Source organism: Quercus robur, chromosome 10 (genome assembly GCF_932294415.1).
Source record: "Quercus robur chromosome 10, dhQueRobu3.1, whole genome shotgun sequence".
Lineage (NCBI taxonomy): Eukaryota > Viridiplantae > Streptophyta > Magnoliopsida > Fagales > Fagaceae > Quercus > Quercus robur.
Window position 1 is genome coordinate 1,916,773 of NC_065543.1, and position 71,553 is coordinate 1,988,325.

The 71,553-nt window shown below is 33.0% G+C and overlaps 5 protein-coding genes, 1 long non-coding RNA gene and 2 pseudogenes across 6 annotated transcripts; all 8 read left to right on the forward strand.

Moving 5' to 3' along the window:
• The first annotated feature begins 14,746 nt into the window (after positions 1-14,746).
• On the forward strand, positions 14,747-18,031 carry LOC126703351 (uncharacterized). Its single transcript, XR_007648022.1, has 3 exons — positions 14,747-14,869; positions 16,463-16,522; positions 17,805-18,031. It is a non-coding gene; the product is annotated as an uncharacterized LOC126703351 (long non-coding RNA).
• Positions 18,032-19,548: 1,517 nt separating this feature from the next.
• On the forward strand, positions 19,549-22,245 carry LOC126701448 (inactive LRR receptor-like serine/threonine-protein kinase BIR2). The gene is made up of 2 exons (XM_050399556.1): positions 19,549-20,525; positions 21,893-22,245. Exons 1-2 carry the CDS (start codon positions 19,626-19,628, stop codon positions 21,974-21,976), a joined length of 984 nt encoding a protein of 327 aa, XP_050255513.1. The 5' UTR covers positions 19,549-19,625; the 3' UTR covers positions 21,977-22,245.
• Positions 22,001-22,885, forward strand: LOC126702822 (probably inactive leucine-rich repeat receptor-like protein kinase At5g48380). The gene has a single exon (XM_050401682.1). It carries the CDS (start codon positions 22,001-22,003, stop codon positions 22,883-22,885), a length of 885 nt encoding a protein of 294 aa, XP_050257639.1.
• A 10,864-nt stretch (positions 22,886-33,749) lies between these two features.
• On the forward strand, positions 33,750-36,985 carry LOC126702824 (probably inactive leucine-rich repeat receptor-like protein kinase At5g48380; annotated as a pseudogene).
• Positions 36,986-48,660: 11,675 nt separating this feature from the next.
• LOC126702828 (probably inactive leucine-rich repeat receptor-like protein kinase At5g48380) lies at positions 48,661-50,693 on the forward strand. Its single transcript, XM_050401686.1, has 2 exons — positions 48,661-49,026; positions 50,505-50,693. Exons 1-2 carry the CDS (start codon positions 48,661-48,663, stop codon positions 50,691-50,693), a joined length of 555 nt encoding a protein of 184 aa, XP_050257643.1.
• A 1,587-nt stretch (positions 50,694-52,280) lies between these two features.
• Positions 52,281-53,393, forward strand: LOC126702829 (polygalacturonase-like; annotated as a pseudogene).
• A 2,624-nt stretch (positions 53,394-56,017) lies between these two features.
• On the forward strand, positions 56,018-60,007 carry LOC126702832 (probably inactive leucine-rich repeat receptor-like protein kinase At5g48380). Its single transcript, XM_050401690.1, has 3 exons — positions 56,018-56,483; positions 56,855-57,015; positions 59,579-60,007. Exons 1-3 carry the CDS (start codon positions 56,018-56,020, stop codon positions 60,005-60,007), a joined length of 1,056 nt encoding a protein of 351 aa, XP_050257647.1.
• A 4,994-nt stretch (positions 60,008-65,001) lies between these two features.
• LOC126701447 (probably inactive leucine-rich repeat receptor-like protein kinase At5g48380) lies at positions 65,002-67,294 on the forward strand. Its single transcript, XM_050399555.1, has 2 exons — positions 65,002-65,701; positions 66,206-67,294. The coding sequence occupies exons 1-2, from the start codon at positions 65,390-65,392 to the stop codon at positions 67,193-67,195; spliced, it is 1,302 nt and encodes a 433-aa protein (XP_050255512.1). The 5' UTR covers positions 65,002-65,389; the 3' UTR covers positions 67,196-67,294.
• The last annotated feature ends 4,259 nt before the right edge of the window (positions 67,295-71,553 follow it).

Here is a 71,553-nt window from a genome sequence, read left to right on the forward strand (position 1 = left end):
GTTGTTTCATTGTTATAAACTTCAGTATGTGTGTAACTAACTTGATTCTATTTTTTGGTTCCTAAGTTATTTCGTCTCATTTTTATTTTCTTTTTAAAAATTTAAATATGAAGTGTAGCCCCTGTCCAACTTCTTTACATTTATTTTCCTCAACTTTCTATTTCAAAATTCTATAATCAAATATTTTCTTTTATCCCCTTCTAAGTCTAAATGACCTTTTGTACTAAAAAGAAGGCAGATTCCAGTGTTTGTTTGCTTTTTTGAATCTATAGTTTTTTGATGTCTCTGTTTCTCCATTACTTTCTTTGGGGCTTGATTTAATTTTTATTTGATTTAAAGTTTGGTTGAGTGGGTTGTTAGGATATGAGTTGCATTACAACATTACGCTTACCAATTTAAACTCTGCTCTTGCAATATATGTACTTTGATTCCTTATACTCATCTAATCTTATCTTCTTTTGTTTCTATTTAGCTTAGAGGTTACATACCACATTTGGATGCTAAGACACATTAAGAAAATAACCCAATGTTTCTTTATGTTTCTCTCTCACATTAATTTTCAACTAATCGAATAATTGATCAACATTCTAGGGAAAATAGGATTTGGGTGTATGCTTTTTGGAAAGTAGACTAACAATGAAGTATTCTTGCAACTCAATGTGACTTTGGGTGTCTGTTGTAAATGAGGTCATCCATAATTTCTACTTTTGTTAAAGCTGTAGAAGCTATTGGTGCATCCATTGCTGTGTTAAGTGGTAGTTCAAACTTTAAAACTCTCTACAAAACTGCTTGGTTTTTCATAGATAGTCTTAGAAGCTTTATTTAGCTATGCAGTTACTATTCGTTTTCCTGGACCATAATTCATAAGCAAAATTGGTTAATCAGTTACTAGACATTGTTGGTTAAAATGTTTAAATTCATTAGTTTTATGCTTCCTATGTAAAGATGCATATATATGTGCAAGCGTGACTATGCCTACACAACATATAGTTGCTTTAAAATTGGCAGAACTAAATCTTTACTAAGAATGGCTGCATCCAACATATTAATGTAAATAATATGTTATTCCTAGGAACCACAATGAATTCCATAACTTGGGTGTGGTCTAATATATCTGTTTTGTTTATCACTACGAGGGTTGTTGTTAAGAATATGCCCTTACTAATACTAAATTATTTGCGAGGGCCACGATTGATCTTTGCAATAAATCATTAAAATATTTATTTTTTTTGGAGAAAGAAGTTATTCTAAAATTCAAAGAAAAATAAAAAGAAACGCATAAACATATAGCACTTTGTATTCTTTAGATGAACCTTTTGTTTACAGTCTAAAAAAATAACATTTTAAATACATCCTATATGTGATACTCCAATTTGATTGATTGTGTGATGTGTGTGGGTGTGTGATGAGTCTCACATCGGGTATTTACAGGGTAGATCTAGGTTTTATTAACAACTACAAGGAGTCTCAATTGTGACTAATCATTTTGAGGTATAGCGCAGATGTGGCTAACGCTTTTCCTTGGATCATTACAATTTTACAATTTTTTTTTAAAAAATTAACAAAATATTGGATCCTGTTAACAGGTGCTGTATGACACCCATTAAGAAGGAATAAAGAGAAACTTTTTTGAAAAGTTATATTGGTCACATAAAAGACAAAAATACCCTTCATCATCTTTTAACTTCTAAACTTTTTACACAGTTTTCTTTGTCTCTAATATCTAAAGCCTTCTTTTTCTTCTTCTCGTCTCACCTCCTTCTCTCTTGGTCTCTCTAACATTTCAATCCCAGGAAAAAAAAGGTCCACCAACACCATCGCAACCACTAGATTTGTAATCCACCTACCACCACCATATCCGTCTCACTCCCTCTTTGCTATCTTGGATTCCCTCTCATATCAACCAAGGCCAAAACCTTGAGCTCCACCACCGTTTCTGTTAGTTGTGCTCACTGGTGCCATCACCACTACCTTTATAGTCATCGCCCTCCTCTTTCTCTCTCTTCCTTTGGTTCTACTTTTCCTTCCCTTGTTTTTGGTTGTATTTGGGTTGCTATGGTGAGTAGGTTCAATTTGGAATGTGAAAAGATTGACAATTTAGCACTCATTAAGATTGAATTTTTTATTAATAAAATATAATTGCTTTTTGAGAGTAGAAAAAAGCAGGGTAATGTGGCATTAAAGTGTCAACAAAGCATAAAAAATTAGGCATTTTTCAACAGGACCAAAATACCCTTTTAAGTTCTTTCATCTTCCTTTCCTTCACTAACATTTCTTAGTTTGTACTTTGTTTTTTCTTTCTTTCTAGATCTACAAAACCACCCAAATGAATCTTATTGTATATATATAAGAATTATATTATGAATCTTATTGTATATATATAGGAATTATATTATGAATCTTATTGTATATTGTCAAGTGTAGTCATGCATATGCAAAGAATATATAAGATAGAATTTCAAAGCATTCAACAATATTATGGAAAAATACAAAGGTTGTACAACAAAATAAGTATTATAAATAAATCTTAAAAAACATAAAAATGATTTCATGCAAATTATTTGCTAATTGCACGGGGCATTATCTAGTTTCTAGTTAGAGGGCATCCTTTAAACTCCCAAAGGTACTTTAACTTTAACAACCTTGAAAAGCAGAAACAAACTAGCCGAACTTTACGACCCTTGAAAATGAGAATCAAAGTCACCCTTGACTACTTTGTTTATTGACTTCATTTTCCATGCCTGGGAATTTTTGTACAGTTAATATTAAACTGTGTACATGACTGCCTAAGCTACAAGTAGTACAAGTAGTTTACAAGATACTTTAGACTAGCTTAAGCTACATGTGGTCTGTATATAACATTTGGTTAATTTTATATTTGGACACTTGTCACATCTATCTTGGGTAGATTAGAAGTTAGTTAGAGTAGGTTTTTTTTTTTTTTTTTTTTTTTTTTTTTTTTTCCACCTTTGATCCTACTATTTAAGGGCAGAGCATCAGATATTTTATTATATTGAAGCATATACAATTATCTCATCTCTCTCATGGTTTGATTGCTGTCCACCATTGATGAAGATTGTATGATAGCTTGCATTCTAACATGGTATCAGAACCGAACTAGTTTAGAGTCTTCATTCTTGGTACACTCTATAATTGCTAGTTGAATTCTTTGTCTTCTTTGTGCATTGTTCTAGATCAAGTAGAATTTTTCTTTTCATTTTATCTTGATTCATGCACAATTTTCTTTCTCTTTTGTTTTGATTTTCATTGCAATTCTTAGCAAATTAAATTCAGAACTTAGGGTTTCAGTAATTGATTTTCACTTGGATCTTGATTTGATCATTGAAAATTCAATTCTCAATTCTTGTAATAGTACCTTAGGGTTTCTATGATTGAATTCATCATCTAAATCTTCAATGCTTCAGAGATTTAGATATAATTCTTGGATTATGGTTCAATTCTTGTTATGAGAATCTTAAAGCTTTCGTTGTTGTTCTTGTTGAATTTTGTTTTAGAATTCATCATTATTAGCTGTGGAGTATCAGTTCTTGATCTTGTTTGTAGTTCTTGATCTTTTTGTAGTTAATCAATTCATCAATTCTTGATCTCTGATTTGAAGAAATGAGTGATGGCACTTCAAGTACCTCAGTTCCAACCATTCAGCCATGGCAGAATTCCTCTAGCCCATATTTTTTGTCTAACAGTGACAATCCTGGTGTGTCATTAGTTGTGCAACATCTCACTGAAGAAAACTACAGCACTTGGAGTGGGGTTGTTCTCATAGCTTTGGATGCTAAATCTATAATAGGTTTCATTGATGGGTCTCTATTGAAGCCTCAATTTGTGGATCATCCTCTCTACACTGCTTGGTGCAAATGCAACAACACTGTTCTAGCCTGGTTGTTCAATTCTGTCTCTAAGGATCTTCAACGAAGTGTGGTTTATTTCAAGATAGCTAGGGAGGTTTGGTTGGACTTACAACACAGATTCTCTCAAGGCAATGGACCACGCATTTTTGAGTTAAGACAAGAAATTTGCTCTTTAGCACAAGAGGATTTGAGCATCAGTAGCTATTACACCAAGTTTAAGTCACTGTGGCAAGAACTTTCAGATTATAGAACATATTCTTGTGGTCATCAAGCAGAAGATTGTGTTATGCCTTTTCTAATGGGCCTCAATAAAACTTATACCACAGTTAGAGGGCAGATTCCACTGATGGATCCCATTTCTTCCTTGGGCAAGATATTTTCTCTCTTGATTCAAGATGAGAAACAAAGAAAGGTTGGCAAGAAGAATACCATTGAGTCTTTTGCTTTAGTAGTCAAGGCTAATGGTTCTAGCAAGTTATTCAACAAAGCTAAGTCTGGCAGACCATAATCCACTCATTGTGGTGTTTTGGGCCATGTTGTTGACAAGTGCTACAAGCTTCATGGGTACCCCCTGGTTATAAGTTCAAGAACAAGGGTTCACAAGCTACTTCTTTTGCTAATAATGTTGCAGCAGTTGATGCTTCTCTTGATGGAAGTGTCAACTTGACCCGTTCAGAGTATCAATAATTACTTAGCTTGCTAAATTCCCACAGCCACTTTGGTACACAAGCACCACCAGAAGGAGGTTCTGACACACACCAAGTTGCCAATATTATCACTCAGCCTACCATTGCTCTTTAGGGACATCAGGTTTCAGGTATTTGGTCAGCTCCTTCCTTAGACTATTATGTTTTCTCTTCTAGTGTAGTCACAACTCAAATTAGTTTTAGTGATTGGATTTTGGATGGCGGTGCTATAGACCATATGATTCATTCCATACATATTTTTACTTCTATAACCTCCATAGTTCAAATCTCTATTAGGTTGCCTAACGGTGACATGGCCAAGGTTTCACATGTTGGGATTGTCCAAGTTTCTCCTACTTTGTTGTTAGAAAATGTGCTTTGCATTCCTACCTTCTCTTTCAATTTAATCTCCATTAGTAAATTGACTCAATCCTCTTCTTGTTGTTGCATCTTCCTCTCACAGTTTTGTATCATTCAGGACTTACAACTCCGGAAGATGATTGGGTTGGGTAAGAAGCAAGGTGGACTCTACACATTGCAAAGCCAATCTGTTGCTTCATTACTTGCATCTGTTGTCGATGCACTTGCTAAACTATCTAGGTTTTCTTCTTTTTGTTTCAATTCTTGTACATCTGATGTTGACAAGACTAGCCTATGGCATTGTAGGTTAGGTCACCATTCCCCAAAAAGATTAGTCTTGTTGCAATCACTTGTACCAAATGTCATTACTTGTAATATTAATAAAACATTTGATTGTTCTGTTTGTCCTCTAGCCAAGTAGAAAAGGTTACTTGGTTTGATCTAGTTCATGTTGACATTTGGGGACCTTATTCAACTCTTTCTTTAAATGGATCTAAGTATTTCCTAACTTTAGTGGATGATCATAGTAGGTGTACTTGGTTCTACTTAATGAAACACAAGTCTGAGACTTCATGCTTAATCCAATCCTTTTATAATATGATTTTTACACAATTTCAGGTTCCTATTAAGCTCCTTAGATCTGATAATGGACTTGAATTTGCTTTAAATTCCTTTTATGCTTCCAAAGGAATTATACATTAGCTTAGTTATATGGAAACACCACAACAAAACTTAGTGGTTGAAAGGAAGCATCAACATCTTCTTTTTGTTGCTAGAGCTTTGAGATTTCAAGCTAATCTTCCTTTGAAGTTTTGGGGTGACTGTGTTCTCACTGCAACTTACTTGATTAATAGAATTTCCTAGTCCTCTTTTGCATGATCTCACTCCTTTCCAAATGTTGCTAGGTAAGCCTCCTTCTTATGATCATCTTAGATCTTTTGGTTGCCTTTGTTATGCTTCTACCTTAGCTAGAGACAGGTCCAAATTTGATCCCAGGGCCAAGGCTTGTATTTTTTGTGAGTTTTTAGACCCCTTAAAAACACAATTGGATTAACTTAGGAAATTAGCCAAGTTATTACTTAGTCCAAATTCCAAATCTAGGTTATCACAATCAAACAATCATATTATGCATAGCAGCGGAAAGATTAATAATACAATGATATGATCACCCAAGAAACCAAACCAGTAAAAACCTGGGGAGGATTTAACCTAACTATTTTCAAGGTAAACCTGAATCCACTATGAAAGAATCGAAGTTTTACAATAGGACTTAGACCACTAACATCCTATTGCTACCCACCAGTAGAAACTTACTGACATGATCACATGCAAGCTCCAAGACCACGGACTCCTTCTTTCTTGAATTCTCCAGCAAGTACAAGCACACCCGCTTATGTTTCTTTAAGTTCTTATGGCAACAACTGAATGATCATCAAGTTCTTGAACGAATCTCCTCTTGATAATCCTAAGCTTGTGTAAAGGAAAACTCCTCACAGATCTCACAAAAGATTTACACAAACAGCAATGTGAACAACACTAAAACATGGCTAAGGTTTGCCTTATATACCTAGGGCAAAAACACAAAACCCTAAACATTTTAAATGAACTAGGGTTGAGTTGGAATTCTGTAGAAAAACGCATTCTGCCCAAATTTTGATTGATTGAGCCTAAGCTTTGATTGATCGAACCAGGCCGAAATGCACTTTTAATTCTGCATCAACTTGAATCCAACTTTACATAAATGACACAACTTTGAGCAAGTCTAAACACAACTAAACATCTTGTTTTGATCATGGTTTGCCAATAATACATATTAAAGTTCTAAATACATTAGTTCCTAATTCTTTAGAACCTAACAAACTCCCCCTTTGGCAATCCGTGACAAAACATAACTAAAAGCTTAAAGTTTACAAAGAAAAACCCTTTACAAAAAAATGCTCATAAAAGCAAATCCAATCCTAACTACTATCCATCAGTTGCAAGTGTAGACAGCAGCTCAATTGAATCGACCTGTATATTTCCTGAAACACTTAAACAAAATGCATAACCGCATGTGTGGAAAACACAAGCAAACAAATTAAATTCCTGATTTCACTCAACATAAAATAAAGACATATATCAATGAATAACTCATAAATATAAATCAATAAGCAGTGAAACAAGAAACATATAAAACAATAAATGTAGCTCCCCCTATCATGAATAGCCCAACAAAAATACCAAGAACTAAAAAGGTAAATACAAAGTGAAGCACCTAGATATAATCTAATCTCCACAAAAGTGAGCTATGGTGACGAAATCTAGTGAGGATAAACAATTTTGTCGTCAAATGATAAATTTAGTGAGGAAAAGAAGAATTCGTTACCAAATATTATAAAAAATTTAAAATTGGTGACGAAATCAATATTTCGTCACCAAAGATGTACCAATTGTGACGAAATCAATATTTCATCACCAAAGATGTACCAATTGTGACGAAATATTTGTTTCATCACTATAGGTCATGAAAAAAAGGCAAACCTAGGATGACGAAATATTCGCGTCACCAAAGACTTACCAGAGGTGACGAAATTCTAAATTCGTCACCCAATATTAGGATGTAGGTGTTTTTGGTGGCGAAATAAATTTTCGTCACCTATTGTTTAACCAAAGACTAACTTGATGTGATGGAATTTCAAATTCATCATCCATTATTAAGATGGAGGTGTTTTTGGTGACGAAATAAGTGTTCGTCACCTATTGTATACAAATAATTAAGGATGGCTATGGGTAGGGTATACCCATATATACCCGACCAAATTAATTTATCCATGGATATCCGATTACCTAACCCAATTAGTATCCATATCCAATTGTAACCCGGTTGATTTATCCATAGATATCCATACCCTACCCAAAGCCAATTTTTATAAAATCACCAAATATGCTCAAAAACCACTAAAATGACCAAGTATCCTCAAAATCTCTAAAATAAGCAAAATATCCATGAAACCTTTAAAATGACAAAAATACTTCTACAATCTCTAAAATCACCAATTATGCCAAAAAACAACTAAAATGACCAAAATATCCCAAAATCTCTAAAATGAGCAAAAACTCATGAAATAACCTCAAAATATTTCTTAATTCGAACCCAATCCTATATTTCTTAATTCGATATGAATTTTGACAAATCTACCGTTAGATTACATTATTTTCATATATTTTTTATGCTTACAAAATTTCAAGGTGATCAAAGATTAATAGTTATGTCATCAATCAATTGTCTAGATTCAAGTTTTAGTAGTTTCAAATAATGCATAAAATATGAGTTTATAGATCAAATGGTAAATTACATCCGATTCGCATGAAAATTGGCTAGCATGTTAAGACCATATAGAACATGTAATCCATCGGTTGGATTTTGAAAATATAAATTCAATAATAAGTTATTGGGTGGTGTAACATTTTTGAGAGTTACGACAGGTGTAACACGAATCCAACTCTATATTTCTTAATTCGATGTGGATTTCGACAAATCTACCGTTAGATTACATTATCTTAATATATTTTTCATGCTTACAAAATTTCAAGGTATCAAAGATTAATAGTCATGTCATCAATTAATTGTCTAGACTCAAGTTTTAGTAGTTTCAAATAATGCATAAAATATGAGTTTCCAGATCAAATGTTAAATTACATCTGATGCGCATGAAAATTTGCTTGCATGTTAAGACCATATAGAACATGTAATCCAACGGTTGGATTTTGAAAATATAAATTTAATAATAAGTTATTAGGTGGTGTAATATTTTTGAGAGATACGTCAAGTGTAACTCGAATCCAACCATATATTTCTTAATTCGGTGTGAATTTTAACAAACCTACTGTTAGACTACATTATATTCATATATTTTTCATATTTACAAAATTTCAAGGAAATCAAAGATTAATAGCGATGTCATCAGTCAATTGTCTAGATTCAAGTTTTAGTAGTTTAAAATAATGCATAAAATATGAGTTTATAGATTAAACAGTAAATTACATTCGATTGCCATGTAAATTGGCATGAATGTTAAGACCATATAAAACATGTAATCCAACGGTTGGATTTTCAAAATATGAATTCAATAATAAGTTATTGGGTGGTGTAACATTTTTTAGAGTTATGTCAAGTTTAACTTAAACTCAACCTTATATTTCTTAATTCGATGTGAATTTTGATAAACCTACCGTTAGATTACATTATATTCATATATTTTTCATGCTTACAAAATTTCAAGGAGATCAAAGATTAATAGCGATGTCATCAATCAATTGTCTAAAGTCAAGTTTTAGTAGTTTAAAATAATGCATAAAAGATGAGTTTATAGATCAAATGCTAAATTACATCCGATTGGCATGTAAATTGGCATTAATGTTAAGACCATATAGAACATATAATCCAACGGTTGGATTTTCAAAATATGAATTCAATAATAAGTTATTTAGTGGTGTGACATTTTAAAGTTACGTCAGGTGTAACTCAAACATACCCTGTATTTTTTAATTCGATGTGAATTTTGAAACATCTACCGTTAGATTACACTATCTTCAAATATTTTTCATTCTTACAAAATTTCAAGGTGATCAAATACTAATAGCCATGTCATCAATCAATTATCTAGATTCAAGTTTTAGTAGTTTAAAATAATGCATAAAAGATGAATTTATAGATCCAATGGTAAATTATATCCGATTGGCATGAAAGTTGGCATGAATGTTAAGCCTGTATAGAACATGTAATCCAACGGTTGGATTTTGAAAATATGAATTCAATAATAAGTTATTGGGGGGTGTAACATTTTTTAGAGTTACGTCAATTGTAACTTAAAGTCAACCCTATATTTCTTAATTCGAAGTGAATTTTGATAAACCTACCGTTAGATTACATTATATTCATATATTTTTCATGCTTACAAAAGTTCAAGGAGATCAAAGATTAATAGTGATGTCATCAATCAATTGTCTAGATTCAAATTTTAGTAGTTTAAAATAATGCATAAAAGATGAGTTTATAGATCAAATAGTAAATTACATTCGATTGGCATGAAAATTGGTATGAATGTTAAGACCATGTAGAACATGTAATCCAACGGATGGATTACGAAAATATGAATTCAATAATAAGTTATTGGGTAGTGTAACATTTTTTAGAATTACGTCAAATGTAACTTGAACTCAATCCTATATTTCTTAATTCAATGTGAATTTTGATAAACCTACCGTTAGATTACATTATATTCATCTATTTTCATGCTTATAAAATTTTAAGGAGATCAAAGATTAATTGCAATGTCATCAATCAATTGTTTAGATTCAAGTTTTAGTAGTTTAAAATAATACATAAAAGATGAGTTTATAGATGAAATGGTAAATTACATCCGATTGGTATGTAAATTGGCATGAATGTTATGACCATATAGAACATGTAATTCAACGGTTTGATTTTGAAACTATGAATTCAATAATAAGTTATTGGGTGGTGTAACATTTTTTAGAGTTACGTCAATTGTAACTTGAACTTAACCCTATATTTCTTAATTCGATGTGAATTTTGATAAACCTACCATTAGATTACATTATATTTATATATTTTTTATGCTTACAAAATTTCAAGGAGATCAAAGATTAATAGTGATGTCATCAATCAATTGTCTAAATTCAAGTTTTAGTAGTTTAAAATAATGCATAAAAGATGAGTTTATAGATCAAATGCTAAATTACATCCGATTGGCATGTAAATTAGCATGAATGTTAAGACCATATAGAACATGTAATCCAACGGTTGGATTTTCAAAATATGAATTCAATAATAAGTTATTGGGTGGTGTAACATTTTTTAAAGTTACATCAGGTGTAACTCGAACATAACCCTATATTTTTTAATTTGATGTGAATTTTGACAAATCTACCGTTAGATTACACTATCTTCAAATATTTTTCATACTTACAAAATTTCAAGGTGATCAAATACTAATAGCCATGTCATCAATCAATTGTCTAGATTCTTGTTTTAGTAGTTTAAAATAATGCATAAAAGATGAATTTATAGATCAAATCATAAATTAAATCCAATTGGCATGAAAATTGGCTTGAATGTTAAGACCATATAGAACATGTAATCCAATGGTTGGATTTTGAAAATATGAATTCAATAATAAGTTAGTGGGTGGTGTAACATTTTTGAGAATTACGTCAATTGTAACTTGAATTCAACCCTATATTTCTTAATTCGATGTGAATTTTGATAAACCTACCGTTAGATTACATTATATTCATATATTTTTCATGCTTACGAAAGTTCAAGGAGATCAAAGATTAATAGCGATGTCATCAATCAATTGTCTAGATTCAAATTTTAGTAGTTTAAAATAATGCATAAAGAGATGAGTTTACAGATCAAATGGTAAATTACATCTGATTGGCATGAAAATTGGTATGAATATTAAGACTATATAGAAAATGCAATCCAATGGTTAGATTTTGAAAATATGAATTCAATAATAAGTTATTGGGTGATGTAACATTTTTTAGAGTTACGTTAAATGTAACTTGAACTCAACCCTATATTTCTTAATTCAATGTGAATTTTGATAAACCTACCATTAGATTACATTATATTCATATATTTTCATGCTTACAAAATTTTAAGGAGATCAAAGATTAATTGCGATGTCATCAATCAATTGTTTAGATTTAAGTTTTAGTAGTTTAAAATAATGCATAAAAGATGAGTTTATAGATCAAATGGTAAATTACATCCGATTGGTATGTAAATTGGCATGAATGTTAAGACCATATAGAACATGTAATCCAACGGTTTGATTTCGAAAATATGAATTCAATAATAAGTTATTGGGTGGTGTAACATTTTTTAGAGTTACGTCAATTGTAACTTGAACTTAACCCTATATTTCTTAATTCGATGTGAATTTTGATAAACCTACCATTAGATTACATTATATTCATATATTTTTCATACTTACAAAATTTCAATGTGATCAAAGATTAATAGGCGTGTCATTAATCAATTGTCTAAATTCATGTTTTTGTAGTTTAAAATAATGCATAAAAGATGAGTTTATAGATCAAATGGTAAATTAAATCTAAATAGTATAAAATTGGCATGCATGTTAAGACAATGTAGAACATGCAATCCCATGGTTAGATTTCCAAAATTTAAATTCAATAATAAGTTATTGGATAGTGTAACATTTTTTAGAGTTATGTTAGGTATAACTCAAACCTAATCCTATATTTCTTATTTCGATGTGAATTTTGACAAATCTACCGTTAGATTACACTATCTTCATATATTTTTCTTACTTACAAAATTTCAAGGTTTTCAAATATTAATAACCATGTCATCAATCTATTGTCTAGATTCAAGTTTTAGTAGTTTAAAATAATGCATAAAAGTTAAGCTTATAAATCAAATGGTAAATTACATCTGATTGACATGAAAATTGGCATGAATGTTAAGACCATATAGAACATATAACCCAACAGTTGGATTTTGAAAATATGAATTCAATAATAAGTTATTGGGTGATGTAACAATTTTTAGAGTTACGTCAAGTGTAACTTGAACTCAACCCTATATTTCTTAATTCGATGTGAATTTTGGTTAGATTACATTATCTTCATATATTTTTCATGCTTACAAAATTTCAATATGATCAAAAATTAATAGGCATGTCATCAATCCATTGTTTAAATTCATGTTTTTGTAATTTAAAATAACGCATAAAATATGAGTATAAAGATCAAATGGTACATTACATCCGATTGGCATGGAAATTGGCATGCATCTTAAGAAAATATAGAACATGTTATCCAACGGTTGGATTTTCAAAATATGTATTAAATAATAAGTTATTGGGTGGTGTAACATTTTTTAGAGTTACATCAAGTGTAACTTGAACCTAACCCTATATTTTTTAATTCATTGTAAAGTTTTTATCTTCATATACTTTTCACGCTTACAAGATTTTAAGGTGATTAAAAATTAATTGGCATGTCATCAAGTAATTAATTTTCCTTGGAATGGACAATCAATTATGTTTAAATGTAATCATAAAAAAAAAACAATTATATATATAATGAATTAATTAATGTTATATAAAACTTAAATAACTTTTTAAGTTTATTCATTTAATTAAATAAATTTTTTTTTTTCTAATCATAATTTTCACAAAAAGAAAAAAGAAAAAGAAAATAAAGAAATTAAATTCACGTGACTTTTCACATAGAGTTGTATAATATAGTATATAATATTGTTTTTGAGGACAAAGAACTTGTAGTTGTACAATCTACAACATACAGGCTGTAAAATATGTCAAGTAAAACAAAAGCTCTTTTAAAAAAAAAAAAGAAGGTTAAAGTAAAACAAAAGATAAAAGTAGAGCCATAGCATGTGGTTCTCATTAATTCTAGATTAAAGACTAAAAAATAGGGTGTGGCTCTCATTGCTTTATTGTGTATAGAGCACATAGTTTTTAAAAATACAGGTTCAGTTGTTTTTGACTTTTGATTTGTTAATCTCTCTCCGTAGTTCTGAAGAAGAAGCTCATTTTAAGAAACTCAAGCAATACTGCTCGTGCTTCACGGTCTCTCCTCTTCCAAATCCAAACAAAAGTGGTATTTTTACAATATTTTCATAATATTTTTATAATAAAATTTAAGTGATAGATTGCCATTGGTTGTTATTATTGAAGGTAAAAAAATAATCTTATAATTTATTGTGAAAATATTATAAAAATAATGTGTAAATAACCTCTCTCAAAATTTTTTATTACTTTTTGCGCTGTGCCCAATTTTTAGGCGCGTTCTAAATTTTTTTGACTTCTTTTTTTTTTTTTCCTTATTTTTTATTTGTGTAAACAAAACACTTAGGTGTTGTTTGGATGAGTGAGTTTTGAGTGATATGATTTTGTTTTCATCACTCATCATCCAAAATTTGTGGGACCCACAGAAATTTTTTTGTTTGGACACCATCACTCATGATCCGTGACTCAGTTTTCATCACTCAATTTTCTGATTTTTGAGTTATGAGTTATGGAAACTGAAAACACATTTTAGCTGTTTTCAATTCTCATAACTCATAACTCAATGGCATTTTTGTAATTATACACACATGGAGGGACCCACAGCCGCAACTTTTGACCTTTGACTCCTCTTTTTTTTTTTCTCTCTTCACTAATTCATTCTTTCTACAGTTCTTCGTCTCTCTTTTTTTTTTTTTTTTCACTATTCGGTCTTTTCATCCTTTTTTTTTTTTCTTTTTTTTTCTCTTCACTGATTCTTTCTTCAGTTCTTTGTCTTGCTTTTTTTTTTTTTTTTTCACTATTCGGTCTTCAGTTCATCCTTTTTTTTTTTTTTTTTTTTTTTTTTTTTTTTTTTTTTTTTTTTTTTTTTTTTTCTCTCTTCACTGATTCTTTCTTCAGTTCTTCGTCTTTTTTTTTTCTTTTTTTTTTTTTTCTAGGTTCAGTGAGTTTGGTTTTTTTTTTAATTATTTTTTTTTCTCACTGGGTTCGGTGAATTTAGCTACTGGGGGTTGAAGGAAAAAAAAAAAGTAAAAGCTACACAAGGTACAAGTATGGGGCCCACAAATAATTGAAAAATATTGAGTAATGACAAGTGAGTGATGGTGCCAAACAGGGTGGGGTGTTTTAAGTGATGAGTGATAAGTAATAAGTGATGAGTGATGAAAACTGAGTAATGAGTGATGGGTGATAAAAACTGAGTGATGAGTGACCATTTTTTTAAACCAAACAAGGCCTTATACTCTCTCTTTCTCTTCCCACATATAGACCCACGCCTCTCAACCTCCCAAAAAGACCGGTAAGCTCTCTCTCTCATCACTCTTCTCTCTCTCAGATATGTGATTTTTGTTGGTGGTTGAAAGTGCTCATACTTCTACTTTCAAACTAGGTAACCATTTCTGTTACTTTGATCATTATTCTGGAATGGATCTGGGTATTTTAAGTTTTTGTTGTTGGCCTTGAAAAATTTAACAAATAAAGCATAAATATTGGGGATTTGCCACTTTTCTGTTGTTTGAATTTTGATGTAGAATCATAGATTGCCTTCTTGTAGTTTAGTCTTTAGTCAAACATTTATTTCAACGAATAGTATAGTAGTATATTCTTTTATTCGGAAGCTTTTTTGGTAAGTTGAATGCTTCTAGTTTGTACCACATAGTACTGAGGCATTTTTTTGGGGGAAAATGGGGGTAATTGCTGCAATTTTTAGTAACTGGATTTAGGTATAGTGATTTTTATTCATTTCAATCTATCATTTGTGATGATGGTTGATGGATTCCTTTGCTCATTTAGAACCTGCTAGTGTGTCATGCTAGTAAATGAGCATGGGGAATATGAAACTTGTACATGAAGAGAATTATTGTCAGAATGCTTGGAGGTTTTGAGGGGTGTGAACGAACTATTATAGATCTAAAACTGTTGTTTTTTAAATCTTTGTATTAGTTGATGCTAGGATTAGGCTCAAATTTTTTTTTTTTTACCCTCTTAGATTTGATTAATCATTGTACTAGGATTTGATTTGCTGTACCCATAGTATACCCACTGTGTACTTGGGCTACTTTTTTTTTAATAGGTAAATAAACTCATTAAATTAAGAAAAATGAAATCCCAATACACAGGGTGTGTACTGAAAAGGTATAGAAGAGTACAAAAGAAAAATAAAAATAAAAACATGAGCTAGAGAAAGCTTGCCAATGTCTGCGTTTTTCATATGAATAAATATTGTTATTTACCCAAAAAAGTGTTTTAAACCTGAAGGGCTTTTTTTTTTTTTAATTAATAATGAATGACGATTACAAAGCAAATGGAAACCAGAGCAGCAGTATTAATTGGATTGAATATCATTTAGAAGTATTATAATTAACCTAGCTATGAACTATAAATTACAATTGATTTGCTTAAAGTCATACATATGGTATTATAACTTTGGAACTATTTACATGGACCACTCTCATTTATTTATAAGATGATGATAATTATCAAAATGTTATACACCTACCAATAACATATTTTATATACTAGAGAAAAAATTTCTATCAATATATATATATATATATATATATATATATATGCAAAGAGAGCAGCTTGAATTTGAGTTGAGAGCATACATGTTTATATATATAAACAGGTATGCTCTCAACTCAACTCAAATTCAAGTTGCTCTCTTTGCAAATTTCAGATAAAATCCTAACTAAATCTATTTACTCAATGTCATCTTGCTAGGGTAATTTGGTTTGGAAGTCAATGTTCCATTAAAAAATAGATTGCCTACAGTAACAAACCATCACTCAGTTTATTGAGAAAATATTTGAAACTTGGTCTAGAGTTAGAAATTGCTTTAAAATATTTGTCTCTTTAATTGATTTGTCAAGTTTTTGGAAGTTGCCATTTGTGTACTTTAGCTTATTGTCCTTTTTTCATGGCATTGTGGCCTTTGTTATTGCAAGGGATTGTTCTAATTGTTCTCTATCATAATTTTCAGCTTCTAAGTGGGTCAAGGGGAAGCAATTGGAAGAAGTTGTGGCTGTTAAAAACATGTGAGGTTTGCCAATATCTCTAACAGAAACACAAAAACAAGCATTACCCGGTCTCTCAATTGTAAATTTTTTTACAATTGTGCTATAGTAACCTCTTATATGTATGAGGGTACCGTAGCACAATTGTGCTCCAATTGTGTTTTTTGTTTAATGGTGGTGGTGGCTTTTTTGTTTGTGGTGGTGGTTGGATTTTTTGTTTAATGGTGGTGGTGGGTTTTGTGTTAATGATGGTGGCTGGATTTTTTGTTTATTGTGTGATTGGGTTTTTGTGTTTATGGTGTTGGTTGAGTTTTTTGTTTAATGTTGGTGGGGGGTTATTTGTTTATTGTGATGGCTAGGCTTTTTGTTTATGGTAGTGACTGCGTTTTTGTGTTAATGGTGGTGACTATGTTTTTTGTTTAATGGTGGTGGTGGGTTTTTTGTTTATGGTGGTGGCTGAGTTTTTTGTTTAATGTTGGTGGTGGGTTTTTTGTTTATTTTGATAGTTGAGTTTTTTGTTTATGGCAGTGGTTGAGTTTTTGTGTTAATGGTAGTGGCTGTGTTTTTTGCTTAATGATGGTGGTGGGTTTTTTTTTGTTTATGGTAGTGGCTGGGTTTTTGTGTTAATGGTGCTGTCTATGCTTTTTGTTTAATGGTGGTTGTTGGGTTTTTTGTTTATGGTAGTGGCTGGGTTTTTGTGTTTATGGTGGTGGTTGTGTTTTTTGTTTAATAGTGGTGGTGGGTTTTTTGTTTATGGTGGTGGTTGAGTTTTTTGTTTATTGTGATGGTTGGGTTTTTTTGTTTATGGTAGTGGCTGAGTTTTTGTGTTAATGGTGGTAGCTGTGTTTTTTGTTTATGGTGGTGGCGGGTTTTTTGTTATGGTGGTGGCTGTGGTTTTTGTTTAATAGTGGTGGCTATTTTTTTTTTAATGGTGTTGGCTAGGTTTTTTATTCATTGTGGTGGTTGGGTTTGTGTTAATGATGGTAGCTGGGTTTTTGTTTTGGATTTCACTTTATTTGTTTTGTTTTAAATTGGGATTTTTCTGCATTCTTTGTGATTTCTCCATGGTTTGTAATGTGGGTTGGGTTTTTATTTGATGAGAATGTTGTGGGTCTTCTTTCTTTGATAGTTTGGCTTCATATGATGTTGCATTATGATTATTTTGTTTAGTTTGTTATTGGGTATTCTGTGGACATTTTTTGCATTGTCTTACTAATAGTAATCTTTTTTTGTTGTAGTACATCTTATCAGGGATATAGGTTTGCAGTCTAGTTTGTTATTGATGTATTTTCCTTTATACTTGTGCAGATATGGGATTGGTGGCAAAAAGATAGCTTTTGTGGGACTACTTGAACTCAAATAATTTTCTGTAAAGTTTGGAAGCTAAGACATCATTTGTATATAAATGGTTGTAATTACTTTGTGAACATCTTTATTGCATTTTTAGATTGTATGGATGTTTTTTTTATGGATTTGGTTAGAAATGAATGGAATTTATTTTTAATTTATTTTTTATGGATTTGGTTAGAAATGAATAGGTTAATGTAATGGCAAGTAAATGTAAAGAATATTAATAAAAAAATAAAATTGGTGATGATAATTTTCGTTGCCATATTTGACTATAAGCAGAAATTGGTGACGAAATAATTCGTCACTTGATCTATTGAGATTAAAAAGAAAAAAAAAATTTGGTGGTGCAAAACTTTGTCACCTAATCTATTGAAATTGGAAAAAAAAAACATTTGGTGACAAAATGTTTCGTCACTGAAAATAAGGTTTAGTGACGAAAATATTAGGTGACGAAAAGCTTACGTCACCTATCATTTTTTATTGGTGACGAAAAAATTTCGTCACCAATCATTTTTTTATTGGTGACGAAACATTTTTGTCACCAATACATTCTATGACAGAGCTTAGGTGACGAATGTTGTTTTGCCACCATTTCGTCACCATATGTATTCGGTGACGAAATAAAGACATATTATGACGAAATGTTTCGTCACCATAGTCCACTTTTGTTGTAGTATAAAACAAAATATACAAGCCCCAAAAAAATTAGCGCAATAACAAAACTTACCAATAGTAAAGTTAAAAATAATTAATCCTAATTAACAAATTTTACTCAAAACAAACAACTAGTCCTTTAAAAATTTTTAAACAAAATAATTATATCTTTACCTAGCAAAAAGCGCACGCATCAAAAACTCAAAAAAAAAAAAAAAAAAAAAAAAAAAAAACACTTAGATAAGAACCAGCAAAGCCAATGGTCAGAACCCCCCCCCCCCCCCCCCCCCCCCCCCCAACTTCAAGTCCTTTCATCGTACCTGCATGAGTTTAATCTAGATTTGAATAATTAATCTAAGTAATTACTTAGCTAATTAACTTCAAGTCCTTTCTCCGCTCCTGCATGAGTTTAATCTAGATCTGAATAATTAATCTAAGTAACTACTTAGCTAATTAATTAGGTTAAACAAGTCTAGTTTGTAAGGGTCTAAACAAAACAAACAATTGGAAATTTCTATCACAACCCAAACCCTTCCCCTCCCTTTCAACTCCTAGGTGCTTAGGTGCCAATGGACCATCAATGTGTTATGCAATTGAAATATTGGTTAAGTGTTCAAAGTATCAATTTTTTTTTTTACTAGCTTCGGTCTTTGATATATTATACTCTATTTTATAATTCCCTTTTAAAGTTAACAACTTTATGATTTTTATTTTTTAAAATAAATAAATAAACAGTTAACAACTTTTTGTGTTAGGCTCGAACGTATGTTTTGCTAAACATGTGTTGGGCTTCACTCAATAAAGAGAAATTTGGGTCCATATGGATCTTTTTGTTAGACGCTGGCTTCATTTCTTTGTAACTATAAAGATTGTGACCCGCATTGACTCTGTGATTGATCATTCGATAGAAGGAAATGTTGTTAGCCTATGTAAGAGGCTTGTCCTTTTTTCAAGATGCAAGGGACCACGCGCTTTCTCTTTTATAGCCAAGAATAAGTGTAAAGTGGTTCACATTTGGCCTTACTCCTTTGAGTACTGATTTCATAAGCAAAAGATTTTACAATCTAAGTTTCTTTTATTATTCTATCTAGTTCCTGTCATCTTATTTCGTACGTGTCAATACTCATGCTGCTAAAATCTCAAACCCAAATGGTTCTTAATTCAAGAGCTCTTGTTTTGCTCCACATTCTTGTCTGGTCATTGCCAGATACACTTACCCTGAGTTCTGGTACCCTGAACGATATCTCTTGCTTGAAATCTATTAGAGATTCCTTAGAAGATCCTCTCAATCACATAGCCACTTCTTGGACCTTCAACAACCTCACAGAAGATTCTATCTGTGGATATGTTGGGGTCAGTTGTTGGTACATATCTGAGAGTAGGGTTCGAGGTGTGCAACTGGCCAACATGGGGCTCAAGGGCAAGTTCCCTAGGGGCCTTGTGGACTGCAGCGAACTTAGAATCTTAGACCTTTCAGGTAATGTAATTTCAGGATCAATCCCACGTGATATCAATGAAATACTGCCGGCCGTAGAAGTGCTCAAACTCTCAAACAATAACTTGTCTGGAGAAATCCCATCGAGTATAGGTAATTGCTCTAATCTGGAGGTTCTCATACTCGACAACAACAGGCTAATGGGGCAAATACCTCAGCAACTCAACCAGCTCATCCGTCTAGAAATCTTTAGTGTTGCTAATAATTTGTTGTCAGGGCCAGTGCCAGACTTTGTTAACATCACTACAATCAAGCCTGAGAGCTATGTAAATAATAGTGGACTATGTGGAGGGCCTTTCGAATATTGCCGTAAAAAGCATAGATGGAGCTTTGAAATTTCTTTCAGGAGTGGGTTTGTAGTTGGTTTTGTGGTTTTTGCCTTTTCATATACAGCTTTTTTTACCTACTATTTTAATCTTTGTGTGGGATCAAACAAGAGGAATAAGATAATGCCAACAAATACTACAGAATTGACAGTGACCGGGAAGAACATCGCTGAAAAAGTTGATCAAGTTACCCAATTGATGAAGGTACTTTTTCTCACTCTATTAAAAGTGCTAGGGGCAAGTAAATATATAATAAGGGATAGTGCAAAGTCACATGCGATATTGATTGTAAAGAAAAATCAGTTTTTTTGAAAAATTAGTTGAAATGATAGTTTCTTACAATGATTCGTGATTGGTGTATTGACTTGTTATGTGTTGTGGGTCAAATAACTGTTATATATACATGGCATTTAGTCTATTCCACGAATTTGTTGATATATATATATTTTTTTGAGAAGCAAAAAAAAAAAAAAAAAAAAAAAAATTATTGTTAGTGATAAATGAGATTATTTCTTTGAAGTAAAATTTCAAATGCTTAAAAATATTACTAAAGCAAAAATTAACTCATGACGCGTGAATAGAACTAAAAATACATTACAAATATGTTCAATTTAAATTTAATATAAATGATAGGTGTGTTGTAAAATTGTATAGTATAAATGATAAAGTAGCTTTTGAGATGATAAAATTGATTTTTTTTAGATACTGGATGTGAATGCTCTAAGTTACTTTGATCCTTCCATTGTTCATATTCAAATTTCCTAAACAGTGTGTATATCAATTTGTGATATGGGTTTATACATATCATTTTAGTGCTAAAGTTAGTCTCCCCAAGGGAAGATTTCTATCTCTATCCCAGTTGGAACTTAGAACATTCCTTGCGTTTGCATGATCATTACTTTTTTGTCATTGATTTTTCAAAGATGTTGATTTTCTCTCAAAATACACAAGCGATGGAAAAGATGGTCTTATATTTAGTGCAGTGTCATCAATGAGCTGAAGCGTCTTGCTGTGTTTATAATGTTCTAAGAACACTTTGAAAACAGAAATCAGAAAATATTCTTCCAAATGATTTTATTCTTTTTCCAAAACCCAAAATACATTATTCACTTAAAATTTAGTTGATGAGCAATTTTAAATTCACTCCATAAAGTTTAAAGCGAATGCTTGTAGTATGTAAAACCTTAAAATATTACTTTTAGTCCTTACTTAACTTAAAGTCACTGTTTTTAGTCTTTGTGGAGTGATGATGTGTTATTTTTTAGTTTAATCGTATTATTTAAGGGACTAGAAGTGATAACTTTAAACTTGGACTACTAAAATTGTTCATGTTCAAAATTTTAGAGACCAACAATGTATTTAAGTTATTTATTTATTTATAATGCCAGTTTACAAAACAAGAAACTAATTTAGAGTATAGTTCAATAGAAGCCCAATTTCTGTTACTCTCACAATTTGTCAGTCGTAGGCAAGCAATATTGCCACCTAAAAAACAATATAAATGCTGTTAAATACTGTTGTAATTTTTTATTAGCACTAACCCAGAATGGCAAATGATTATTGATCCACAGATTTCTCAATTGGGCAGAAAAGTTACTAGAGTGAGCTTTGCAGAACTTAAAGAAGCAACAGGCAATTTCAACAGACACAATTAGATTGGGTTGGGAAAGATTGGGATAATGTACAAGGCAGTGCTTCCAAATGGTTATCCCCTTGCAGTTAAGAGGCTATACGAGTCTCAACCTTTTGAGAAACAATTCAAATCTGAGTTATCAGCTCTGGCTAGATTGAGACACAATAACATAATTCCCCTCTTGGGTTACTGTAGAGAAAGGAAGGAAATGCTTCTAGTATACCAATATATATCGAATGGTAACCTTTATGGCTGGCTACATGCTGGGAAAAACAAAGATACGATCTTGGATTGGCCTTTGAGGATTAAAATCGCCATTGGGTTAGCGAGAGGCCTAGCATGCCTTCACCATAATTGTCATTTCTCGGTAGTCCATCTCAGCTTGAGTTCGAATGCTATCTTACTTGATCAGAATTTTGAGGCCAAGATATCAAATTTTGGAGAGGCAATAATATTGAAACCTGGAGGGCTAATGTTTGTGAAGTCAAGTGATGTCTATGATTTTGATGGCAGTGGGGTTAGGGAGTTGGATTTTTACAAAAAGGATGTCTATGATTTTGGCATTTTGCTTCTTGAGCTAATTACAGGAAAGCCACCCATTCAAATAAATAATTATTCGAACCGTTTGGATGGGTGTTACGTTGATTGGATTACTTGTCTTTTGACTAGCCCTTCTTTAATGTGCAATTTCATTGATAAATCTCTTATTGGGTCAGGTTTTGATAATGAAATCTTTCAGTTGCTCAGAATTGCCAGTGCCTGCATTAAGCCCTTATCTTGTCAAAGGCCCACAACCCTTGAATTGTACCATGCGATAAGCATCCTTGGAGAGAATTCTGGCCTCATAAATAATGATACTGAGATATTGAGACAATCTGAAATTGCTACTACCAGTACTTCAAATGAAATTGTTGATGTTGAAAGTACATAGAACTACTGAAGCATGACAGACAAAGTGGAGCATTAAGTCAGAATTCCTCCAGTCGAGGAGGTTGTTTGCTTCTTGTAATCTTTTGTTGTTCTCAGCATCTTTTTGTCACTTGTGGGAAAAGCCGTTTTTTTTTTTCGCATCTATAGGTTATGATTTTAGAGTGCATGGTCCGGATTGCACAATATTGATGTTCTTTTTTCTTTTGGGTTGTATGCTATTGGCGGAAAAATTATATAGTTTTTATTTTTTTTAGAAAGATTATATTATATAGTTGCCATGAATAGGTTGTTGATACTGCAATGATACATCATGAGTGCAATTATAACATTTAGACAGAAAATCCCCAACACATATCAGTCAAAAAGTAGAAGATATTCAGCCTCTCTTGCTCTGTTCTCTGAGTTCTCCCTCTTGCAAAGCCATTCCGCCGTAGATCGTCGTATATCGGTGACCAATGATGTCATTCCGCCCTTGCCAAAGTTCTGCCGGTAAGCTTTAAAATTTGAGTTGATTTTGGGGTTTGAGTTGTGATAAACAGACAAAATGAGGCAGAATATTAATTAAGAGAGAGAAAGCGATAGAGAACTACCGCCTACGATGGTGGTGGCGAAAATCGATGAGGGCAGAGCGCTTAGCTTTCTGCCATGGCCTTGGGCGAGAGAGAGAGAATAGAGAGAATGTTCATTGGTCCAGTTCTATTTACGTTTAAACCCAAACAACCAAGCCTGAATAGACATGAGCCAGCGACCCAACCAATTCACACTAAAGCCCAGATTGCAATGTAACCCAACTCAAGCCAAGCCCACAACAAAAATATACCAACAACCTAACTCAAAAATAATTCTACTATCAGTCAAAATAATAATAATAATTAATATTATCTATATATATATAAAACCGAAGCCTTTGCTGGCACCACAATTTTCCACGTCAGCATAATATTTAAAAAATAAAAAATAAATAAAAATTATAACTCCTCAAAACCCTAGCAACTTTACCCCTCTCTCAAGTTAAGAAATATAAAGCCACGGTTTCTGCAAACTCTCTCTCTCCAGATGTAGGAAGCCCTAAAGCATTCAAGATTTACAATGCACGGTATAGATTTTAGCTTATAAAGTTCAGCTTTTGTAAGGTTAGTTTTGTTTATATATTAATTAATACATAGTACTTTGTTCACCATTGAATACTCATATAATCAATTTCCAATTCAGTGTTCAATAATTAAACCAAAATTCTACCAAAATTCTAACTGCGCTATCGTAAAATGTTATTATTAGTATGAATTTTATGGAGTTGCGGTGTTCAAGAATTAAACCAAAATTCTTTTAAATTATCTATAATATTTTGTCATTTGAAAATTTTATCTCTTTGATTTTAGTATATTGTGTTTCTTAAGCTATAGAGAGATTTTCTTTAGTTTCTACAAACTCTCTCTCTCTCCAGATGTAGGAAGTCCTAAACGCACGGTATAGCATTCAAGATCTACAACTCACGGTATAGATTTTAGCTTATAAAGTTCAGCTTTTGTAAGGTTAGTTTGTTTATATATTTAGTCCTTATGTTTAGGTTTAGGTTTAGGTTTTAAGAGATTTATATATTACTACTATGTGGCTGAATTTCCCGTGACATCAGTTTTATATTTTTTTTTATTATTTTTTTTTAAATTTGTTTTATGAAAGGTTAGTTTGTTTACATCAGTTCTTTATCTCAAAGATAAGGCTTTTATTTCTACCTCAAGAACTATTTAGGTATGTATCCCTTGCAAGCACACATGAACTTAAATTGTCTTTTAATATATGCATGCTTTATTATTTTCTAATAGTTTTCCCGTGCATCGCACGGGTTAGCGACTAGTGTATATATAAAACTGAAACTTTGAAGTACCCACAATTTTCCACATCAGCATTAATTAATTAAATATTTTAATTAATTAATATTATAATTACAAAATACAGTAATTATTCAGCATTATCTAAATATCATTCTTCCCCAACCAAATACACCAGATACTTTGTCACGCTAAACTCTCCACCCCCATCACTTAAAACTCACCCTTTCCTTCCCCCAAAATCAAAACCCAAAACTCAATTCCTCCCACCGCCGTCGCCGCTACTGTTGTCGCCGTCGCCACCACGGATCACCACCACCACATTTTCCCTTTGCATCTCCATCGTCTGTTTCCTAATATCTACGTTCATAGTTTTTTTTTTTGGGGAGGGGGGGGGGGGTTGATTTGGAAAACCGGTTTTGCTGTTGATTCACCATCAATCTCCTCTTTCACAGGCAACTTCTTTTCTCTTTTTTCTCTCTTTGGAACATTGGGCATTCAGGTTTTTCTCTCTCACTCTTTGGGTTTTCAGTTTTGGTAGATATTTGGATTCCAATTGGTTCTTAATTTTTCCACTCCTACATAGAATTTTGATTTTTAGGTTATTGAATGTTTTCGTAGATATTTAGATTCCAATTGGTTCTTAATTTTTCCACTCCTACTTAGAATTTTGATTTTAGGTTTTTGAATTTCTTGATTTTAGCTAATCAGTGAATGTTCATAGCTAATAAGAATGCTTTTAAATTTTCTCAATCTTTGCAAGTACCTCAATGTTGGTAATTGTAAGGGAAAACTTCATATCCATTACCTACAAACTTCTGATTACTCATGCTTTCAGGTAATGCATTCACCTACATGCAGTTTTGAAATATTCCTTTCAAGTTATGCTTTCTGACAAGCGTTTAGGTCTTATGCATCTTAGAATATTAAAATTTTGGAAATTTTGGTAGGGTGCTCATGACTCAAGTAAAAAGGGGGCTAATTCCGAAGAAGCTGCAGATAACCAGTCCTTCCTTGCATCAGGGGGCCGCAATTGAATGATCCATCTTTATGATGTCAGTAGGTTTACTACGTTCCTCTGTTTTTTATTTTTATTTTGTTAATCTCTGCCCAGTCACTAGGGTTTCTGTACTTTTGTTTATCTCTGTGAGTTGTGGACTTCTTTCATTGTAATTTTGGATGGTTCTTCATTTTGAACGAAACTTCCTGAATTTGCTGCAATCCTTGATGGGTATTGCTTAATGAAAAGTTGTCTGTCTCATATATGTGACTTCAACCTTTTTTTTTTTTTTTTTTTTTTTAATCTAAGTTTAATATCAAGGTTAGCAATCTGACACTGACCCAAAAAACAAATGAAATAAATATGACTCTAGGCTTACTTTGTCTTGAAGATTTTCTGTTTTTTTTTTCTTTTTTCTTTTTTTTCATATAGCGGGTAATTCATTTGTGTATTTTAAAGACATTTTAATGGGTAATATAATATTTTTGTCTTGGTTTGTTTCAAATTGTAATTTATAGGTCTTAATTTTATGTTTTTAGTTAGGCTGTAGCTGTTGCTTTGCAGATAGCTTTTGTTTGCAGCATATATTTTTTGAAATTCATGCATATATTTTTAGGACATGAACTTTCTACTAAGAAGACAAATGCTAGGTACATGGAACTTTTCTTCCTTCTAATTTCAATTGGGTATTTGTTCTTGTGCTCCTTATTTTGAACTATGGTAGGGCAATTGATGTTTGTCTGGATTTTTGCTGCCTAGAATGTTACTTTTATGTGGATGAAATATCTTAAAGTGCATATTGGGTTTTTATTATTGGATATTTTGTTGCTCTTATTACTGCATGGCTGAATAGAGTCTTCCTTGATTGCATATACAAACATAGATGATTTTGAAAGAATTGGAAACGGCATTTATTTTTTGGCTTTGGAATATATTTTTGACTGCAGGGAAAATATCATATCTCAATTGGGAGAGGTTGAGGAAGAATAGGGTCAAAGTCGAAGTTCGACATGGAGATATTATCTCATTTGGTAAGAATATCATTCCATATTTTTATATATGATAAATGTTACTGATGTGGTAGATATTTACTATCTAATTTAAAAAAAAAAAAAAAATGCTTTGGGTGAGGTGGGTTAGGCTGATTTCAAGACTCAAACTTGGAACACATTGCTTGAGGCATACATAACTTGACATCACAATGTCTTTTATTTTAATTTTCTCAATAATCTATAGGATTGGTCTTTGATTCTGTAGGCTCTTTGAACAAATTGAATTTGAGGAATTGTTACCCTTAAAACATATATTCATATGCTTTCAAGTGATCATGTTTGACAACCTACATAGTTATTAACCTTTTTTTCTCCTTCAACTTATAACTTGCATTTGCGTTTGCATTTGTTTACAAAGAATTTCTTGTGTCTACACCGATGCCAGATGGTGTAGTTTTAATAAGAAAAGAAGGTATATTCTTGATTATGTGTTATTCAATTTAATGGTATTTTGTTGTATATTTGCTTCTCATAGTGCTTATTAAAAGTGGCTGTATTGGATATTGCATGATAGTGGTAATGTTTTTTAGAGACTTTTAATTATTGATTTGTCCTTTTCAATGTTGGGCTTTTCTGGGTTTTGCATGTAATGCTTTTCTTAAAATTTTAGTTGATAATCTATTTGATTGATGAGGGGAAAAATTCAAACGCCTTGATTTGAATTATATGGAGTAGCAAGTATGGTTAAGCTATATATAGGTAAATCATTTCAAATTTTTGCAACATTCCTTGTATAATGTTTTGAAGATAAAATGTTAAGGATAGTTTTTTCTTTAAAAAAATATTATGTAGAGGGTTGTAATTTAGTGCTGGAGTTTTTTAATCACATTTATGATGAGTATTTTTGCTATATGTTATGTATATTAAGCAAGTTTAGGGGTGATATTGTCAAATTTACATCTTGAGAACTTTGAAATCTTTGTGAACATGTAATTTTTTTTGTTCTGCCTCCTGTCCATGGTTGTGGCATGTTCTTTTTGATTTTAGGGTAAGGGTTCTATAGATTTCTTAGAGTAATGCAGGATGGAGGTTGTCTAATCTTAGCTTTTGAGTAAAATTTGATGGCCAAAATTGCACCATATTTGTCACAAATAAAAGATATATGTTGCAACTAACAATGGCAAAATTGCTGATTAATGTGCAATCATTAAAATGTTAAATTTTGGTTCAAAGGTTGATATCAACCTAATTTTTTGCATCTGTTACAATTTTAAGTGAATACATGTAAATTTGTTCAAATGTTAATTTTTATGCCTTACAGGGCTTTGAGGAGTACTTAAATTTGATTTTGGATGATGATGGAAAAGTCAACATCAAGAGGAAGAGAAAAAAACTTTACGTGGATTCATTTTCTCATTTTCCTTTACTTCTAATCTCCCAAATGTGCATACTCTGAATGTGGTACATCTATTTTGTTATGGGTCAATTACATCAAAAAAAATGTAAAGGGTAGATTCTTCTTAAGAGATGCAACACAACAACCACCTCTCTCTCTCTTTCTCACAATAGTGGAAAGTGATGATTTCAGCAATTGTGTAAATTGACATTATATTTCCTTTTCAATCCCATTGAGGTCTAGCATCTTTGTTTATTGGCAATGTTAGAATTTAGATACATCTTGGATCAAGAATGATTAATGTAATTATGAAAAATATTTTATTGAATGAGTATGGAATTAACTATATTTGTGTAATTAATTGTATTAGAGTGCACTAATATTAGTTATATATTTTCTAAATATGATCTCAAGCTCTTGGTTATCACGATATCTCATTGGATGTGATAGATTTTATTGGTTTGGTATATAATTTATACCATGATCTTTATTTATTATTATTTTTTTTTTCATATTGGGGAAGTTATCAATAGCTTTCCCGTGCATCGCACGGGTTAGCGACTAGTAATAATAATAATAATTCTACTATATAAAATTCCCAAACCCAAAATCTGAATTTCCTAACTAATAATAATAATAAAACCCCAACAACACATAAATAATTACAAAATTACTCCAAACCTCCTTGGCATCACATAAATAATTAATTTTAGATATGTTTTCAAGCTTTTTTTTTTTTTTTTTGAGAAATAAACACACACAAACAAGGAAGAGGAAAATGGATTCTAAAAATATTTAAAATATACATAAAAATAAATATTAAGTAATTAATTAATAGCCGTACTCTAGATGTATACCCTAAGTTTTCAAGAAATGTTGTACTCACGTACTCGTACCCGACTCCATGCAACTTAGTAGATAATTTTGGCATTCCTAAGCTTTTTTCTATTGATGAAATGAAATGAATAGAAGTGTTGATGAGTAGGATAACATTTTGCAAAACACCCGTAAATTCAGGGCTCGTTTGATAATGTTGTTCTAGTAACATTGTTTGTATTTTTGTAAATATGTGTGGGTCAAAAAGTGTGTAAAAATATGTGTAATGTTGTTTAAACGCTGAAATTGTTATTTAAAATACACTACCAAACAACCCCTCACTTTCTTCGATGACATGTCAATTGTCATGGAATTTCACAAAAAAAATAACACCACAATTTTCTACCTCTAAAGAAACACACGTATTTTGGGTACACAAATTGTTGCCAATCTAAAATAATGGTAATAGAAAACGTGAACTCGATAAGAAAAAAAAATGTTACAAGTTGCAAGTTGAGTTACAGTAGACATCTCTATTAACTCTTAACGTTTAGGTTCTTAAGATATAGCTTAGAGCATCACCATTAGCTATTTCATAAAAAATGTCATTTTGACACACCAAAAGCCTACTTTATTATTTTATCACATCATTTTACAATATATAATTCATCAGATGTTTTATCATTCAATTATATACATTAAAATAATATTAACTACACATTAAAATAATATATTATCTCCTCCCCATTATCATCAACAATAGTAACAACATCAATGGCACAACCACCGGCCACCAATATCCATTACCACAACAACACCGACAGCCACCACTGGCACAAACCTACATCCACCAACGCCCCCTTTAAAAAAAAATCAATCAACCAACAAACGAGAGAATAAAACGCTGACCCAAACTCAACCAACGATCACTCTAAAATCCCAACCCAATCGACCCAAAACCTCAGCGGTGAGATCAGCGGCAAGGACTGGCGAGATCGGTGGTGTGGACTGGAAAGTGAGGCAGTGAGATCGCGGTGAGGACTAGAGAGTGATCTTGAGCAAGGAGGAGAGGGAAGAGATAGAGAGTGATAGAGAGAGAAGAAATGAGATAGAGTCTGAGGGTGATAGATAGAGAAGACAGAGAGAGAGAGAGAGAGAGATATCTGTGGAAGAGGAGAGAGAAAAACACAATAAAATAATAATGTTTAATTTTACAATTGTTTTCCGTATCGTCTCATATTTGAGACGGTACTATAGCAGTGTGCCAAAATATTTGGCATATGGCACACCTCATGAGGCTTATATTTTGGGGTTTGGTGTGCCAAATGCCAAAAATTCGGCATATGGCACATCTGCTATGAATGCTCTTAGGTTTTTGGGTATTTGTGCTTTGTTTTAACGTGCTTGGTATTTGTGCTTTGTTTTGTAACCAGTTTGTTGGTGTATTTTTTTTTTTTTAATGTGTTTTGCAATAAACAAGGTTTGAAAAATGTTGACTTGATTTTGGTTTTACATCATTTTATTATTATAAGAAAAATGTTAACAGATATCCTAAAGACATTGGTTTAGGAACTATTTTTAGAAACATTTTTATGGGAAAATGATAAAAAAAAATTAATTTTTTGACAACTTTTTATATTTCTCATTAAAGTGGTTTTAAAACTTTCATAATATGGTTCATTAAGGCACTTGATAATATGACCCTTATTATAATTATTGCTAATTTTCTAAGTTATGCTTACCAATTACGGTTTGGCATTTGGTCCGATTTGGTCCATTTCAGTTTAATTTGATCCAATTCTATCAATTTCAGTCCATTCTAGTCTGTACCAAAAAAAAAAAAAAAAAAAAAAAAATCCATTCTAGTCCACTTAGCTCCATTCGATACACTTTTGTCTAATTTAGTCTACTTCGATGTACCTACTTAAGAGCATTCACATTAGTCTATGTATGATAGAAAAAAGTGTAGAATTTACATAGTTTTGTTTAAAAATTACTCACATCAGTACATGTATATAATTGTGTAAATTTACAAGTTTGCTAAAGTAACCATGTAAATTGACACTAATTAACATTATTTATTCTGCATTTTGTTGTCTATTATTTCTTTATGTATCCCAATGATGAAAGAAGAGAGAGTATTGTGGTTATTGTGTGTAAAGAAAGAGAAACAATAAAAAAAAAATTGATATTTTAATGAAATGTAATGTAAATTAAATAATCTGATGTGGGGTGTTTTGAAAAGTAAATACATAAAATAGAAAAAGTAGGTTTCTATGATAAAATAGACAAGAACTTTTGCATGAGCTGATGTGAATGCTCTAAGAATAGGAAATTAAAGAAAAGTTTAGGTTGAGAGTACTATTAATTATTCGAGTAATATCAATTGTAACTATATGATAAGTTTTAATTATCATGATAATCTCCTTAAAAACATGAAAATTTTGAAACTTGAAAATTTTAGTTGTACCAAAAGAAATTAGGAAAATATAATGCAAACTAACAATAATTAAAAAAATATGTACCCCTTCAAAAAAGAATAATATCAATCAAAAACACCAAAAATTGTAAAAATAGAAAGAAATAAATTCCTTTTAGAAATTGTTTATTTTATAGGAAGAATAAATTATCTACAATAAAATTTAGAGAATAAATCACATATTATACCACATTTAAAAATAATTATATATTTCTACGCATTGCGTGGGTTAACGCTTAGTAATATCTAATAACTAAAGCGTTGCATTTATTTCTACTAGCTCCTGCTGAGTTACATTAATGTAACATTTCGGTTCATTTGGTCCATTTTGATCCACTTTGGTCCATTTCAGTCAAATTCGGTCAATTTTGGTCAACTTGGTCCATTCGTCCATTTTGGTCCAAATATGATAAGGAGAAATACATAACAACATGTTATAGTCATGTAACGCCCTAGCCCTTAAAAAAATAAAGGCTATGGCATTATAATTGGAGTGAGGGTATTTTTGTAATCTCTTCCCCAAGATATTTCTAATAAGTGGCCCTTATTGCTCCAACACCTCCTAGTTTACGAGCTTATTTGGATTGAGGGGGAAAAGAGTGTGAGTGGAGGAGAGTAGAGTAGAGTTATCTGAAAATAAGTTAATTTTGAACTAAATCTACTCTATTTCTACTATACTTCCCCTTCCTTCTCCTCAATCCAAACGGACCAATACACTTTCTCTCCATCTCCATCTCCCTCTCTTTCTCATTTCCTTCTTCTTCTCTTCTTGTTTCCTCCACGACTCCACCCCTTGGTCGACCAATTGAAGGCCCCATTTTCTCACCACAACCTATTGTCATCACCAAAGCAAAATAAACCACACTAACACCACGCCAATTACCGGAGGCAGTGAGTATTCCCATATATTGCTGAAATGGAGGTGTTAAAGGTGAAATCTCTTCGACCCATTTTCCATTATTGTTTTGGTTATGGGCTAATACTTGTGTAAAGTGGATCTCTTGAGTGAGGGTGGTATTTAGAAATGGGTAGTTCATCTTGAGTTTGTTTTAAAATGAGTAATGCAAAGTTTGTTTCAATCTCAAAGATCCATTGCTATTGCCCTAAGGGGTATTGCACCTATCTCAATTCGGGCTGCTGACTGCATTGCACACTTAACACTGCATATTTGCACTGTAGCACTGCACAGCCAGCCGGCCCAAAGGCCCCACACACTATCACTGTAAAGACTACTCACTAAGTCAGCTGCTGTTACACTATACACGCATAGGCACACACTATCCCACCAACTGTACCGTCTCTTTTACTTTTAATTTATCAATTATTATTATTATTATAAGTTATCACACCAATTAATAATTTGATGCATGTCATATCAACCTATTTGTACTAGTTATACTAATTTATTGATAATTTGATGTATATGATATAAAGTGGTCAAAGCGTAAAAAAAGTTGTAATAATAAGGTTTTATTATTCTATATTTTAAATTAAATTATAATTTTTAATTACAAATGTTGGAGGAACTCAAATAAAAAACTTAATTAGTAATTTTGCATCTTAAAAAGTAAGAAAAATAGATTTTAAATAAAAAATAAAAAATTCAATAAATTATTTAATTAATATTTAAATATAAAAAATGATTCAGTTAAAATTTTCGCCTTAGGCCGTCAACAACCCCCAAATTGTTGAGCCGGCCCTGGTCTAGTTCACACATTTGCTTGGTCATTTTTAAGCACTCGGACAATTATTGGATAATATCATAGAAGTTTAGTTTAAATAAAAAAAAAAATATATATATATATATATATATATATATATATATGACTGAGAATTGTTTATTGATTTCGTTTTCAATGAGCTGAAGGGGCATTAACTTCGACTTACATACTCTGGACTTTCTTTCGACTGCCAGTCTGCCATTCTTTACGGTTGCATGACTTGGTAAAATAGAATTAGCAATTTCTTTTTGTTTTTTTGATTTCTGACTCAGCAATTACGTTTTGTACGTTCCTCCAAAAAACTTGGCTCAATCCTCCAAAAAGAAAATGCTCAAATTTCAGCCATTTCTTCCAAACCACTTTTTCGAGAATTAAAGAATTAACGCGTGTGATCAATTTTCCAGCTAGAAATTTCTTGAAAATGATTGTTTTGATATTTCTATATAACTAGTTAAGTACAATGTTTCTACCTCTGATTATTCTTACAAAGCACTCACAAGCAAATGGCTCATAGTGCCAAACTCGTCAATCGTCCTAGCTCTACTTCACATATTTGCTTGGTCATTTCTGGACATTATTGACATTATTGAAATGTTACGTACAATGTATAATTGTTGTATAATAATTTGATTAAAGAGTCACTAGAAGACCCTTACAACTACATCAAGTATTCATGGAATTTCAGCAACAACATAGAAGGTTTCATCTGTAAATTTGTTGGGCTCAAATGCTGGCACTCTGATGAAAGCAGGGTACTAAATATCCGGCTGTTGAACATGGGGCTAAGGGGCTAAAGGGCCACTTTCCTCCGGAAATCAGGAATTGCACATCATTGACGGGTCTGGACTTGTCAGGTAATGACCTTACAGGCACCATACCATCTGACTTATCTATGCTGCTCAGGTACGTGAACACCCTTGATCTCTCATCCAACAATTTTGCTGGTGAAATCCCTAAGAGCATAGTGAATTGCACCTATCTAAGTGTCCTTCGACTTGACAACAACCAGCTAACGGGTTCTATCCCTCCAGAAATTAACCAGCTTCGGAGACTTTGCACGTTTGGTGTTGCTAACAATCTCTTATCAAGGCCGGTGCCTGTGTTTTCCGATCTTACCATTCCTGTAGAGAGTGATGCAATTATTCTGGGACATTGTACCATTCCTGCAGAGAGCTATGCAAATAATTTGGGACTTTGTGGGGCTCTGTTGGAACCTTGCAAACCTTCTCCTAAGAAGTTTATTGTTCTATGCAAAGAAGGATTTGTGGTAGGCTGGATTGTCGCTATGGTCATTGTTTGTTCGTTTAGACCCCTTAAACTAGATTCTTTAACCAAATATATTAACCACATGATTACTTAGATTAATTATTCAGATCTAGGTTAAACACAAATATATCATAACACACGATACGATGACCCAAAAAATCCAATGAAATGAACCGTTTCAAGGTAAAAACCTGGAGAGGATTTAACTTAGCTATTCTCAAGGTAAACCAAATCCACTAGAAATTGAAATTTTTACAATCAGATTTAACCCTAAATCTATTACTATCTCTAATAGTAACTTACTGACATGACCACATGCAAGCTTCGAATCCATGGACTCCTCTTCTTGGATTTACACCAACCAAGCCGCCTTGCTTGTGACTTTGAGATCCCACTCAAAGGTTTCAGATCACCATCAATAATGATCTTGATGCAGCATAGCAACTATGTTCTACCAAAGCTTGATTGTAGTTTTTGTTTCGGTAGATTCTTGTGTGGTTAGAAGGTACAAAGCCTCTCAGATTTCACAAAGAGTAACACACAAGATTCTTCTCCAAAAGTTTGCAAAATGTGGCTAGGGTTTCCCTTTTATATGTGGAGAAGTTTAGATGAAAACCTAAAAGTTTTCGCAGGCTTGGGCCTTTTAAAAAATCAGCAGAACAAAAAAAAAAAAAAAAAAAAAAAAAAAAAAAAAAAAAAAAAAACTGTTCTTGCGATTTTCGATCAATCGAGCCTAATTCTCAATCGGTCAAGTAAGGCCGAATCACACTCCCTTTTTCTGCACTTAGTTGGACTTGAATCTTGAAACACCCACTTTTATGCATTGCCTAAAAACCTAGTCTAGACATGCTTTGTTCTTGGTTTGCCAACAATACAAATGTGATTCTAAATATTTAGAACCTAATAATCATAGTGGTAGTTGTTATGTTTTGTAATAAACCAATATTGCTTGTGAAGAAGGCAATAACCAAGAACAACAATAAATTAATGAAAGCAGGAACCCGATGGTGTTCCATTGATGAAAGAAGCAATAACGTGATGGTAATCTCTTAGAGCCTATTTGTTTCCATCTTCATGTTTCTTTTTGTCCAATACATGATTGCAATAGACTATTTTCAAAAGAAAAAATGACAAATATATTTGTCTCCTAATTACAATCCAAAACAATGTTAAAAATATCAAAGAAGCCCTCTTACACCGCCACATAGAAAGCTTTACTTGCATATTCGTGATCCTTTCTATTCAACATTAAATGATCATCCTTACTCTCTACTTCTTGCCCTTTGAAAAATTATGTTATGAGAGCCCCTCTCACATTTGGGTGCCATAGATATTTAGGGAAGAACCAAATACGAGAAGGGTGCCTCATGAGATGAGATTTTTTACTTGTTTAATACTTGCAAATAATGCTCCTCTCACATGGGCATAGACCCTGCAAGAATGGGACGCATCTAAATGTGAGAGGTGTATTGTATGCAACTGTTATACAATATACCACCTCCATGAAATGATCTCCATTGAGATACTTTCTCCTCAGTTTGTCACGAGTAGACAGTTTGTACAACCACTTAAAAGAAACATCTGTGTCAAATTTTTTTATATAAATTTTGATTAGCACTAATGCAAAAATGGCAAATGATTTAAGTCACAGATGGAGAGAATGGTTACTAGAATGAGCTTTATAGAAATTAGTGAGGCGACTGGCAATTTCAACACAAACAATGTCATTGGAATGGGGAAGATTGGGATGATGTACAAGGCAGTGCTTCCAAATTGATGGCCTCTTGCAGTTAAGAGGTTAAATAATTGTCAATCTTATGAAACACAATTTCTATCTGAGCTATCAGTTATGGGTATACTGAGACACGATAACTTCGTTCCCCTCTTGGGATATTGCAGTGAATAGAACGAAAAACTTCTAGTGTACAAATATATATTGCATGGCAACCTTTATGATTGGCTACATGTAGGAGAAGGAGAACTCAAGGACAAGATCTTGGAATGGTCTTTGAGGACTAAAATTGCAATTGGGATAGCAAGAGGCCTAGCATGGCTTCACCATAAGTATGATTTCTGAGTGGTCCATCTCAACTTAGGTTCAAACTCTATAAACTCTATCTTATTAGATATGAATTTTGAGCCCAAGATATCAAAATTTGGTGGGGCAAAAATATCAAGTTCTGGAGGGTTAATGTTCATGAATTCAACTGTCATTGACACAAGTAATAGCTCTTTTGTAGACAGTGGGGTAAGGGAGTTGGGTTTTGTTAAAAAAGATGTCTATGACTTTGGAATTCTACTTCTTGAGCTAATTACAAGAAAGGAACCCATTGAAATTAACAGTTTTTCATATGGTTTTAATGGGAGTTTTTTGATTGGATAACTTACCTTTTGAGCAATTCATCTGGTCTTTATAGTGTTATTGATAATTCTTTGATTGGAAGAGGATTTGATGATGAAATCTTTGAGTTACTTAGAATTGCATATACCTGTCTTAACCCCTTCCCTAGTCAAAGGCCAACAATGCTTGAATTGTACAATACAATAAGTACTTTCGGGGAGAGAGATGGCATCACAAATGACTCTGAGATATTGATGCAACCTGAAATTGCTATTGCAAGTAGCTCAATTGAAACCAATACAATAAGTACTTTTGGGGAGCGATACGGCATCACAAATGACTATGAGATATTGATGCAATCTGAAATTGCTATTGCAAGCAGCTTAAATGAAATTGTTGAGGTAGAAATTGCACACACCAATTGAAGCATGACATACAAATTGTAGCTTTCACATTTCGAAATATATGTAACATATTTGCTGTCCCAAACGTTATTTGGGTTACATTTTCTTAATGTAATCTTTTTTCTGCCCTTCACTGTCTTTTTGTTATCTTTATCCCCTGATTTAAGAATAAAAAAAATAAGGATTCTAGAGGTTTTGGAGCCACTGCAGTGGGAAGGGGAAACCGGACATTTGTTGAGGTTACAAAGAGAGACTAGTTGTATAAATGTTTTTCAAGTAGACTATTGTAATTGGTTCTCCCAGTGAATTTTCTATGCAATTGGATACTGGAGTGGTTTTTCTTTGAAGGAATTCTTCATTGGTTTTCCATTTGCCAAAATGTTGTGCTTGGCTGTTGTTTATTGCTTTGTGCATTGGATACTACTTTTTTTTTTTTTTTTTTTTAAATTTATCTTCTTGTGTATGGAATTCCTAATAAATTTGTGTGATATATCAATAAATCCACTATATTATTATTTGAGGTAAAAATAGAATTTTCCATTTGGTATTAAATAAGATTTTTTCAACATTATAAATCACAAAAATGATTTGGACATAAAACCCCTTTTCAATAAACTAAACTCTGCCTACAAAGTTCTGTTGATTAAAAACTTCGAGGATAAATACGAATAGGAACAAAAGAAAAACAATTGGTTGGGACATATCCTCCACCCAAATGCGCGAAACCAACAGATTATTGGACAAGCTCAGAGAAATTTCGTTTACATTCATTAATTGGAAAAATTTTATAATCCTAAACTTTTCTGAAAAGTAAGTCAAGAGTAGACATGGCAAAACGGGCGGGTCAGATCGGGTTTGAGTCGGGTCAATTGGGTTGCGGGTCAAAATGGATCATTTTAAGCGGGTTAAAAACAAGTTCAGGTCAATTGGATTGTGGGTCGGGTCGGGTTGACCCGTATTTTTCACATGGGCTTTTTTTTTTTTTTTTTTTAATAAAGAAAACATGTACTTGTCATTTGGAAAGTTATGCAACAAATTACTTGAATTAAAATGCATTACTTTGAATTCACCATTTATATCAAGAATAATCTCAGTTAAACTTATTAATACTCATTCAATAATTTTAAAATTATACAAATTCTAACATTGCTATCTAAAACAAAATAACACAAAGATAAGTAAAACAAATAAACAAGTTTTATTTCTACACAATATCAACATTCCAAAATATAAAACAAAATTACAAATGACTTATTGGATAACTCATTTGATAAAGAATAAAAACATATAAGAAATTTAAAATATTGAAAATTAATTTTATAATCTATTATCAATTATGGTTGGCACTCTATTTCAATTTGAGATATATATTAAAGTTTGATTGTTTACTTATTTATACATGGTCTCTTTTATGAATATCATATCATTGTTAAGCAACACACACTCTAGGAAATATCATAATTTATTTTGAAAAGCCGTTTATTTTGGACATAAATTGTTGAAAAATAGGTCTAAGCATTCATAATTTATGATAATTTGATACTTTGACTTCACTATTTTCACACTTATGAATGTTTCTCACACATCTACAATTTTAAATCTATGTTTTAACTCTACTGTAACCAGATTATCTTGGCATGTACTTTGTTATTTGATATCTAAAATTCTTTACTCATTACAGAATACTCAACCATTCATCTTTCAATTAATTTGCACGCAATTATGTAAATGTATCAATTGTTTCCTTAAAACTCACAACAAACAATTAAACCAATATTTTCTTAATTTTACTATTTTTTTTACCAAAAAAAAAGTTTTAAAAAAATGGTTCGGGTTCGAGTCAGGTCAGGTTGATCCGCTAAAAACATAGGTCAGGTCACGGGTCAACCCGTTTTTGCTTTAGGTCAAAAACATTGAGTACGGGTTGAGTCGGGTCAAAAAATTCTGACTGGTTTTGCCATGTCTGGTTAAGAGTAACTGTGTCTAAGTGTTCGTATGTGTCTAGAAAATTGGTGTGTGTCTTGTAAAAGCCAAGAATGTGTTTGGTATCAAATGATACCATGTCAACGGTATCAAAATTCAATAAATGTGAGACATATCAGCAAAAATAACTAGCCCACTAACAATTAAAAGACATGTATTAGTGGGTAGTTATTTTTTCGCATATATCTCTTGTTTATTGAATTTTGATATAGATGACATAGTATCATTTGATACAAAATACTTTTTTCTGTAAAGGCCAAGTGTGCTAGGATAACTTTGCAGTGTGGAATTTGTGAGTCTAGTGGGCCACTCTAGGCTTTCCATAATTCAATGTGCTGTAATCGTGTGTAAGTAAAGATAATAGAATTTTTTTTGCCCTGCCACGTCTTCTGTTCAACAATTTGGTATAAGAGAGAGGTTTTCACTTTCCACTTTCTGGACAATACTAACCATCCTTTCCATTGCCTTCATTTGCAGACTTTGAATTTTTCTACGTGCATTTTTTGACAGACAAAGTTTAACTACAAAATTTGTTATACCTTAAGATTTTAATCTTACTCAATGAAATAAATATTACTATATATTTTGAAAATCTAACCATTGAATTGCATGTTCTTCATGCTCTTAATACACATGTCAAATTTTGTGTCAATCAAATATTATTTACTATATTATCTATAAGTTTACATTTTATATGTAATTTTAAACTACAAAAACTTGCAATTTAAATAATTTATTGATGACATAGCTATTGATCTTTAATTTTCTAAAAATTTTGTAAGTTGGAGGATTTAAGAAGAATATGTAATCCAATAGTGGAATTATCAAACTTCATATCCAATAAAAAGATATTGAGTAAGGTTGTAGTCTTGGGCTACAACTAATTTTGTAGCTAAATTTTGTCATCTTTGACTAGTACTAGCCAACTAGGTCTTCCAAACTACTTTTTTGAAGATTCAAGTATTAATGAAACTAGTCCTTAACCCCAGGGGTGGCGGCACGTTGAGGCCAAGGTGGTCACAAGACCACCCTGACTTGAAAATTATAATATATATATATATATATATAAATTTATATTTGTCTATCCTTAAAAAAAAAAAAAAATTGTGACCACGCTCAAATTTATTTTTTTTATGTCCAATAAAAATAAACTTTGGTCCACTTAACAATATATTAGGGCCCTTCAAGCAAAAAGAAAAAGCCCAAAAAATTTTATTGAACTAAAATCTGAAAAAAAAAAATTATAATAATAGCAAGACCAAAAAGAACTCAAGGAAAAATGCCCAAGATCAATCTGGACCTCACTCACTACTCAAGTAGATTTTTAAATCAACAAAAAATAATAATAATTAAATTTCTATAAACTAATTAACTAAATACCCAATCAAATTTTAAACCAAAAAAATTCCTAACCTAAAGGGAAATAAGAACCTCAGGTCCTCAGCAAAAGTGAATCAGCAACAGCTGCAACAGAAACACCTAGAGCAGTTGACAATGACAGCAAGATCGGGAAATAAGAACCTCAGGCAACATCAAGGTTCTTCAATTCTCTATCTCATCTCTGCTATGAGCCTCTGACTAAGAGCGGTGCTCTCTCACTTTTTCTCTATCTCATAGTCTAACTTGTGACTATTTTTTGATAATGCAGTGTATTGACTTAGACTTAGATTTACTGACTATTTTTTTGTCTTTTGTAATCTCTCTTATTCTCTGCTCTAGCTTAGCCTGTTTGGTAAGATATTTCTAATAACGTTGTTTAAGTATTGTGGAAATACGTGTGAGTTAAAAAGTGTTGTGGTGTTTAAACACTAAAAACTATTGTTTAGACAACAGTACCAAACACCCCCCTTAGACTTACTAACTTAGGCTCTCCTTTAGTTCTTTTTGGCTAAATTGGCTTTTCAGCTTTTGTGTAACTTTATGTTGTAGGGAAATAACATGAAATTCCCAAACCTGTGAGAAACAAAATGAAGAAAACACATGCCAAAGAAAAAATAATCACACACACAAGACAGTATTTATGTGGTTCGGCAATTTGCCTAGGTCCATTGAGTTGCAGGGATTTCACTATTATCAAGGAAAAATATAGAGTGTGGTAGTACCTTTTTTTCTCTCTCTCAAAAATGCATCAAGTAACCCTAATCACCAAAACAATGGTTTCTATATCCTGGGCACAGGACTCATAATGGGCCACAACAAAACAGGCCCAAAAATTTTTCCATGAGCGCTACGGCTTGGGCCTATCAACCTAAGCCTCCGCTCCATGGACTAAATCTCAGAAAATCTCCCACTAAAAACCACACAACATCGTTTCGGGTTGGGTCAGGTCGTCATCCAGATCAAACATAACTAGGCTCCACAAAGTCCAACAAATCTCCTACTTGGAGACTAGTTCAATCACCAACATCAACCGTAATCCTCCAAAAACAATCCCTCATCCTTGCAACTCATCCTCCTGCCCTCAAGCTAGAAGATCAACTGAAGCTGCACACAGCTTCAGCTTCTTAATAGTGACACCTTAGTCAATACATTTACCAGTTTCTTAGATCCACAAATCTTCTCAAGTATTACCAGCTTATCTTCAACAAGGTAATAGATAAAGTGGTATTTTGTCTATATATGCTTCGACTTTGAATAAAAAGCCGAATTTTTAGCAAGAAAAATTGCACTCTAGCTATCACTGTGTAGAATGCCCATCTCCTGCTTCTTACCTAATTCATCTAAGAAGCCATGTAGCCAAATCATATCGTTTCCAACTTCAGTTGTTGTAACATACTCAGCTTCTGTATTAGACAAAGTAACAAGCTTTTGTAGATTTGAAGCCTTGGATATAGCTGTACCACCCAGAGTAAATATAAACCCAGTAGTACTCTTTCTACTATCAATATCACCAGCAAAATCAACATCTACATAACCTTGTAGTTTCAAACCTGCACCTGTGAAGTAAAGACATGTATCTGATGAATCCCTTAGATATCTCAGAATCCACTTGACTACCTCCCAATGTTGCTTTCCTGGCCTACTCATAAATCTGCTCACAACTCCTATTGCATGTGCAATGTTTGGCCTTGTACACACTATAGCATACATCAAGCTACCAATAGCTGAGGCATAGGGCACCTTGCTCATATGGTCCTTTTCTTCTACTATCTTTGGTGACTATTCTTTGCTTAGTTTGAAATGACTACCCAAAGGTGTGCTCACTGGTTTAGCTTCATTCATGTTGAACCTATTGAGAATTTTATTCACATATTCTAACTATAAAAGCTTCAATGTACCATTAGCCTTGTCTCTAACGATTCTCATACCAAGGATTTGCTTTGCAGCTCCCAAATCCTTCATTGCAAATTGTTTTGACAATTGCTTCTTTAGATCATTAATCTCCTTAATGCTAGACCCTATAATGAGCATATCATCCACACACAACAATATAAGGATGTAAGAATTGCCAAAGAACTTAGCATAGCAACAATGATTAGCCTCACATCTCTTAAACCCAATTCTATGCATAAAACTGTCAAATTTCTTGTACCATTGTCTTGGAGCTTGTTTTAGGCCATACAAGCTTTTTCTTAATTTGCAGACTAGATTCTCTTGTCCCTGAACAATGAACCCTTCTGGCTGAATCATGTAAATGTCTTCCTCCAAGTAACTATGAAGGAATGCTGTCTTCACATCTAACTACTTAAGATATAAATTTTCTACAGCCACCATTCCCAATACCAGTCTGATTGTTGACATCTTCACAACTAGAGAAAATATTTCTGAGTACTTAATGCCCTTCTTCTGTTGGAACCCTTTGACAACTAATTTGGCCTTGTAACGCTTGCTACCATTATGCCCAATCTTTATTCTCTATACCCACTTGTTGTGCAAAACCTTCTTTCCTACTGGCCATTCAGTCAATTCCCATGTCTGATTCCCTATCATCCTTCATGGCTAACTCCCACTTGCTTGAATTTTCATCCTGCAAGGTTTCATCATAACAATCTGGCTCATCACCATCAATCAATAGGAGATAATTTAGGGCAGGTGAATAATGTTGTGGAGGTCTAATGGTCCTCAAAGATTTATGGACTTCAGCTATAGGTGTACTTTGATCTACCTGTGAATCTACATTCTCCTTATCTTCTTCACCTCTTTTCTGGACAGTACTTTCAGTCAATATCATCTAAGTTGACAAACTCAGATTTCTATTGATCTATCTCTTTAACATTTGGCACTATAGTTAACCTGTTCTTGTACATAACCTGTTCATTAAATATCACATTTCTACTTCTAATAATTTTTCTGTTTTGTTCATCCCAAAACTGATAGCCAAATTTCTCATCACTATAGCAATGAAAAAACATATTTTAGACTTTGCATCAAGTTTACCATAAGCAACAAAATCAATATGAACATAAGAGACACAAACAAAAACTTTTAAATGGGAAAACTTTACCTTTTTACCACTCCAAACCTCTTTAGGAAGTTTGAACTCCATGGGAATTGCTGGTCCTCGATTTATCAGGTAAGCTACAGTACTAACAGCATCAGCCCGCAAAGTTTTTGGTAATCCAGCATGCAACCTCATACTCCTAGCACACTCATTGAGAGTTCTATTCATGCGCTCAGCCACACCGTTCTATTGTGGTGTCCCAGGAATAGTCTTCTCCATCCTGATTCCATGTGCAGCACAATACTCACTGAACCCTCCATCTATGTACTCTCCTCCATTGTTTGACCTCAAACATTTTAATTTTAGACCTATTTCTGTCTCAACTATAGCTTTTCACTTCTTAAAAGTCTCAAATACATCATATTTGTTTTTCAGAAAATAAACCCATACGTTTCTGCTTGAGTCATCAATGAAAGTGATGTAATATCTTGAACCCCCAAGGGATGCAATCGGAGAAGGCCCCCACAAATCAATATGTACTAACTCTAATTTTTTAGCCTTCGTTGTCTTGCCAGTTTTCAAGAAGCTCATTTTTTTCTACTTTTCTAAGATGCATCTTTCACACATGTCAAAATCAGCGAACTTCAATTCTGGTAGTTTCCCTTTTGACAGCAACATCTTCATCCCTTTCTCACTCATGTGACTAAGTCTGTGATGTCATGGGCTTGTATCAGTACTTGCTTCAGCAACTGCAATTGTGTCTCTTGGACTTGAGGTCATATATAGAGTACCAGTCTTTTTTTCACGGGCTAATACTCTAACTCTCTTTGTAACCTTCCAAGTACCACCAATAAATAGTATTGTACACCCTTCATCATCAAGTTGTACAACAAAAATTAGATTCCTCCTCAAGTCGGGAATATGTCGAACCTTCTCTAGTAACCAAACAAACCCATTGGGCAACAATATCCGAACATCTCCTATACCCACAACAATTGTATTGACCCCTTGTGATTAAATTAATTGATTAATTATCCAAGTTTATTAATTAATAAAATTAACATGCAAAGCACGTGGTAGCACAAACAAATCACCAATTAAATAAAGTGCAGCGAAAATTAAATTGACATAGTGATTTGTTTACGAATAGGAAAAACCAACACGGCAAAAACCCCATCAGGTGATTTTCAGGTCATTACTCCCAAAATTCCACTATTATCACAACAAGCGGTTACAAGTAAAGGAATCCTAGTACCTTATACCAACGTACAGTTGAACCCTTACCTCAGTACCTAATTGAACTTGTTTTGTAATGACAATTTCTCCTTTTGATGCATAGCTTCCAACTACATGACTAACCAATTGTGCGGATCCCAATACGTGACTTCAGTCACCAACTAGAGAAGGTTGTTGGCTGCAAAGTTCTTCAATTCATCTATACGATGAAGATCAAAAAGATGCTTGGTCATTAAACCCTACAGTGCACAAACACTGCAACTTCTTCAGAAGAGATGAACTAGGGCAAAACTGTGTCTCCGGTCACAAATTGCTTGAACAAACTTTGCTCAACACTTGTGCAACTTGTGTCCTCTTTGACGGCCCTTAAAATAATCATTTTATATGTCTAGGGTTAGGAGAAAAGAAGTCCCAAAGACACATTCACGAATTCCAAGAAAACAGATCAGAATTTTTAATTCTTTCTTAAACCTTGACAGGTAGGAGGTGTCGAGCAGTTGTTAAGCAGGTGTCGAGCACACGGGTTGAACAACTTCTTAAATCTCGACACATGCTAGCTGTCGAGCTTTAATGAACTTGCCCTTCTCAGCTTGTTTCTAGGACAGACTTGATGACTTCAACACTTGATCTTGAAACACAGTTTCCTAAAGTATTAAAAACACCTATATCTACCCTATTACAAGTAAAGTGCATTTTGTCAAAGGATTAGTCAATTACATAAAATAGTGACATATATTCCTAACAAGTGAATCACATATGTCCTAACATGTTGTTTAAATTTTAAACTATAATCTGTTTACTTAAGAAAAATCCTAAACATGTTCAAGAAGATTACACAATATAGATTCTTATAAATTTTATTTTCCATGGCCCCTTACTTTAACCATAGAAACTACTCATAAGTAATACCCATTATACAGCTAGGCCCATTATTATGGCATCCTAAACTTTTAGCCTACGTCAGTTTTGGGCCCAAATTAAACCACTTCTTTGCAACAAGAAAATATTTATTTCTTTTTAGTTTTGCTTAATAATACATCTTTCAAAATCAAAATAATAAAATAAAAAATAAATTAAAAACGGTGATGTTAGTCCAGGAAATCCATGCTCAGCAATAATAGTGAAAAACATAATGCTCACTTACAAGAATCAAGTAGCCAAAGCTTCATGTAATTATGTATTTGTCACATCTTTTGGTATTGTCCAGCTCGCAATCAACTGCTTACAGAGCAAGGGAGTCAATTTTGTATTGGAGGCTATTTCAGTTTTGTAAAAGAAATGAAATTTTTTGATATTGGTTAATACCGATATACTATTTCAAAGTTAGCATTATATATGTGTGTGTGTACACGTATACATACACACACACACATTTATACGTTTATAAACATATAATTTAAATCTACAATTTTATAAGACCAAATATTCACCTAAATACATTAATGCAATGTATTATCTCAAATAACATTTTTTTTTAATTATTTTATTGTTCCAGTACTTGAAACATCTATATCGATTGAAACACTCGTTAAAATTCCGGTATATGCAGGTGCAACCCAATATTTTATCCAATACATTTTAAAAAAGTATCACTATTGGTTTAACAGTTAGTACGATGTATATCTCTGATACTACTATCAATATGATATGTTATATAGGGGAGGGGAATACAAAATCCGTATTTACAAAGGATTAAAAATGAATCTACATTCTTGTTCTTTCAATCCTGTGGCCAAAATGTATACTAGTTATTTTTTGTAGTATATTAATATTATTGTAGTAGGTCATTGGATGATAACCTGATTGCTCAAGCCTGTGGCAGTGCTAGTCCATTGCACTCGTATTTCCTACCCAATCTACAATTTCATGAAAACGAAGCATATTTAGTAATGTAATGAAAATAATTTAATCAAGGAATTCTATCTGGATTTTCCTTGGTGAGGAAAAGATCCAAATTGAATAGATTATGGTAAAGTGGTCCATCCGAATTCTATCTGGATTTTCCTTGGTGAGGAAAAAGCCCCACATTGAAGGGTGCATTGTTTTTATTATTTTTTTTAAAGCACTGCTTTTTTTTTTCTTTGCTTGGCCATGTTCATGGGTAATTATTGAGTACTTTTAGAATACCATAAATGTGTATTCTTCCCTTTCACATAAGAGTCGGTCTCACTAATTAAATATATGGTGGGACTCAAAATTCATATGGGAGGAGGGAGTACGTGTCTATAGTATGAGAAATTATACTATGTTTCGGTAATACCAACTTAGCATCTGTTTTGGTATTTCCTACCCAATAAATGAGTGACATTTGTTTCAAAAAACGACATCAGACTACTCCAATAAATTAATCACAATCTTCTATACTATCGCGAAGATAAATTAATTATTTATTGAAGTAGTCTAATGTGGTTTTTTGAAACAAGTGTCACTCATTTATTGGGTAGGAAATACCAAAACAGATGCTGAGTTGGTATTACCGAAATATGGTATACTTTCTCATACTATAGATGCGTACTCCCTCCTCCCACATGAATTTTGAGTCCCACCATATATTTAATTAGTGAGACCCACTCTTATGTGAAAGGGAAGAGTACACATGTTTGGTATTTTGGGAGTACTCAATAATTACCCATGAACATGTCCAAGCAAAGAAAAAAACAAGGAGTGCTTTTTTGAAACAGGTGTCACTCATTTATTGGGTAGGAAATATCAAAACAGATGTCACTCTGATAAGGGCCTCAATTTTCAACATTATTTTCATTACGTGGTTTTTTGAAACAGGTGTCACTCATTTATTGGGTAGGAAATACCAAAACAGATGCTAAGTTGGTATTACCGAAACATGATATACTTTCTTGTACTATAGATGTGTAATCCCTCTTCCCCTATGAATTTTGAATCTAACCATATATTTAATTAGTGAAATCCACTCTTATGTGAAAGGGAAGAGTACACATTTATGGTATTCTGGGAGTATTCAATAATTACCCATGAACATGGCCAAGCAAAGAAAAAAAACAAGGAGTGCTTTAAAAAAAAATAATAACAACAATGCACCCTTCAATGTAAGGCTTTTTCCTCACCAAGGAAAATCCAAATAAAATTCGGATGGACCACTTTACCATAATCTATTCAATTTGGATCTTTTCCTCACCAAGGAAAATCCAGATAGAATTCCTTGATTAAATTATTTTCATTACATTACTAAATATGCTTCGTTTTCATGATATTACTAAATATGCTTCATGCGAGTTGTCATTGCAAAATGAAATCATTAAATTAAACAATTCATCATACAAACACTCTGATAAGGACTTCAATTTTCAACATTATTTTCATTACGTGGTTTTTTGAAATAGGTGTCACTCATTTATTGGATAGGAAATACCAAAACAAATGCTGAGTTGGTATTGCCGAAACATGGTATGCTTTCTCTTATAGTACTCTGGAGTATTTTATAATTTTCCGTGTATTAAAAGAAAAAAAGTTAAGACTCTTAAAAGCACCTTTTAACACCCAAGAGTACAGAACCAGACGGGCCCTGCATCATCATAAATAGATAAATTGGAAAGGAAAAAGAACAAAAGAAATCAATTGTGACATCCTCCACCAAATTGTGAGTCCTTTCTCATTCCTCTGTGCGCTAATACAAGTTTCATTTCCTATGCTCTAGAGTTTCTACCAGAGTTGACAGTGCATGACTTGGAAATTAGACCCATCAACCACGTTATTTGTATACGGCAATTATTACTTACCTATTGTTGATAGATCATATAGACTTTGGAAAATTGTATTTTTCAAATAGTATTTGATGGAGGTAGTATTTTCCAATTTAAAATTTTCTTAAAGATGAATTTGTTTCCATTTTTGAATTCTCTATTTAACCTACATGGCTTTCTACATCTAAGTTTTCATGACAAACACATATGCTAATGGCTCATAGTGTGAGACTCGTCATAGCTCTACTTCACATATTTGCATTGTCATTTCTAGACATTCTTAAAATAAGCAATGGCTTAGAGAGTGACATCTACTGCTTGAGGTCCATTAGAGATTCACTAGAAGACCCCCACAACTACTTGAAAAATTCATGGAACTTCAACAACAATACCGCAGGTTTCATCTGTGAATTTGGTGGGGTTGAATGCTGGCACCCAAATGCTAATGAGGTCTTAAATATCCAACTCAGTCACATGATGCTCAAGGGCCAATTCCCTCGTGACATTAAGAATTGCACACATTTAATAGGGTTAGACCTCTCTGCTAATGAACTTTCAGGACCACTCCCATTTGTCTCTGTAAAGTTGTGATTTACAACTATGTTTTATGTTGGTTTTATTCCATGACAAAAAGTGTTGTAATTGCTTTAATTTAGTTCCTTGTATTTTGTGGGATTTTATTGTATTGGTTTTAGTATTAAGTTGGTGAAGACTCAAGCTTAATTGAAGAATCGGTGTATTTCGCGACTAGCTCGCGAGAAGGGCATGTGAGAAGCACATGACTGGAAGCTGAAGAGTCGTGCCAGGCTGTCAGTTTCACGAGTATCTTGCAGGTAAGGCCTTCTTGCGAGGTAGTCGTGAAACATTCTGCCTGGAGGATTTTTAAGTGTGACTTTCTTACCCTTCACCCATACTATATATACCATCATTACCCTTAGAAATTGTAAGAATGCCATTCAGAGAGAAAAACCCTAGATAGGTTTTCTACAACATACACACCCATCTTTTTGAGAGAGAGCTACTCATCTTTAGTGAGAAATCATTCTAGCCTCTTCTCCTTCCCTCTCCTATTGTCATACCTTGAGAGGAGATTTGTACCCAAACACTTACCACACCTTTTTAGAGTGTTCAATGAGGTTTTGGTGTTGCTGGGAAGCATTGGAAGAAGCCAGGCTTTGGCAGATGCAATCGAGCGTATTGCAAGATCTGGAGAGCTAGACAAGACATGGTTCCGAGAAGTCTTGTTGGAGTAGGAGCTTGGAGGGCTTAGGTGAATCGGGTAGATTAGGTTTAGAGGGTCTCTTACTAACCCATGTATCCCAACTGATTGTCTAGTGGATCGATTATCGCTTGGAGGGTGACGGAAAGGATTTACGCCGAGTACTTCTGTTTCCTCTTCGATAACACATCGGCATGTTATCTTGTGTTTGCATCCTTCTTCCCTACTCTTTTAGCTTTCATATTTTTGCTATGTTATATTGTATATGGCTTAGAGTAGTTTGTTTGTTTATCTGCTCGCATTTACTGTATTCTGCACTTAGTATAAGTTAGAGTAAAATCTATCAAGCCATAATTTTTATTTAGGGGGTCTAAATAGCTTGTGTGTTTTAACACATTTTCGAGCATTCAGTCTCAAAACTCAATAACTCCGAAAACAAATTTTCTGGGGAAATCCCAAAGAGCTTTGTCAATTTTAGTTTTCTAAATGTTCTTAAACTTAACCATAATCGACTAAATCGTCAAATCCCTTCCCAAATAAGCGGCCTCAATCGTTCGAAATGGTTCTAACAATTAGTTGTCATGATTGGTCCCTGTCTTTAACAAAACCGCTACTAAGTTTACAGCTAAGAGCTTTGCTAACAACAAGGAACTTTGTGGAGGGCCATTAGAACCCTGTCCAAAACGAATATGGAAATTCTTTTCATTCAAAAATGGGTTTCTAGTTGGTTATGTGCTTTTTGTATTCCACACTTAGTATAAGTTATAGTAAAATCTATCAAGCCGTAATTTTTCTTTAGGGGGTCTAAGCAGCTCGTGTGTTGTAACACATTTTCGAGCATTCAGTCTCAAAACTCAATAACTCCATAAACAAATTTTTTGGGGAAATCCCAAAGAGCTTTGTCAATTGTAGTTTTCTAAACGTTCTTAAACTTGACCATAATCAACTAACTAGTCAAATCTCTCCCCAAATAAGCGACCTCAATCGTTCGAAGTTCTTCAATGTTGCTAACAATCAGTTGTCATGATTGTTCCCTGTCTTTAACAAAACCACTACTAAGTTTATAGCTAAGATCTTTGCTAACAAAAAGGAACTTTGCGTAGGGCCAATGGAACCCTATCCAAAACGAATATGGAAATTCTTTTCATTCAAAAATGGGTTTCTAGTTGGTTATGTGTTTTTTGTAGGTTCAATAATGGTTTTTTTTTTTTTTTTTTTTTTGGGTCCAATTATATGGCTTTTGTAGAGACTAGAAAAATTGGCGGCCCAAGCCCACTTAGAATAGTGGCTAGGTCAATCCAATCGTGGCCCAAAACAATGAATTTGTAAGAGAGGGAAACAAACAACTAAAGGGGGGCTCCGCTCGAGGAGGCACAATAAGGAAGAAAAGATTTATCTTATTAAATGGATGAATCACTTTCTCAATACCAGTTGGCCCGAGGAGGCCACATTTACATAAAAAAATGTTACTGTTCACTCTCTTTTCTCTCTATGTTCTTCTCTATATCTTGGTACTTGTGTCTCTCCCTTTCTCTGTAAACCGCCTTTTTCTTATATACTCCTTCTCCCACATCTCAACCATCCATCCTTACCTAACATACCTTCTATCATGACACTTGTCTCTGTCGTTATCTGAAGAAGGTGGCGGAAGGAATCTGCATAGCTGTGACTTGCATTGTTCAGGTCATTTCCTCATCAATGTAGCTGATAAAGCTGTTGCCCACCATTAAATGTGGAGACAACAAGTTACTCTGAACTAGAAACTTCCCCTATGGTCACAGATTCTCTCTCTTCATACCTTTCTCTCCACCTGGAACATCTCAAAGTCCTATGATTCATCCATTCCTCTCATTGGGCGTCCTTCATCCACGGGCCCGTGGCTCGTGGCCTGTGGTATCCCTACACCAATACTGCAACTCTTCAACTTCATCCTTAGTCCTTGAGCACCCACAGCTTTCATGATTAAGAAGAAAAGGATTGAGAAGATGGCAATGTCCAAGAGGAGGAGAACTAATAAAGAAGTTGATCAAGTTAATTACTTGCCAACTAAAGGGCTCTTGCAAGAAGGGAGCAAAATGGTAATTTCCTTCAATCTATTAGAATTAAGAAACTTCTCTTTTATTTATTTAATTATTTTATTTAGTTCAATAGTTACAAAAACCAAAGATTTGAACTCTAATTTTCCTAATAAAGGAGAGCATGCTATGCCACTAAAACTTCTTTTAATTCCTTGGTTTGAAATTTTTGGAAAAAAAAAAAAACCATTTTTTCCTTCAATCATAAAACTGCGTGAAGTTTTAAGTATAACTTCCAAGCCCTTGTGCTATTGTTATATATATAAATTGCTAATTATGTAACACTTAATCCCCTTGAGATTTAAGTATAAGACTTAACCCTAGATTTAAAGTGTATTACAAAACTCTTTGTGGTATTGTTTTATGTAAAAATAGTATGGACAAATATCATCACATGAGCAATTTACATTCTTGTTTTCCTAGATCTTTCAACTATTTACACAAAATAATAATATTTGAAGTTAATTTTACACTCAAAACTTTATAAAGTTTTGAGTTTTCACAAGAAAAATCACAGGGATTTTTGTGTAGCCTTTCCAATGTCACAATTCTCAACTCTACTATGCTCTGGTGATGATTGCATCTTAGTTGGACCTGGTACCATTAATATGTAGATTGAGAATGTAGCATGTGGACCAAGCCATGGAATCAGGTAAAGAAATTTTATTTATTTTTTGATCTATTGAATATTATGTAACTATAACAACAATATTATAGTGTGATGCCAAATTGGTCATGGGTGCAATTTGTTATTGTAGCATTGGGAGTTTAGGCAAAAACCAGCAAGAGACTAGTGTCCAAAACATGACAATTACAATAGTAAATTTTTCCGGTACTCAGAATTGGGTGAGGATTAAATCTTGGCCAAGGCCTAGCAATGGGTTTGCTAGGAGCATTATTTTCCAACATGTCAATATGGTGAATGTCCAAAATCCCATTATAATTGATCAAAATTATTGCCCCTCTAAAGATTGCCCTCATTAGGTACGATATTTTGAAGGATATTTATGCTAATGTTGTTTAAATTTTAAACTATAATCTGTTTGCTTATGAAAAATCCTAAACATGTTCAAGAAGATTACACAATATAGATTCTTATAAATTTTAGTTTCCATGGCCCCTTACTATAATCATAGAAACTACTCATAAGTAATACCCATTATATAGCTAGGCCCATTATTATGGCATCCTAAACTTTTAGTCTACATAAGTTTTTGGCGCAAATTAAACCCCTTCTTTGCAACAAGAAAATCTTTAATTTTTTTAGTTTTTGCTTAATAATACATCTTTCAAAGTCAAAATAATAAAAGAAAACATAAATTAAAAACGGTGATGTTAGTTTTTTTAATTTTATAGGTTAGAGTTTGCATACTACTACCATTAATAAGTAGAAAATTGATGTGTGCAAATTTGTTTTCCCATTTTAATAGGCTTCTGGTGTAAAAATTAGTAATGTGACATACCAAGACATTCATGGAAGTTCAGCGACAGGGGTGGCTGTGAATTTTAATTGTAGTCTGGGAAATCCATGCTCTGCAATAACAATGAAAAACATAATGCTCACTTACAAGAATCAAGTAGCCAAAGCTTCATGTAATTATGCATCTGTCACATCTTCTGGTATTGTCCAGCCTGCAATCAATTGCTTATAGAGCAAGGGAGTTAATTTTGTATTGGAGGCTGTTTCAATTTGGTAAAAGAAATGAAATTTTTTGATATTGGTTAATACCATGGTTTTAAAAACCGAACCGAGAGTTGAACAATTTTTTTCAAAATTCCCGGTTCAACCCAATTTTGACTGTTTTTTTTTGGTTTTTGACCGGTTTTCCCCGATTTTAGGGGTTTTTATCGGACCAGGCAGGCTCCTAGTTCCCAGTTGAACCAGTCAAACCGGCCAGTCCGGTCCGTTTTTAAAACATTAGTTAATACTGATATACTATTTCAAAGTTAGCACTATATATATGTGTGTGTGTGCGTGTGTGTGTGTACACATATTTATATGTTTATAAACATATAATTTAAATCTACAATTTTATAAGACCAAATATTCGCATAAATACATTAATGCAATGTATTAGCTCAAATAACATTTTTTTTTTAATTATTTTATTTGAAAGTTCACTTGGTGTATAAAACACTAGTGAATGTTTAGACCCCCAATTTCAAAAATACTAACACAAGCTTATACTTAAACAATAGATGTGTGGAATGATAAGTACAAGCAATACCCAAATAAATAAACAACTCTAAACCACAATTAATTACAACACAGCAACAATTAAAAGGCAAGAGTAAGGATTAGAAAGATGCAAATACAAAGATAACATCGGCACGTGTTATTGAAGAGGAAATCGAAGAACTTGGCAAAAAACCTTTCCGCCACCCTCCAAGTGGTAAAATGATCCACTAAAGAGTAAAGTTGGGATACAAGAATAACAATAGACCCTCCAAGCCTAATTTACCCAATGCACCTAAGCCCTCCAACCTTCTTGCTCCAACAAAGTTAAGCCTGTGTCTTCTTTAGCTTTCCAGATCCTGCAATAAGCCCATTGCATCAACCAAATGAATTGGTCCTCTCTGAACTGCTTCCCAAGTAGCAAATAATCTTCTCACTGATATGGGTATGATGAGGTAAGGATTTGGCTAAGTATCCTCTCAAGGGTATGTCAATGGAGAGGGTGAGAGTAGAGGAATTTAGAGAGTCAAATGTCTAAGATTGTGGATGAGTCAATCTTGTTTTTCTCTAGGGTTTCTCTCTTAAAATTCTCTCTAGAAGCTCTCTACATTTCATGGGTATAAGGGTATATATAGTAGGGTATGTGATGGAATGTGAAAAAAAAACATTTTTTTGCATAACAAGGGGTTCTAGCAACTCACCTACGCGACTGGGACGAGTCGCGAGTTCCAATTGCGAAATAACTGACTGGTCAGATTGTCCTTTTTTGTCTTGTAGTGTTCCAACTGTCGTGACCCTTCAACTCCTGTGTGCTTCACATGTGTGGCATTTTGGCGAGTCAACAATTGCGAGCCATTTGTGAGATCCAGTCACGAGAATGCTCTTGAATGCACACACACTTGAATTCTTCACACTCTTTAACACACACCCTTACATGATTCCCACCTAAATACAAGATATCTAATTGCTGAATTACATTATTGTTGCAGCTAAAACATCTATATCAATTGAAACACTCATCAAAACTCCGGTACATGCAGGTATAACCTAATATTTTATCCAATACATTTTAAAAAAGTATCTGTATCGGTTTAACAGTGAGTATGATGTATACCTCTGGTACTACTATCAGTATGATATGTTATAAAGGGGAGGGGAATACAAAATCCGTATTTATAAAGGATAAAAAATGAATATACATTCTTGTCGTTTCAATCCTACGGTCAAAAAAGTATACTAGTTATTTTTTGAAGTATATTAATATTATTGTAGTAGGTCATTGGATGATAAGCTGATTGCTCAAGCCTGTGGCAGTGCTAGTCCATTGGGCGTTCTTGGAGCTGCTTGACCTTGCAATTAGGATATAAGGTTGAAAATTGAAGCCTTTATCAGGGCGTTTGTATGACGAATTGTTTAATTTAATGATTTCATTTTGCAATGACAACTCGCATGAAGCATATTGAGTAATATCATCAAAACGAAGCATATTCAGTAATGTAATGAAAATAATTTAATCAAGGAATTCTATCTGGATTTTCCTTTGTGAGGAAAAAGCCCCACAACTCCCCCACATTGAAGGGTGCATTGTTATTATTTTTTTTTAAAGCACTGCTTGTTTCTTTTCTTTGCTTGGCCATGTCCATATGTGATGAAATGTGTGTATTAGGGTGATTTGTGTATGAGTGAGTGAGTCTCTCTCTTTACTGATTTGTATTAAAAGAGAAAAGTTAAGACTCTTAATAGCACCTTTTAACACCCAAGTGTAAAGAACCAGACGGGCTCTGTGCATTAATACAATTATTGGACAGGATAATACAAGTTTCGTTTCCTATGCTCTGGAGTTTCTACCAAAGTTGACGGTGCATGACTCGGAAATTAGACCCATCAACCACGTTATTTGTACACAGTAATTATTACTTACCTATTGTTGATAGATAGTATAGACTTTGGAAAATTGTATTTTTCAAATAGTATTCGATGGAGGTAGTATTTTCCAATTAAAAATTTCTTTAAAGATGAATTTGTTTCCATTTTTGAATTATCTGTTTAACCTACATGGCTTTCTACATCTAAGTTTTCATGACAAACACTCATATGCTAATGGCTCATAGTGTGAGACTCGTCATAGCTCTACTTCACATATGTGCATTGTCATTTCTAAACATTCTTGAAATAAGCAATGGCTCAGAGAGTGACATCTACTGCTTGAGGTCCATTAAAGATTCAGTAGAAGGCCCCCGTAACTACTTGAAAAATTCGTGGAACATTAACAACAATACCGTAGGCTTCATCTGTGAATTTGTTGGGGTTGAATGCTGGCCCCCAGATGCTAATGAGGTCTTAAATTTCCAACTCAGTCACATGATGCTCTGGGGTCAATTCCCTCGTGACATTGAGAATTGCACACATTTAACAGGATTAGACCTCTCTGCTAATGAACTTTCAGGACCACTCCCATTTGACATAGGAGACTTGATCCCATTTGTCTCAAAACTCAACATCTCCGGAGACAAATTTTTTGGGGAAATCCCAAAGAGCTTTGTCAATTGCAATTTTCTAATGGTTCGTTTGGATTGAAGGAGAGGGAGGCAAAATTATCTAATTTTGACCAACTCTACTCTACTCCCCTCCACTCCTCCTCCTTCCCCCCTCCATCCAAACAGGCCATAAATGTTCTCAAAGTTGACTAGAACCAACTAACTGGTCAAATCCCTTCCCAAATAAGTGACCTCGATCGTTCGAAGTTCTTCAATGTTTCTAACAATCAGTTGTAAGGATTGGTCCCTGTCTTTAGCAAAACCACTACTAAATTTACAGCTGAGAGCTTTGCTAACAACAAGGAACTTTGTGGAGGGCCATTGGAACCCTGTCCAAAATGAATATGGAAATTCTTTTCATTTGAAAATGGGTTTCTAGTTGGTTATGTGTTTTCTGCAGGTTCAGTAATGGCTTTTTTTCTATCCAATTATATGGCTTTCATGATTAAGAAGAATAGGATTGAGAAGATGGCACTGTCCAAGAGGAGTAGAACTAATAAAGAAGTTGATCAAGTTAACTACTTGCCAACTAAAGGGCTCCTACAAGAAGGGAGGAAAACGGTACTTCCTCTCAATCGATTAGAATTAGGAAAATTCTCTTTATTTATTTATTAATTATTTTTTTAATTCAATAGTTCAAACGACCAAAAGATTTGAACTCTAATTTTCCTAATAAAGGAGAGCATGCTATGCCATTAAAACTTCTTTTAAGTTTTTGGTTTGGAATTTTTGGGGGGGTGGGGGGACCCTATTTTTTTTTCCTTAAATCATAAAACTGCGTGAAATTTTGAGTGTAACTTCCATGCTCTTGTGCTATTGTTATGTCTTTTATATATATATTATATATATAATATATATATATATATATTGAATGAATAAATCAAACCATCATCGGTACCTAATCAAGTTTCAAAAGACAAAATTGAAGTGAAAATTTGTAAAACATTTTGGCGCATATGAAACAACCATTTTTACAGTGACCTTATTGTCAATTCTGCTAAAACGTGTCCAATACTACTGTGACATTGATAAGTCATTAGAAATTTCTGTGGATGTAGAATTCAGATGCTGGTCCAGCCAGTTTTCATTTCTTAATTTTTTCTCTATTGACTGAACTGAAACGAGTCTCCAACTCTCCATAGGAATTTTGATTTGTCAAAAAAGACTCTTAATCAATCATGTCATTGACAAAAAAGATATCCTAGTTCAATAGGAATTGTGATTTGTGAGAGGTGGGGTTCAAGAACTAGGCAGCAATTAATAGCTAAGGATTTCTGGCTAAATGCTGGGAGGAGTGTCACAGTCTCAGTCTCACATGCAAATACCGCTTTCATCAAATTAAATATTTTGGACCAGATCATTTTCCACCGTGTAAGACACTTTGCCAGATATTTTCTGCCCTGTTTGCCACTTTTTCTTTTCCATATTCGTTGAACTTTGGACCATGATAAATTTTCCACCGTGTTTAACACTCTCCAAGTCTTTTTTTTTTTTTTTTTTTGTGCTCTGTTTGTTACTTTGCTTTTTTGCCTTTTTCCACATTGAATGTACCGACACCAACATCTAGCCCAATGTGTCACCAATGTATAGCTTGTATTTAATTGTAGCTATTTTTGCTATTATTGAATTAAGGTTCTGATTTGCCAAAAAAATAAAAACCTATTACTGGGGACAAATTCACTTGTATTGTCATATGAGATGAGTTCAAATTACACCTGGTATAACTCTAAAGGATTACACCAAAAGGATTACACCTTTTTTAAATCATTGGATTTAAGTAGATCCAACAGCCAAAAAAAGATTATCATTAATACTAATATTTGAATTGATCTCATTTATTATTCCTTATATAATACATTTTATACTTATTTCTAAACCAAAAAAAAATTATATGGTTGACTCTTTCTTTCTTCACTGCACGTCTCTCTCTCTTTCTCTCTGCACATTTTTTTCTCTATCTCCTCCAAGGCTCTTCCACCTCCACAGTCAAATCGCCAACAACCAAAAAAAAAAAAAAAGCCACAGATGGTGCAGATTCAACAAATGGTGTAGTACTCATTAATGGTAACGAGGCTAAACAAGAGTAGTGTAGAATAATAAAGGAACTTGTCTGCCTAAAAGCAATTGGTCATGGATGGAAATAGCGTCAACATCACAGAGGAAGAGTGGATACGAATTCAACAGATGGAGCAATACTTGTTAATGTTTTGTCATTGGCATGGTAGTGCATTGAATTTTATCATTGGACACACAGTATAAAATGTTTCTTAGCTTCAGTTATGAGCTTTTTTTACTCTCTTTTTTAGCATATTCTGAGGTCTTATCCTCAAAATATTTTGTGCCGTTGTAAATGTAGAAAAAATTGAAGTAATGATTATTACTGAGATTTATTTTTCTTTTCATTGTTCAAATTCAAAGAACTTAACATTAGCTTATAAAAAAACTATATAATCACATCAAAGTAATTACAGTCTCCAACCTATTATAATTTTAAAAGTATGGTTAAATTCAATCTCCTTAGAATCAAAGAGAACCAAGGATGGTAATACTTTCCAACTATAATTATCATCTACATGTCAAAGGACCAAAGACAAAAATGCAGTGGAGAACATGTACGGCAGGCTGTGGTTTTTTTTTTTTTTTTTTTTTTTTTTTTTTTTTTGTTGTGCTGCCGGTGACCTGACATGGTTGTGGGGGTGGAAGAGCCATGGAGGAGAGAGAGAGAGAAAGAGTCAGCCGTACAAATCTTTTTGGGTTTAGAAATAAGTACAGAGCGTATTAAATAAGGAATAATAAATGAGATCAATTAAAATATTAGCATTAATAATAGTCTTTTTTTGACCATTGGATCTACTTAAATCTAATGGTTTAAAAAAGGTGCAACTCTTTTAGAGTTACACTAGGTGTAACTTGAATCCATCTCATATATATATATATATATATATATATATTTGTATATATATAAATTGTTAATTATGTAACAAGTAATCCATTGTCAAAATGGTAATTGAAACAACCATCAATATAATGCAATTATACAGGCAATTACAAGAAACATCGTGTTCAATTTTATTGAAATATCTGGTTAGTAATAACGCAAAATAGCAAATAATTTGATTCACAGATTTATAAGTTGGAGGGAATGGTTTCTAGAATGAACTTTATAGAATTCAGTGAGGCAACTAGCAATTTTAGCACAAACAATGCCATTGGATTAGGAAAGATAGGGATGATGTACAAGGCAGTGCTTCCAAATGGTTCACCCCTTGCAGTTAAGAGGTTATATGGTTGTCAATTGTTTGAGAAACAATTCATTTCAGAGCTATTGGCTCTTGGGACATTGAAACACAATAACTTAGTTCCCATCTTGGGATTCTACAGAGAAAGGAAGGAGAAACTTCTAGTGTACAAATATATATCGAATAGTAATCTTTATTATTGGCTACGTGCAAGGGAGAGCATGGATAAGATCTTGGAATGGCCTCTGAGGAATAAAATTGCCATTGGGATAGCAAGAGGCTTAGCATGCCTTCACCATAAATGCAATTTCTGAGTAGTTTTTCTTAACTAGAATTCAAACTCTATCTTACTCAATATGAATTTTGAGCCAAAGATATCAAATTTTGGAGGGGCCAAAATTTTGAGTTATGGAGGGCTAATGTTCATGGATTCAAATGACATTGATTCGAGAAATAGCTCTTTTGTAGACAGTGGGGTTTGGGAGTCGGGCTTTGTTAAAAATGATGTCTATGACTATGGAGTTCTACTTCTTGAGCTAATTATAGGGAAGGAATCCGTTCATATCAATAATTATCCAAACAATTTGAATGAGAGTTTAGTTGACTGGATTACTCATCTTTTGACAAGTTCTTCTGAAGACTACTATGTCATTGATAAATCTTTGATTGGTCGAGAATTTGATGGTGAAATCTGAAAGCTCAAAATTGTGTGAAAACACAAGAGCTTGTTTAGACCCCAATTTAAAAAAAAAAAAAAAAATAGATAGATTGTAATTACTCTAACTTATCTAAGTGCGGAAACAAGAGTAAATGAAGAGAAATCAACTGAAACTACTCTAGTGCATAAATATGAACAACAAACAATAAAAGTAAAGCATAAAAGTAAGGGAAGAGAAATGCAAACACAAGATAACACGGCAATGTGTTATCGAAGAGGAAATCGAAGAACTTGGCGAAAAACCTCTCCGCCGGCCTCCAAGTGGTAAATCGATCTACTAGGCAACAAATTGGGATACATGAATAGCAAGAGACCCTCCAAGCCTAATCTATCCAATGTACCTAAGCCTTCCAAGCTTCTACTCCAACAAGGCTTCTCAAAACCGTGTCTTGTCTAACTTTCAGGATCCCGCAATACACCCGATTGCATCTGCCAAGCCTTATCGGCTTCTTTTGGCAAATCCCCAAAGCTTCCCAAGCTCCAAAACACTCTTTCCACTCTGAATAGGTGTGGGTTGTGTTTGGGTACAAATCTCCTCTCAAGGTATAACAATGGGAGAGAGAAGGAAAAGAGACTAGAATGATTTCTCACTGAGGATGAGTAGCTCTCTCTCTCTAAAAGATGGGTGTGTATGTTGTAGAAAACCTATCTAGAGTTTTTCTCTCTGAATGGCCTGCTTACAATTTATGGGTAATGAGGGTATATATAGTATGGGTGAAGGGTAAGAAAGTCACACTTAAAAATCCTTCAGGCAGAATGTTTCGTGACTACCTCGCAGGAAGGCCTTACCCGCAAGACACTCTTTAGCCTGGCACAACTCTTCAGCTTTCAATCATGTGCTTCTCACATGGCTACTTCATGAGTTAGCTTCTCGCGAGCTTCTCATGAAATCCACCTAATCTTCAATTAAGTTTGAGTCTTCACCAACTTAATACTAAACCCAATACAATAAAATCCCACAAAATACAAGGAACAAAATTAAAGCAAATGCAACACTTTTTGTCATGGAATAAATGACAACTTTACAAAATCTTTTAGTTCTTTATAATTGCATGTACTTGTCTTTAAGTCGTTTTCTGATCAACGGCTAACAATGCTTGAATTGTACAATACAATAAGTACTTTCTAGATGAGATATGGAATCACAAATGACTCTGAGCTATTTTGGCTTCGTTTGGGAGTTCATAAGGGAATGAAATGGAATGATCATAGGGGAATGGAAAGGAAAGGAAAGGAATGGAATGAAATGTATTTAAGCAAGAGAATTGAATGAAATTGAATGAAGTCACCTTGATTGGATGTTTTAGAAGAAATGAATGAAAATGAATGGAATATTACTATTAGACCCCTATTTTAAAATAAAGAGTTGAATATATAGGGGTATTTTGAGAGTTTTAGTAAAAAATTCATTAAACCTAATTCCATTTCCTCCCATTCCTCCCAATTTTGAGTGGAATGAAAATTGACTTAAGAGAATAGAGAGAAATAAGTGTTCCCTCCTATCCATTCCATTCCTTCCCACTTAAACTCCAAAACAAATGAATGAACTTTCCATTCCCTCCATTAAAACTCCCAAACAAGGAAAGGGAAGAATATTCTAAAATTATTCTTTTCATTCCTTTCCATTCCCTCCTCCCAAATGAGGGCTTAGTAAATTTGAAATTGCTATTGCACGTACGTTAAATGAAATTGTTGAGGACATTACATAGATCATTTGAAGCGGCCAATTTGGTTCAATTCGGTCTACTTTGGTCTAATCAAGTATTCAGTTAAGTTTCCAAGGGTCTTGTAGCTAAATTGGCACTTCTCCACGCACGAAGCGCTTGGGGTCTAAGGAAGAAGGGATTTAAACTGCAGTTTTAGTAGCATATTGTCATTATTTCTATAAAAAAAATATTCAGTCCATTTCAGTCCATTTGGTCTACTTTTGTTCAATTCGGTCCAGGTTGGTCAATTTTGATCCATTTTGGTCCAGTTCGGTCAATTCAGTCCACTTCCACCCATTTCAGTCCATTTGGTCCAATTTAATCCATTTCGGTACAGTTTGGTCTATATAGTCCACTTCAATCCAATTTGGTCTATTCGGTCCAATTTGGCCCATTGCGGTTTATTTAGTCTAGTTTGGTCCAATTCGGTCATTTTGGTCCAATTATGATAAGGAAAAATGCAAAATAACATGTTATAGTCAACCCTTAAATAATTGTACTCATCCAATAAAATAAAATAAAAAACTGCAATACTTATATGTATTTGCTTAGTATTAGTCAAAACTAATATAATTGGCCGAGGATTTGATGGTGAAATCTTTCAATTTCTTAGAATTGCATGTACCTGTCTTTAGCCCCTTCCCAGGTCAAAGGCCAACAATGCTTGAATTATATAATACAATTAGTAGTTTGGGAGAGAGATATGGCGTCATAAATGACACTGAGATGTTGAGGCAATCTGAAATTGCTACTCCAAGTATCTCAAATGACATTGTTGAGGTATAAATTACATAGACCAACTTAAGTATGAGATACAAAGTGTAACTATTGCCTTGAGAAAGTTATGTAACGTATCTGCAGCGGTCCGGACGTTGTTAATTTGGGCTACGTTTGCTTGTTGTGATCTCTTTCTGTCATTTGTCTTAAAGGTAATTCAAGTGCTGGATGCATATCAAGTCACATAGTATCTACTCTCCTTGTGCTCTTTTTGCCTCAGTAAAAAGGAAAGAAAATGGTTGTATTGAATAATCTCTCTCTCTCTCTCTCTCTCTCTCTCTCACACACACACATATATATATATCAAAGCATGGACCATGTACTTAGAAGAAAAAAAATTCTATATGAATATTTGTTCTCTGGTTTTTGGTAAATACAAATTTTCTGTTTTGCTCTTTATATTTTACTAATCACAACTTGCAATGCATTTATTTGATTTTTCTTACAAATAACCAAAGTTTAAAATGAAAAAATAAACTATATGACAAATTGTAATTGGTAGAAAATAAAGTAGAATACAAAAAAATGAAACCAAAGATTTGTATTCGTTACTTGGCATGTACCCATTTAGACTTTAGAATAATTGTTCAAATTGCCAAAATAGATTTTTTTTTTCTTTGTTGAATCAGATGCATCTTGAGATTATGTTGGTAGACTACTTGTATAACTGCTTATTGGCAACAGTCAGCCATCATTTCTGATAAAGAGTTACCTCTCAATCTGTATTTGTTCGTTTGCATGGGCCACTGTTAAATCATTCTAAATCTATAACCATTGACCAAAAGATTTGAAAAAATTACATTACTTTGGTCTATGAGATCATGATTAACCCAACTATTGGTGATCATTGATGCAGGCAAGCAAACAATTTTAATAATTCTAAATGTTAAACCATACCAAGCTTTCTACCCAGTTGAGGATCAGGATGTGTTTTTATTTGATTAAGAAGCGTGCTGCTATAGTAATTATTGGAAACTAATTTTTAAATTTTGTAACTACATAAAAATTATAAATAAGTAATTTTTACTCAAATCTTATTTCATACTAATATCAATTAAAGTATTAATAGCATAAAAATTAAAAGTTCATATTTCAACCCAATAAAGTTCCACCCAAATTCTATATATATATATAATCAAAGAAAGATAAAATGAAATGATATTTTTTTTTTTTTTTTTTTTTGGGAAAAATGGTTGGGGACATTACAGTTTCAACTTTCAATGAATAATTTATCTACATAACCGTAAAAAACTTTTAATTACTCAATTATATATTTAAAATTCAAATATATATATGTTGAATAAAATTTACATTGTTAAATGAATTTGTAATAAAACGGGCCAACCTATCTTAAAATGGCACAAATCATATAGTGGATAAAATGTAATTAACCTAGTCTTTTAATTATTGTATGTGTGTATGCTTGTACTATTTGCTTCAACAAAGGAAAACTTTTCAATACAATATTAAGATTATTTACTGGAACGTTATTGGTTTCATAGATCGCTTCCTCCAACTTTGGGAATTTTTCAAGTCCAAATTTGGTATTTCCGAAAGATAATATACTTTCTCCTTGTATCAGCGAAAAACAAACTTGAAATCAGAGATAAATGCGGTCAGGACTGGCAATGAGTATTCCAAGAAAACTAGGGGCCATTGAATTAAATAAACCGCTGAGATGAGAAGAATTGCTCCACGTGCAAAGGATCTAATCCCAAAAGATGCTCCAAGAGTTTACATGTTACACATGTAAAGTTACAAAAATTATAATACGGTTGGTAGAAAAAAAATACCACTATTTGGTCACAATTGTTCGTAAATACGGTAGGTAGAAAAAATAAATAAATAAATAAAATGGTAGTAATGTGAAGTTTTATCTCGAGTCATAAAGATATAAACGGTAGCTTGGCTCAACAAACGTACCAACTGTTACGTGGAAAAACATAACAACTTTGACTCTGTAGTTGACCCCCTGCTTTTTACCTACCACATTTTCCTGGCCGAAAGAAAAGAGGCGTGTCCTTCTTTGGAAATGTATGGAACCATCCTATTTCTGTTCTCTTTTTATAGCTAAGATTGAGAGGACTCTTTCAAACTAAACGGATCGTTTGATTCGTTGAGAGCTGATTACCCACACTTTAATTCCTGTTATCATCCAAATGAGTACGTTGTTTTTTGGATTGATGCTTAATGCTTCTACAACCAAAAGATGTTACAATTTAATTTCTTTTTTGGTATAATTATTATTCCATCTAATTCCTTTCATCTTATTTCTTCGTGTCAATACTCATGCTGCTAAACTATCAATCGCAAATGGTTTTAGTTTTACTCTCCATTCTTGTCTGATCAGATTGATATCTCTTGGGACTTGGAAGACCCACTCAATTTCTTAACCTCTTCTTGGACTCTCGGCTACTGGAATCCTTAAGCAACTCACTCAGTTCATTTGGCTAAGAATTCGAATCTTTACTTCTTTAGTGTTCGACTTTGTCATTATGTCTGTGCCTGAGAGCGATGTAAATAAAAGTGGACTTTGTGGAGGGCCATCGGATTCATGCAAAAATCATAGATGGGCTTTCGAAGTTTCTTTCAAAAGTGGGTTTCTAGTTGGTTTTGTGGTTTTTGTTATATCATATACAGTTTTTTTTACGCACTATTTTAATCTTTGGGTGGGATCAAAGAAGAGAAGTAAGAAGATGCGAACAAGCACAACAGTGTTGACAGCGAGCAGGAAGAAGAAGGGTAAAGAAATTGATCAAGTTACCCAATTGCCAATCCTTGGCTTCGATCAAGAAAAAAACGGAGAGGTACTTTTTCTCATTACTAAAATTTTTTCTCCTACATTTTCTACTTACCATGTTTTCATTTTACTTTTCTTATAGAATAACTGAAGTTTAAATTAGAAAAATGAAGGAAACCCATACGTATTAAGTTGAAAATGTAGGAGAAAATTTAAAAAAAAAAAAAAAAAAAAACTATTAATTCATTATTCAAAAGAAAGAAATATGATAATTTAGAATATAATATATTTTTGGTTCTAAATTTCTAACACTACTTTAGAGTTTAGACCATTGTATATGGTATTAATATAATATATATAGCTAAAAGAATCTACTCACTCATTTTTTATTCAGACACTCCAAAGACGAATTTCAGGCTTCACCACTGCGTATATATATATATATATATGAACTCTATATTGAGTACGAAGAACACTAAAAATAAGAAAATAAATTTTACACCCTTATGATGTCATGCATCCCTTACTAGTGATGAGTAAAAAGATCTTGACAGATTATTTTTATCCACAGATTTTCAAGTTGGAGAGAATGGTTACCAAAATGAGCCTTACAGAACTTCACGAGGCAACTGGCAATTTTAACACAAGCAATATCATTGGATTGGGAAAGTTCGGAATGATGTACAAGGGAATGCTTCCAAATGGTCGGCCCCATGCGATTAAGAGGTTACATGATTCCCAATCTTTTGAGAGACAATTTGTCTCTGAGCTTTTGGCTCTAGGTATATTGAAACACAATAACATAGTTCCCCTATTAGGATACTGTAGAGAAAGGAAGGAAAAGCTTTTGGTGTATAGATATATATCGAATGGTAACCTTTATGATTGGCTACATGCAGCGAAACGTAGGACTAAGATCTTGGAATGGCCTTTGAGGATTAAAATTGCCATTGGAATAGCAAGAGGCCTAGCATGGCTTCACCATGATTGCAATTTCCGTGTGGTCCATCTCAACTTGAGTTCAAACTCTATCTTACTTGATCATAATTTTGAGCCTAAAATATCGAATTTTGGTGAGTCAATAATATCGAATTTTGGAGGGGAAATGTTCAAGAACCTAAGAGGCAATAGCATTTTTATAGGTAGTGATGTTTGGGAGTTGGGTTATGTAAAAAAGGATGTCTATGACTTTGGAATTTTGCTTCTGGAGCTAATTATAGGGAAGGAATCCATTGAAATTAATAATTTTGCCAACAATTCCAATGGGAGTTTGGTTGACTGGATTGCTCATCTTTTCACTAGCTCTTCTAATCTCTACAATGTGATTGATGAATCTTTGATTGGCCGAGGATTTGAAGATGAAATCTTTGAGTTACTTAGAATTGCATATACTTGTCTTAATCTCTTTCCTAGTCAAAGGCCAACAATGCTTGAACTATACCATACAATTCATATTTTTGGGGAGAGAGATCGCCTCACAAGTAACTTTGAGATATTGAGGCAGTCTAAAATTGCCACTGCAAGTACCTCTGGTGAAATCGTAGAGGTTGAAATTACATAGGCAAATTACAGCATGGCATCCTAAGTCTGAAACAGATTTGGATTTATGTTTGTTTTCTATAATAATCTTTTATTGTCCTTTACTGGTTTTTTATTTTCTATTTTGGGGTAATCTGTGACTTTAAAAAAATGAGGAAATAAAGTTATATTCTCTCTATACATTATAACTAAGACATTAGTTATGTTAAGAAAGATTGTATAATATTTTAAGATTACAACAATGAGTCCAAATTTTCTGTCTCATTCTTCCTGTTCCACTCTATCCTCCACAAATAAAAATATGCTACATGTCCATTTACTTAATAAAATGCTAAATTTATGTCTTATTATTTCAATTACCTAAAATAAATAAACATTAAAAAATCTCATCATATTCCCACAGCCCCATCCCCACCTTTGCCGGCAGCCAAGTGATATGAGTTAAGAGATAATTTTAATCTCTTCTAAAGGATAATAACGTGTCAGAGTAATTCTTTTATTACGTTCTATGTTGAATCCATTTGCTTCATCCCTAGCCTAAAACGGTCTTAACTAGTACTTTGGGTTCGAAACTGTCCAACCACGATCTCCGTGACTCACCTGCAAAGATCATCACGTAATCTCACAAACCATTAATTGCAACCATCTGCAATAACCTTGACACAAATCAGTACAACCAAACAACACAATGGGTTGCCACCGTATAGAGGCCATATATTTTTGCTCCAGTTGCCATCTTCTTCATGGGTTTGGGAGGGACAAAAGTGGAAGAGTGACGAGTTTCGTTGGAGGTTGTAGGCTTGGTGGCGGCGATTGGCTGTGACAGTAGTGGCTGCCGGCAAAGGTGGTGGTGGGGTGGTGGGAATATGATGGTTTTTTTGGGTAATTGAAATAATTAGGCATAAATAATTATAAGAAACATCTATTTGTTCAATTTTGTTGAAATATATCGTTAATAATAACACAAAATGGCAAATAATTTGATTCACAGATATATAAGTTGGAGGAAATGGTTCCAAGGATGAACTTTACAAAATTCAGTGAGGCAACTAGCAATTTCAGCACAAACAATTCCATTGAGTTGGGAAAGATCGGGAGGATGTACAAGGCAGTGCTTCCAAATGGTTCACCCTTCCAGTTAAGAGGTTATATGGTTGTCAATCATTTGAGAAGCAGTTCATTTCAGAGTTATTGGCTCTTGGTACATTGAAATACAATAACTTAGTTCCCATCTTGGGATTTTGCAGAGAAAGGAAGGAAAAACTTCTAGTGTACAAATATATATCGAATTGTAATCTTTATGATTGGCTATATGCAGGGGAGAGCATGGATAAGATCTTGGATTGGCCTTTGAGGATTAAAATTGCAATTGGGATAGCAAGAGGCTTACCATGGCTTCACCATATGTGTAATTTCAAAGTTGTCAAGCTCTATCTTACTTGATATGAATTTTGAGCCAAAGATATCAAATTTTGGAGGCACAAAAATTCCGAGTAATGGAGATAACGTTCATGAATTCAACTGACATTGATTCGAGCAATATCACTTTCGTAGACAGTGGGGTTTGGGAGTTAGGTTTTGTTAAAAGGGATGTCTCTGACTTTGGAGTTTTGCTTATTGAGCTAATTATAGGGAAGGAATCTATTCAAATCAATAATTATCCAAACAATTTGAATGAGAGTTTGGTTGATTGGATTACTCATCTTTTGACAAGTTTTTCTGATGTCTACAGTGTCGTTGATAAATCTTTGATTGGCTGAGGATTTGATGGTGAAATCTTTTAGTTCTTAGAATTGCATTTACTTGTCTAAAGCCCTTTCTAGGTTAGAGGCCAACAATGCGTGAATTGTATAATACAATAAGTATTTTTGGGAAGAGATATAGCATCACAAATGACTCTAAGATATTGAGTCAATATGAAATTGCTATTGCAAATACGTTATATGAAATTGCTGAGGTAGAAATTACGTGATCAATTGAAGCATGGCATACAAGTGTAGAATTAAGTAGGGAAAAATTTGTATATAGATTTATTTTTGGATTATGTTTGCTTGTTATAATATATATTGTAGACACTCAATTTTGCACCCATAATTTAATCAAAGAAGATGGATAGAATGACCATTCATATACCCAAAATTCATGATTGCATTACATGCATTAGTTCATTCATTGCATATCATAAAAATGATCATGAGGTTTTAATGGTCGCGACGGTATGCCCAATTTTCAAATCAGACCGTTGGATTGCAAGATATCACATGGTTAAGTTTGCACGGTTTGCATGCATTTTGTTTAGGTAAAACCAACCATGCATGATTAATTTAAATTAATTTTGATTGGCTAGACAATTAAAATTAATTAAATAATTTGTGATTAGTTGATAGTTAGTGCCAAAAATAGGCTTACTTGCATGGGAATAAAAGAGGATAATTAGATAACTACAAAATTGTGGATAATCAAGACTGTTTGGACTATTTATCTACAAGATAATCATTGCTGAAAAGACCTGAATCATTAGAAAAGGGGTTTAATTTTTAGAATATGGATTAAAAACGCATCTAAGTGCAAGTCTCGGCTCAAAAAACCTCAAAAAAGGAGTCCAAAGTGGACCAAAACTTAAACACGGGACCGGCACCTAAAAGGGCCATTTGGCACTTTTGGAGTGCCGACTAGCAGTTTTCAAGTGCCAATTGGCACAAATGTGGGCCCCGGCCTGAGGGCACTTGGATTGAGATAAAACACATCCTTTTCGATTTTTAAGAGATAAGGACGCGTTCCAGTTTGTATTCTAATCATTTAGCTAATTTTTCAAACATCTCAGCCTTTATAAATAGAGGCTACATCTCAAAATTCAGCACAGTTTTTCACATTCTTTGATCCCCCCTATTTTTGGCTCTTTTCTTCTTTTCTTTTCCCTCTTACGTTAAAGACGTTCTAGAAGCTCTGGCCTTAGGGATTTCTTTTCTGTAAGCAAAATATTTTAGGTTTCAAAGAGAATTGAATAAATTTCTTTGAACCTAAAATATTCCTTCACTAAAAAGAGCACGCTCATGCAAGAGGTAGTTATTATTTTCTTCTTCTATTCCTTTTCATTAGTTCTTCTTGATGATGCATGAAATAGCTTTAGGATGCTTTTATTATTTTTGATTTCTGATGTTGTTGCCACATGTTGTTAAATTTTCTTTAAAACATGTTCTTAGTATATTTTTGTTTTTATGATTTCTCTTTTGAGTCTCAAAAATTTGCAAATTAAAAATAAATAAATAAAATTGATCTGAAATTTTCAGATATGATTTTTTAACATACAAAAACAGATCTATATTTTCCTTCAATACAGATCTAATTTTTTTTTTGCACATCAAAACAAATCTGTATTTTCCTTAAATACAGATCTGATGTTTTTTACACATCAAAACTGATCTGTATTTTCATTAAATACAGATATGATCTTGTTGAGAAAATTTTCTTTGTACAAAAATAGCAGATTTTTGGAATTTAAAAGAAAAAGTTAAAAATTGAGATGGTTTTTGTTTGATGCATGTAACATAGATTTATTTTCATGAGTGTAGTTCCTCTTCTAAAAAAAAAAAAAAAAAAAAAAAAAGATCTGATTTTTTCTCTACAAATCTAGATTTTCTTATTCACAAAACAGATCTGATTTTTCTTAATAAAATTCACCATTTTTAGATTTGTTCCAAAACAAATCTGATATTTTTTAGTAAAAACCTAGTTCTTTTTATTTAAATTAAAACAAATTTGACATTTTTTACAAAAATCTTGTTCCTTTCTTTACATAAAAACAGATCTGATTTTCCTTACAAATCTAATTTTTTATTTACACAAAAATTGATCTAAGTTTTCTTTACAAATCTAAAAAATTTTTAATTTACAAAGTAGATCTGAATTTTTCTAAAAAATTGGATACATTCATAAGATAGATTTATGTGACTTAGTTTTGGTTAAGTGTGTCATGTATGTTCAACATATCATTTATATCATGCAAAAATGGTATATTAGTCATTAGAGTCTAGAAGACTAGACTCTGTCTAGGCGGAATGGGTGCCTAAGACCTTCCCATTTCGTAACCTAGCCTCTGAACTTAGATCTTTTGGATATACCTATGCTTTGTCTTTCTTTTTAATTTTGGTAGATTGTAACTAGGACCAAAAGTTTTGTATTCTTTTGCATAGGTTGTAACTAGGACTCAAAGCCTTGTAAGGTTTAATTTACCAAAATTGTACTTTTCTTTATTCAATCAATGATAGTCGAAGTATTCTGAGCATGTAATTTGTATTTATTTTTTTCTTATTTTTTTGTATAAAAAATAAGTGGCGACTCCACAACACTTACCCAAAAAGAGAGGTGCCCTTAAAAGCA

Excerpts from the sequence above, each read along its gene's own strand:
- LOC126702822 (XM_050401682.1), top strand. The coding sequence starts at position 22,001 with ATGTACAAGGCAGTGCTTCCAAATGGTTATCCCCTTGCAGTTAAGAGG.
- LOC126701448 (XM_050399556.1), top strand. The coding sequence starts at position 19,626 with ATGCTGCTAAAATCTCAAACCCAAATGGTTCTTAATTCAAGAGCTCTT. Across the intron at positions 20,526-21,892 it reads AAGTTACCCAATTGATGAAG|ATTTCTCAATTGGGCAGAAA; the intron begins GTACTTTTTCTC and ends ATTGATCCACAG.
- LOC126702828 (XM_050401686.1), top strand. The coding sequence starts at position 48,661 with ATGGCTCATAGTGTGAGACTCGTCATAGCTCTACTTCACATATTTGCA. Across the intron at positions 49,027-50,504 it reads GACCACTCCCATTTGTCTCT|CATTCAGTCTCAAAACTCAA; the intron begins GTAAAGTTGTGA and ends CACATTTTCGAG.
- LOC126701447 (XM_050399555.1), top strand. The coding sequence starts at position 65,390 with ATGTCTGTGCCTGAGAGCGATGTAAATAAAAGTGGACTTTGTGGAGGG. Across the intron at positions 65,702-66,205 it reads ATCAAGAAAAAAACGGAGAG|ATTTTCAAGTTGGAGAGAAT; the intron begins GTACTTTTTCTC and ends TTTTATCCACAG.
- LOC126702832 (XM_050401690.1), top strand. The coding sequence starts at position 56,018 with ATGGCTCATAGTGTGAGACTCGTCATAGCTCTACTTCACATATGTGCA. Across the intron at positions 56,484-56,854 it reads TTGCAATTTTCTAATGGTTC|GTTCAGTAATGGCTTTTTTT; the intron begins GTTTGGATTGAA and ends TGTTTTCTGCAG. Across the intron at positions 57,016-59,578 it reads TACAAGAAGGGAGGAAAACG|ATTTATAAGTTGGAGGGAAT; the intron begins GTACTTCCTCTC and ends TTTGATTCACAG.